Source organism: Muntiacus reevesi, chromosome 2, assembly GCF_963930625.1.
Source record: "Muntiacus reevesi chromosome 2, mMunRee1.1, whole genome shotgun sequence".
NCBI classification, from domain to species: Eukaryota; Metazoa; Chordata; class Mammalia; order Artiodactyla; family Cervidae; genus Muntiacus; species Muntiacus reevesi.
Window position 1 is genome coordinate 56,285,052 of NC_089250.1, and position 60,948 is coordinate 56,345,999.

At 47.7% G+C, this 60,948-nt stretch overlaps 1 protein-coding gene and 1 non-coding gene across 2 annotated transcripts; both read left to right on the plus strand.

Moving 5' to 3' along the window:
• Positions 1-9,927: 9,927 nt before the first annotated feature.
• On the plus strand, positions 9,928-10,000 carry TRNAG-CCC (transfer RNA glycine (anticodon CCC)). The gene has a single exon. It is a non-coding gene; the product is annotated as a tRNA-Gly (tRNA).
• A 3,483-nt stretch (positions 10,001-13,483) lies between these two features.
• Positions 13,484-60,289, plus strand: APCDD1L (APC down-regulated 1 like). Its single transcript, XM_065919700.1, has 4 exons — positions 13,484-14,123; positions 51,422-51,560; positions 53,928-54,480; positions 58,070-60,289. Exons 1-4 carry the CDS (start codon positions 13,868-13,870, stop codon positions 58,832-58,834), a joined length of 1,713 nt encoding a protein of 570 aa, XP_065775772.1. The 5' UTR covers positions 13,484-13,867; the 3' UTR covers positions 58,835-60,289.
• The last annotated feature ends 659 nt before the right edge of the window (positions 60,290-60,948 follow it).

The following is a 60,948-nucleotide window of genomic DNA, read 5'->3' on the forward strand; positions in this document are numbered from 1 at the left end:
GTCATCTTGAGGTGGAACACTGGTTCCAAAGCTCCTGCCCCTACCCCAGGGTTTTTCTAGATTACAACCTCGCCTATCACCCCTCCCCCCACTTTTTAGGCCATTTCCTTGTACTACCTTTGGTTTCACGTTATGAATTTATTATTTCAAGGAACTTATTTTTTATTTTAAAAAAGTTAACTTTAAAAGAAGTCAGACAGCTTCAGATGTAGAAAGCTAGAAAGAGCATCACTCCCATCCTTACTAGTACAACAAAAGAAGAGGCCAGACAACTTAAAATTTTGCAACTTTTCTTTAACCCAGCAGAGATCTGAGGTTGCCAGGGAATCAATTCACCTGAAATCTAAGGAAAGACAGATGCCTCCGGGGACAGACAGAACTGGGGCACTTGCTTACCCAGGGTACATGCCATTGAACAAACAGCTGAAATATTTAACAAATTGCTAAAGGTTCAATGTGGGCTAGAGTGACAATGCAGGACATCTGGGAGCCAATGACATAAGAGAAATTCATTCTACATGTAGGGTTTAAATAAATTATATTTAATTTTTTAATTTTTAAAATTATATTTAATTTAATTAAAAAATAAATTCATTTAAATAAATAAATAATTTATTTGTTTGTTTTATTTGGGCTGTGCAGGGTCTTTGTTGCTTCATGGGCTTTTCTCTTGTGGAGAGCAGGAGCTACTCTCTGGCTGCAGCACACAGGCTTCTCATTGCAGTGGCTTCTCTTGTTGCTGAGCATGGGCTCGAGAGCACAGGATCAGTAATTGTGGCGCACGGGCTTAGTTGCTCTGCAGCATGTGGGATCTTCCCGGATCAGGGATTGAACCTATGTCTTCCGCATTGGCAGGCAGATTCTTTACCACTGAGCCACCAGCGAGGTCCTCTACATGCAGGTTTGTTTCTATCACTGAACCGGTATTCAGATAAAGATAAGACAAGGCAGGCTGAAGATTCTGAGAAAGCTCCCTCATACTGAAGGATGGGAATGGTGGCCACCGCAGGAAAAGCACAAAGCCCCACCCAGGTCTTTCTCCCCATCTTCTAAAAGTTCTAGGGGCAGGACAATAAAACCTGGTACACTTAGGACACTGGTGAAGATCAGTGAAGCTGATTGAAGGAAACAACGATAAACCCCGTCTATTCCTGGGGTCGGCAAATGCAAAGGAAGACATCCTGAGTCCAGGCCTCCAGCTGGGGCTGGACAGGATCACACAAGGCCTGGCTGTAATCAAGGCATATTCAGAACAGAGAACACTTCCACCACCGGGCACATCAATGCAGAGTCACCGGCATTTTAACAGCATGTGATGCCAGGAGAGGGGTAACAGGGAGCAGAGGGATTCTCTCTCTGGCAAAGTGCAAAGGAAGACTTAAGCTGAGGGTGGAGCAGACATTAAGGAAAATGCTCTCAAAAAGCAGTCCCCAAAATAAACACAAGCTAACAAAAGAGAACTCTGAGCGAGTGGTGCATTGAGGGTAACCATAGCAACAGCAAAACCTTAAGATCAGCTGAACTCTTAAGTGATTGACTCATCTCCCCATCCTAAAGGCCCGGCAGAAATAAAGGCATGTTCAGATTCCAGACTTTAGAAACTATTTATCTCAGTCCCTATTGTTTGACACTAGGTGTCTGGCTTTCAATAAAAAAAATTTTGAGGGCAGTCAGGAAAAAAAAAGCAACAAACTGTCAAGAGACAAAAGAATCAACAGAATCAGACTCAGATATGGTACCTTGCCTCTGTGTGTGTGTGTGTGTGTGTGTGTGTGTGTGTGTGTGTGTGTGTGTGTGTGTGCTCAGTTGTGTCCAAGTCCTTGCAACCCCATGGACCTTACAGGCTTCTCTGTCCATGGGATTCTCCAGGCAAGAATACAAGGGAGTGGGTTCCCATTCCCTTCTCCAGAGGATCTTCCCGACCCAGGGATCGAACCTGCATCTCTTGAGTCTCCTGCATTGGCAGGCGGGTTCTTTACCAGCTGAGCCACTGGGGAAGCCCAGATATGGTACAGATGTTGGAATTATCAGGCAGGAACTTAAAATAACTGATTAATATGTTAACGGCTCAAGTGGAAATGAAGATACCACTAATGATCACAGGGGTGATTTCAACAGAAGAGTGGAAACCATAAGAAAGAATCAAATGGCAACAGTGAAAATAAAAACCACAGCAATAGTGATTTTGACAGACTCGTTAAAAAATATAATGCAGGTAATTACAAACTTGAAGACAGGCCAATAGAAATTATTCAAATTGAAACTCTAATAGGAAAAGAGTTTTTAAAAAATCAGAGCATCCAACAGTTACGGGACAATAACAAATGATCCAACGGAAGTGTATGTGGAATCCAAGAAAGAAAGGAGAGAATGAGGCAGAAAAACTATTTGAAGAAATAATTATCTCATTGACATTTTTAGAAAATTCCATCCAAGTACACAAGGAATATTCAGGAAGACAAACTGTATTCTGAGCCAGGAAACCAATGCTAACACTTCAAAATTAGTCATTGAAATCAAACAAAAAGTATTTTCCAAAGCTAATGACTGACATCAAACCAAAGATCCAAGGAGCTCAGAGAACACCAACCAGGATAAAATAAATAAAAATGAACACCAAGATAGGCATATTCAAACCTCTGAAAACTAAGGACAAGGAGAAAAGCAAAGGCAAACAGAAGAAAAAGAAACACCTTTTGCATAGAGGAACAAAGCTAATTATTTCATCAGACATCTCATCAGAAACTAGGCAAGATAAAAGATGATAGAAATGACATCTTTGGAGTGCTAAAAGGAAAAGGAACCTATCAATCCCAAATTTACTCCCCAGTTTGTGGGCCATATTCCACCTGCTGTCTATTTTGGTAAATAAAGCTGTATTGAATTTATACAATTCAATCATGTATTGCCTATGGCTGCTTTCACATTACAATAGCAGAGTCAAAACACTGACAAAAACCACATGACTTGAAATCCAAAAATATTTACTGATTCTAAAGAAAAAGATTTGCCAACTCTCACTCCAAAAGACAACTGATTTTCAAAAAGAGGAGTAGCAGAAGCAAAAGTATTGGCAAGCTTCTGTGTGCTCATATCATATATAAAAGTGAAACACTTGACCCCCAATGTCACAAAGCATTTGAATGAAGAATTATTAGTATATTGTTGTAAGTTTCCTAGACTAGACATAAAGCAGTATCATTTTAACTGAAGTCAAAAATTTTAATTAAAGATTTACACTGTAAAACCTAGGGCAACCACTAAAAAAATTAAGATATAAATACTAAGCCACTAGGGAAGATAAACTAGTATCATAAATAGAAGAATGGAAATAATAAAGAGCAGAAACTACTGAAATTGAGAACAGACAAATAATAGAGAAAATGGATGAAACCCAAAGCTGCTTCTTTGAAAAAATAAAGCAGATAAGCCTCTAACTAGATTAACCAAAAGAGAATAACATAAGTTATCAATATCAGGAATGAAAGATTGGACCTCACACTGCAAAGATTAAAAGATAACAAGGGAATATTACAAGCAACTCTATGCCTACAAACAAAGTAATCCTTGAAAGGTACCAACTGCCAAAGCTCATTCAGGAAAAAATGAATAATCTGAATAAATCTTTACCTATTAAATAAATAAAATGTACAGTTAAGACATTTTTAAACAAGAAAACCCCCAACCTGGATGGTTTCAACGGTGAATTCTACTAAATATTTAAGGAGGAGTTAATGCCAATTTTACATATATTCTCCTGGAACATAAAAGAGGAAGATACTTCCCAACTCATTTTTTAAGACCAGCATTACCTTGATGCCAAACACAAAGACATCACAGTAAAAGAAAATTACAGATTAGTAACTTCTGTGAATATAGATAAAAATCTTTAACAAAACATAAGTACATCAAATCCAACAATGTATATAAAGGATAATTCATCACAGGTGGGCTTTATCCCAGGAAGGTACGGCTGGCTTGCCATTCAAAAAGCAGTCAGTGAAACTCACTGTACCAGCAGGTTAAAGAAGAAAAATCAAATGATCATGACAAAAGATGCAGAGAAAGTATTTTATAAAGACACATCCATAATTTAAGAAAAAAAAATCTCTCAGAAAACAAGGACTAGAAGAGCATGTAAACTGATAAAGGGCATCTACAGCTAACATCACATATATAAAGACCAAATGCCTTACTATTGAGATCCAGAGCAAGCAAGGATATTGGCTCTCATCATTTCTACTCAGTATGGTCCTGCTGCAAATAGTCCAGAGGAAAAAGAGCGTATTCATTGGAAAGAAAGAAATGAAACTGTCTGTGTTCATAGATTACATAATTATCTACACAAAAAAATTCCAAAGAATCTATGAAAAAGTTACTAGAACTAAACTGTTGGGAAAGATTGAGGGCAGGAGGAGAAGGGGGCGACAGAAGATGAGATGGTTGGATGCCATCACCAACTCAATGGACATGAGTTTGAGCAAACTCCGGGAAACAGGGAAGGACAGGGAAACCTGGTATGCTGCAGTTCATGGGGTTGTGAAGTCTCAGACACAACTTAGGGCCTGAACAACAATAGCTGGAACTAAAATGCAAATTTAGTGAGGTCCTAGGATGCAAGGTCTATATACCAAAATTGACTGTATTTCTTGACACTTCCAACTGAAAATGAAAATATTTGAAGGTACCGTTTAAATACAGTAGTACCAAAACCATGAGTAATTAAGTATGAATCTTATAAAACACATGCAAAACCTATATGCTGAAAACAAAACAATAGTGAAGAAGGAAACCAAAGACCTCAATAGATGGAGAAAGATGCCATGTCGACGGATTGGGAGGCCACATTAAGGTGTCAAATCTTCTAAAACCAATGTATAGAGTCAGCACAATTCCAATCAAACAGTCCTATGTATTCTAGAATGGAGGTGTTGATTTCTATGTGAAAACCCAAGTCTTGGCTCCCTTCCCACTCCATCCCCAACAAGGGTCTGCTGAATGAATAATTGAAGGATGAGTAGACTCTGGTCTTCCAGGGGAGTCTTCTGCTTATTTTCTGTAATAGAAAAGTATGTTATGTTGGAATTAGAAAAATAAAAAGAGAGAGAGAGGGAAGAAACCTGCACCACTGGAGACCAGAAGTTTCAGAGTGTCAGCTTCCCAAGATCACTTCTTACCTCCCTCCAACACACTTTGGATGTTTTATCGACAAATAGGCAAAGTCCAAAGGGAGAGAGGGACTTGCTGAAGTCACTCTTATGGTTTGACTGGGCTGGAGCCAGAACTCCTAACACCCTGCCTCTTTCTGTTCATCATTATTGTCATCGTAAGTCGACACCATTCAACACTCACCTTAGGCCAAGCACCAGGACTGCAGCTTTACATGCGTCTTCTCATTTACTCAAAACAGCCATTGGAGACCCATCAGTGTGGTCCAACAAAACGTGCATCTTAAGCACCAGGATCACCCCCGTGATGAGCCAGCCCAGGGCACCTGCGTCCCACCGTGTCCACCCTGGGGCAGAGCTCAGCCCGTTATCATTTCTGCCAGAGCACACATGGCTAAAACCCACCGCACACTCTGCATGCGTGCTAAGTTGCTTCAGTTGTGTCTGACTCTTTGTGACCCTATGGGCCATCGTCCGCCAGGCTCCTCCGTCCAGGGGATTCTCCAGGCAGGAATACTGGAGCAGGTTGCCATGCCCTCCTCCAGGGAATCTCCCTGATCCAGGGATCAAACCCCATCTCTTAGGTCTCCTGCCTTAGCAGAGGGGTTCTTTACTACCAGCACCGCCTGAGAAGCCCCCCCACACTTTACTTTCAAATAAACCACACAGCCCAGCTTGGAGGCACTTCCAGAACCTATGAATTTAAGTGGGGCAGGAGCAGGCCACCCAGTGTGGTGTGGGTGCCAACGAAAGGCCCGCTGGCACTAGGATCTGCGGGGAGGCAGGGGGTTGGGGGGTGGCAAGGGAGGTGGTGGTGTATATGTCAGTTGCAGACCAAATATACCACCCCCCACCCTGTGCTGCCCCTCCTTCCCATTCCCTGGCTCCTCCTCCACTTTTGGCAGCCTCCATCAGAAAGGACAGGACCACTGACAGTGTCTCTTCAAGATCCCAGGCTTTTGGTGGGGTCTTTGGTTTGACTCTGCTTAAATTGTTCCCTAAAACTAATGGCATGCTTCTTAATTTCCTGGAGCTTTGGGGTAATGGGCCGGGGGGAGGGGGAAAAGGTCTCTGATTCATTTTCTCTCCACCTTCCACAAATGAAAGAGAAACCAGAATGAATGGTGTGGTTGATAAATGAGAGCAGCTTAAATCAAAGACCTGCTTCCCCCGCAGCGAGATAGCACTGCACAGTTCCCGAGGGACCTGGAAGCCGCTCCTCTCAACAGGTTTCAATCTGAGACCCCGCCAGCCTGGAGGCACAGCAATCTCAGCTGCATCAAACCCACCTTGAGAGCTGGCCAGAAGAAGCTTGGAGAGGGGGAGGGGCAGGAGAGGCAGGAACAGTATCTTGTTAACCCTTTTCTTTAGGGGCATTTTGCACCATCACCCCAGGTTCCATTTACCTTGGCGTCGCAGAACTGGGACATTCTGCAGTGCACTCTATAAATTCTTTTTTAAGCCAGCTTGAGCCAAATATAACAGGTAAGCCGTCCAGACCTGTTTAAAAAGGATAAACCCCAGCTAAGAGCATAAATTACACCCCACTGCTTTTATCATATAAACACGGCCAGAGAGCCAAGTGCATTAAAGAGGCGAGACACAGGCCCTGGTTGCTATCTCATTAAGCCCATTAAATATTAGGAAAGAAAATACCTTCACATCTTGGGTCTGGTTTAAACTATCAGGGAACAGATTAGAGTTAATTAATGCCGTGAACTCTGAAGCCGCCAGCCAGGAGGCTCCCGGCGGAACCCACACCTGTCACACACTCGATTTCAGAAAATCTAAGTGGACACCCAGGAGCCCTCCCCTCCTCCCTACCTCCCCTGGATGTGGGAGCCCTAGGTACCTAATCTGTAACTCCCAAATCTGGATCAAGAGATAAACCCCACCCCTGAGACAGAAAGTCGGCGCATTCCAAGCAGAAACCGTGCAAAGGTCTCTCGCTGGGCACTCCGGAAATTGCCAGGGGTTCCAGGCCGCAAGGCGAGACCACTAAGTTGCTTCTGGCAAGTTGGAAGGAGCTTATCAATTATTCATGCAACTGGATAAACAGGGATTTTATCTTGTAGCATGAATCAAGAGATAAAAATTCCATTTCAAGAGGGAGGGTGGAGACTGAACTCTGAATGTTAATTGTAAAACGAAAAAAAGGAAAAAGAAGAAGGAAAGGGAAAAATATGTAAGGTCTTCTGCTTGGGCTGTGCCTTGAGCACTTGTAAACTTCCCGCCCCCCGCCCACCCCCAAATTTCTATCTGTTCACCGACCGTAGCTCACCTGCCCCCCAGACAACGCACTGCCTCTTCTATTGATGTACGGAAGCAGCCGCAAAACCCCCACTTGGGAGGGGCCCTCCGGATGGATTTTGCAACCCCCAAATACCACCACCTTCGAGGTATTTCTATTTAAAATCAATTTGCTGCTTCCAGACTGAAATTGGAAGCAGAGGAAAGTTTACAAACAGATGCCTGTCAAAAGGCTCAAACAGAACAAGAGCTAGTCCCACTCTTGGGACATGCGGGCCAAGAAAGAACATGACTTCCATTGCTGGCCTCTCTTCCCCTCCCTGTGTGGCCCCACACCTGATAGTTCCTTAATGTCTGGAAAATTAAGCCAGAAGATGAAATTGGGGGATTACTGGTTTATTTAGACAGTCACATTGTTAAATTTGACCACAGGTTGGAAAATACACACACACATGGAAAAGAAAGCGGTAATGTCCCAGTGTCAGCCGAACTTGTCCTGTGGTCAGACACTGAGTGACTTTCATTTCTATCCTTTCTGCTTTGTATTTTCCAAGAAAATGTATTAGGAACATGTTACAATGGGAGAGAAATAACCAACTTTGTGCTTTTTAAATGCTACGTTAGGTGTGTATATAGATGTTTCTAATTGGGGCAATGTGGGAGACCTAGGTTCAATCCCTGGGTCGGGAAGATCCCCTAGAGAAGGGAATGGCAACCCACTCCCTTGTATTCTTGCCTGGAGAATCCCATGGACAGAGGAGCCTGCCAGGCTACAACCCATGGTGTCGCAAAGAATCAGACATGACTGAGCATTACCACCACCATAAAATTTATTGTTAAAAAAAAAATCAACCATCTGCAGTCATGCGTGCTCCCCAACTTTTTTTTGGTAATTTTCCTCCTCCGACAAAAGCCCCTCAAAACAGGAATCGTCACAGTAGGTTTGCCTTCCAGCCACTCAGCTGGTGGGTGGGGAGGGGGCCGATGGCTGGGGAAAGGTGAGACTCTGCTCTGGGCAGCCCTCTTGCAAACACTGCAGACAGGAGAAGTTGGCACCCGCACGGTGCCCCAGGGTCTAGGCGGAGAGATGAAGAGCAAAGAACCACCTGGGCGGTGCCTCCTGCCCTTACTGCATCTCAGTTGCCCCTGTTCAGGAAGGGGAGTCCACGTTCTCCTCTCTCTTTTGTTCATCTTACTTTCCAGACTCTGAGCAGAAAGCTGCAATCACGTAACTGAGTTCATGGTGAGCTAATAACTCAGCTCTGTGTGAGGCCTCTCATTTGTTGTATTTTATCATTTTTCCCTTCTCCCACCCCATGCCCACTTCCCTCCTCTCACACCTGAAGGCAGCCTCTCAAATCTGTCGGACGTGTTGCCTTAGATACACACACATGAAAACCTGTGGATGCAGCTTTATGTTTGATGCTTCCGTGAAGAAGCCCTTCTGCTCCTTCCCTCTTTCTCAAGGCACTACGTTTTCTAGATCCCTCTGTTCGGTTGTGTGTATCTCATTGGTTTCTCTGACAGCATCAGGAGCCCCAGTGTATTTTAGCTAGATAGACCCCTGGACACTAGGATGAAGCTATTCATATGGGAACATATGGCCCCACCTCTGTGAATGAGGACACCTTGTGAATGAGGGACTGGCAGTCCAAGTGTGAGTTGGTACATTAGTGAATTATTACTAATCAATTAATAAATGAGAGGATAAAATCAACAAACCAGCTTGGGGACCACCCAGAACAACAATCATGACAACTGTAATGCTATTCATTCTGTCCCTCCATCCACCATCCATCTAACCACCCACATAAACATGTATCTATCCATCCATCCACCCACTCATTCATCTACGCATCCATCTATCCATCCATCCATCCATCCATCCAAAATGTGTTCACTCAACACCTCTGTGTCAGTGTGCTGAGTTCATCCCTCCAATGTCCCCTTACCCCTACTACAGCCTGATGGGGCAAGAAGACTGAGGTGTGAGGGCTGGTGGGGAGGTTTCTGGGCACCCCGGATATTCTCACAATCTACCTCCCCAGAAGCTGGTGAACCGGAAGTCATTTAGGACTCAGGCAGTTTAGAGTCAGGTTGAGGGGCAGGACTTTCAAGCCCCAGAGCAGGTTCTCATTCAGGCTCCATCTCACACCAGCTGTGTGACCTTTGACTTCTCCAGGGAGTCTCAGGGCCTGTGAAGACTGGATCCTATACCCAATGTCTACTCCTGTAGACACTGTCATCTTAATCCTTCAGGGTTGCATGGGCATTATCCCCATTTTACAGAGGAGGAAACTGAGATGGGGAGTTGCAGGCTAGGACCAGATGAGGCCAGGGAGGCACCTAGGGCTCAAAATGTAGGTGGTGCTTAGCTTCAGGCACCCACCCTGTACCTCCATAGCCTGAGAGTAAGCAGCCCCTCAGCAATCAAGCCCCAGTCCCTCACCCTGGCCGTGGCCATGGTGAGCCGCTAAGTGGTAGCATTAAGATTCACAACTGAGGGACTTCCCTGGTGGTCCAGTGGATAAGACTCTGTGCTCCCACTGCAGGGGGCCTGGGTTCGATCCCTGGTCAGGGAACTAGATCCTGCATGCCACAAGTAAGACCCAGAGCAGCCAAATAAATAAATAAAAGTTTTTTTAAAAAAAGATTTGCAACAGAGTCTTCCAACAGGGCCCAGTGTTCATCCTGTGATAGTGTGTTTGATTGTTCGCTCATTCATTCGACGAAATGTATTAAGTTCCCATCACACACAAGGTGAGATGTACCAGTGCCATGGGGGACTAGATGGACAACTGCGGGGGGACGAAGGGCTCTCCCGGAGGACAAGAAAACAGGCTCCCTGCCTCAGTTTCTCCATCTGAAACAGAGGGCCTGGGGGGCTCCAGGACAGGCAGTGTAGACTCTGCAGGTAGAGATGGTCACCAAGTCGGGGGAAGCATGTCCAAATTGCTCCTCACTTCATCCAGAGCAGCCCCCGCCTGACTTTCCCACCAGGGAAGCTGGCCTGGATGTTTACTGGGTTATTAGATAACCAGGCCCGGGCACCATTTCTTTGATCAGACACCCCTGATAACGAGCAGGGGAAACAGACCATTTTACAGCAAGATTTCGTGGGGTGATCTTATCTTCCCGTGGTGCTGTTAATATGCAGGAGGATGAGGAGGTAGGTGTTTGGTGGGGAGGGAAGAAAGAGGCCCATTCTGCAAAGCTCTCCTATCGGGCCAGCCTCGGGCTTTGATTTGGGGGGAGGGTGGGGTGGACGTCTGGCTCAGGGCCCCTCCCTCACACCAGCTGTGCATGGCTCCAGAAAGCCTGCCCTGTGTCCCCCCCACTCTTTCCGCAGCTCTGACCACTTGGGAAGACCCCTGCAGTGATCAACCCAGAGAAGTCAGCTCTAGAGGCTGACGGTAAAGCCCAGGGACATGACTCAAGGCTAGCAGAGTCGGGGCTCAAGAAAGAACCTGCTTCTCCCCCAGACAACCTTATAATTACTAACCATTTCAAATGTTCTTGAGTGACGGGTCTGTAGGTACGAAAGGGGTCAGGAATCGAGCAATTAACACCTTTCCTGCAGCAAAATGCAAGGTCTGGACAATACAACTTTGGGGGGTTAAAAATAAATATCTATGTTTGAGGTCAAGTAAGTTTAGCTTCGGTTCCTTCTCTCTCTTTTGTCTGATCTTCTTATGACCAGAGGGTTGTTCAAACACTAACTGTTCATTTTCTTTCTTTTTTGGGGGAGTAAAATCTGCACTGAACAGGGAACTTATCTGACCCTGTGCTTCTGTTTTCTCACCTGTAAAGCCAGGAGAGCAGCACCAGTGGGCCTTGAAGGCCCTTCCTAGCTTCTCCCATCCTTCCAAGCATCACCCACTGTTCATGTCGGGCTGGTCGAGTACGATATCACCTATAATTCTCAGTCTCAATAGAGGAGTTTGGCTAAGACCTAGGCAGCACTTTGCAATAGGGCTTCCTTGCCATTCCTAAGCCTCTTCGAAGGAAGGGTGTTCTCATATTAATAGGATGGGCTTTCTCACTTAGGAACTTGAGATTCAGAATGGAACCAAGAGCCTGGTCAGTCAGGGAATTCCATGGAGACACAGAGCATCCCAGACACAAGCAGGGACTCGGGAGTTCTGCCACCTTCCAGCCCTGTGGCCTTGAGACAGTGGCCCAACCTCTCTGAACTCAGTTTCTCTGCTCTGTAAAATGGGGCCAACAATACTGCTTACTTCTCACCAGGCTGTCCAGATATAAAGTCTATGCATCTAAAGCCCCTGGACCACACCAAGGTTGCAATGTGGGTGTTAGTCACTCAGTCATGACCAACTCTTTGCAACCCCATGGGCTGTAGCCCTCCAGGCTCCTCTGTCCATGGGATTTCCCAGGCAAGAATACTGGAGTGGGTTGCCATTTCCTTCTCCAGGTCGCAATAATTATCAGCAATTCCTCTTATAAATAAGCCAATATAAATAAATAAGCCAACATAACAATTAATACATGAGCACCAGGCTTTGCAAGGAAGTTCTGTTTTCTAATAGCAGTACAGTAGGTTCTGAAAGTACCGAACCATAACCCCATGTTGCATCAGTGTAACACCCACCCCCCAAGCCAAACCATTCATACTCAAAGCCCCATCAGCGACCTGGGACTGCAAAATGCCCGCAAGCAGGAAGCCCAGAAAGTACAGCCTCAAATAGTTACAGCCAAAAGAGCATGCAGCTTTTAAAACTATCCATACTTGTAAATTTTTAAAACTTAAAGGCACATAGTTGCCACAAACAATCACCGTTATGCAATTATAAATAATCACACCCCACACCCCCGCCCACGTTACCCCTTTCACCAAAACTTAATATGTGGCGCGCAGCCACTGTCTGCCGGGGAGCTGATGGCATCTTGGCTTCAGCAAGGCCACCTCGAGCCTCATGCTGTTCTCAGCAATCCATAGAGACCAGAAAAAATGTCATTTTCAGGAAGGGAATTGATCATTTCTCTCACATTTCCATTTGTGTAAGATCATGCTGTGGCCTCCTTCCACACTTGTCGAGTCTGTTCCTTCAGAGAAGAGAAAAGCTGAGGACGTCCCGGGGATGGGGGGTCCGTGGCTAGAGGTTCCCTGGTGGAAGTTGAAGGGATCCGGAGCCCAGGGTAAAAAATCAAAAGACAGGGTGCTGTCTACTGACCCCCAGGGCCAAGCAGGCCACAAGCGTGGACAGGTGGGTCTATAAGCCCTTCAGAGGGCAGGTCGGCCTCCTGGGCCGACACGGGCACAGACACGTCCCCACGTGCCCAAGTCCTCTGCAAGGGACATCCTCCATCTCTCTCCCTCCTCCTCTCTTCCTCCCTCTTTTTCATTCTCTTCTTCTTTCTTCCCTTTCCCATCTGCCTTTCTGCCTGCCTCTCTTCTCTGCCTTATTTCTTTGTCCCTGCCTTTCTCTCTCCCCCTCTCTGCCCTTTTCTCTTTCCCTATCTTTCTTCCCCCTCTCTCCTCCTAGGTTCTCTCTTTCACCTCTTTTTTGGTTCTATCTACTCTCTCTTCCTCTTTCACTGTTAAAGACAACACACTGAAAATGGACACCTTGATCTGCACATCTCAGCCCCCCACCAACCCACCCCCATGACTTGACTTCTGTTCTCCTGGTGATGCCCGCAGGTGGGAAAAATCCAGTTACACTTCTCCAATCCAAGTGATTCTGTCGCTTCTTCATTCATAAATCCAATAACTTGGGAGGTTCCTTCCCCAGATGCTACTCCTGTTCTTCAAGGCTTCCCTACCACTGGGGCACTGCCTGGGGGAGCCCAGGTCCTGAGGTCAGGCCCTGAGGTGGCCTGACTGGTCCATCTCCCAGCTATTTCTCCCAGCTGCCTTGCCTCTGAGCAGCCACCCTCAGCTGACTCACTCAGATGGGGTTTAGGGGTGGGGGCAGGAGGAGGAGTTGGGCGTGGGGGGAACCGCCCTGGTCGGCTCCACACTGTTTGCCCAGATGCTCTTTGGAGCAGTGAAGAGCTAATTACAGGGAGCGGCTGTGGGCTGCTGGGCGCCCCAGGTTGGCCACATTCACTGCGCTCCTGCTCTCCAAGTTGACGCGACTTTTCCAAAAGTGTCTGGAAGACCTGAAGAGAAGCCTTGGGGGTCCGAGGACCCAGCGGGCACAGATGAGCTGCCCCCGACCCCCTTGCCCTTGGAGGGGACAACCTGCATAGGGGTGCGCTTTGGCGGAGGAGCGCACCGCACCGTCTGGCTTGGCCAGGACAAGAGTTTGCGGGAGGCCTCCTGGCTCACTGCAGAGACTTGGTGGGGAGAGGAAAGAACCAGGGCACGGAGGGGGGTCGACTGGGTTCTGAATGGCAGGGGGAGCTGCGCCAGAGGGCTGGGCGCGCTGCGAGGCTGTGCGCACAAGGCCGGGGGCTGTCTCCACCTCTTCTGGAAAGTTGGACCTATGAGTGCGCTGCTCTCCTTACAACTATCAACAGCCCGGGAGGGCGAGCGCGTGCGAGCGCGGAGGGGGGCGCAGGACCCTCGCGACTTCTTCCCAGGACCCAGGCCGGGCCGCCGCTGTCCGGGGCCGCCTGAGAGCCCTGTGCCGGCGCCTCCTCTCCACGCAGCGTGGATGCGCCCCAGGGGCCGTCCTGCCACCCCGGACGGGATGCCGGCTACCATGCTCCCCTACGCTTGCGTCCTGGTGCTGTTGGGAGGTAGGTGCCACCCTCCCCCCACTGGCTCGCCGCCTGAGGTCAGAAGGGAGGGAGCTGCCGTCTGACATTCCTTGGGCTTCTTGGGGACTGCTGTGTGGGCCCGTGAGCCAGGCTGACCGTTCTGCGCCTTGCGCGCTCTTCTCCAGCCTCACCTGGCCGGGCACCTGCCGCACCTCCAGCCTCCTCCTGGACACTGCTGGGAAGCCGGGCGCGGAAACACGTGCGCCCCTCTGTGCTCAGTGCCCGCCGCAGCCTGACCTCCAGGCACTTGAGCGATTCTTGATGCCAGGCCGCGGGGTGGGTGGGACCTCCAGAAATTTTCAGGATCCCGAGCCCACTGGGACTCCCTCGGCAAGGTACAAGCTCCACGTCGCTCAGACCTGGGCTGCAGAATCTGGTCTTGCCCACTGAATCCTAGAGGGGCTGGGACTCAGAGCTGGTGTCCTATAGCAGAGCTACAGAAGAAGTGAGGGGAGGGCACAGTGACCCCTCACCCTAGCCCTCAAATTCTGGTGCCCAGCAGGCTTGGGGTAGGGGGGCAGGGAACCAGACCCCCATAGAGGGGACAGCGTCGTCTCCAGAACTAACTGCTCTCCGGCTGCCTCTTCTCAGGGGGTAGGAAGATCAAAATTCTGTAATGCCCGCTGACCGTGGTGCACCACCATTGGCAAAAATGACAATAATAACCACAGTGTACCGAGCTCACCCCCAAGCACCTTCACCTTGTGAAGGATTAAGAATTCTGCCCCTGGAGTCAGATCACTTAACTCAGAAGTCCAGATCAGCTTCATATCAACCTGTGTGAACTTGGACAGGCATGTCCATCAGCTCTCTTAGCCTCAACTTTCTCATCTGTCAAATGGGCTTACCAGACCTTCACCTCTGTCTAGGGTTATTGTGAGGGTTACAAGAAGGAGAGCAGGAGAAGCGACTAACACACTGCCCAGCCCCGAGGCATCCGTCCTGCAGGAAGACATGCTGCCCAGTTTTCGCTGAGCACGCTTTTCTCCACTTACAGGCAAGAAGCAAAGTCAGGTCTCTCTGCAGCTCTTCAGTCAGCCCCGAATTTCTCAGCCAGATATCTGAAGAAGAGATGAGCCAGGTCTGAAGGAAGGTCGAGGGAGGATGTGTAGGCAGTTTGAAGAGCTGCAGACGTATCCACCAAAAGGGATTTTTGCCTTTTTGCAAAAGGTTTGCCTCAGGGCTGGGGTTAGAGGTTGCATAGCTGTCCATGGCCACAGAGTTCTCCCCGGGCACAAAAACAGGCCTGGAAAGTAAGAGTGGAAGGAAGGGGGCGTGGAGGGGTCGGCTGGGCAAAGAGTCTGTGTGCTTGCCCTGTGGGTGCGGAGCTGGGAGGGGGAGAAGGAGGAAGCTGTGTCTTCACCTCTCCTCCACCTCCTCCCGGTGGTTCCATCCTGTGGGGATAGGACGGGCCAGCACAGTAGGGCACCTTTCCCCAGAAACCTGCAGCCTTGGTCACAGCACAGGGCCGTTGTCCTTGGCAGGCCCCATGCTTCTGTCACGCCAATAAAATCATCGCCAGTGTGGCCTCGCTCCTGGCTCTCTGGAGTCCTGCTGCTTCGCTCCCTGGTGACCTCTCGCCACCCCAAGTCAGACAGATTCCACAGGAGAGAAGCCGAGAGGACGCGGAGGCCTGGGTGTACAGAAAAGGCGGCTGCGGAGGCTGTGGTTGAGACCCAGGGTCTCAACCCTGGGATGCCAGACCCATGCAGGCGGCCTTCACAGCTCCTCGCTCTGAGCCGGGCCCCATTTTCCACTGAACTCTTTTCCCAAAGTCCTTCTCACCACTGGCAGCATCACCAGGCAACAAGTTCCTTGTGCTATAGTGAAAGGAAGCAGAACCCTTTTAATCCTTCAGATGCTTAGATAATTGAGGTACCTGAGCGGAGGCAAGCCTGGACTTCATGTCTCCAGGTTCAAGAAACTTTACTATAGGGACACCAACGGCCCCACCACGGGAATACACCTTCTCACACACACATACACTCCACCAGGGTTTCTCAGCCTCAGCCTTGTTGACACTGTGGTCCAGACCCTTTTCTGCTGGAGGACACGGAACAGCATCTTTGGCCCCCACCCACCACACACCAGTAGCAACAGCTCCCAGCTATGACAACCACAAACGTCCCCAGAAGCTGCTGGATGTCCCCCGGGGGCCACCATTGTCCCCCGGCTGAGACCCACTGGTGTGGGCAGATCAAATTCAAACTTTCAGATGAATCTGTCAAAAATCACCAGGTTAGATGGATTTTGTTATTCTTGCTCCGAGCAATCAGGAAATCAAAGGCACAGTGGGACCTCAAGAAAAACAACACAGTCGAAGTAGTTTCTAATCTAGACGTTGATTTTTCCCACTTGTCTTCTCTCCCCTGGTCTCTGAAAGTGTCCTCCCTGGGGATGACAGGAGCTGGCTGTGGGTGAGGGTGGCTAGTTACTGGCTACAGCAGACCCTCGTCAAAACTCTGCATCGCCAGATGAGTCTTGTGCCAGTGCAGTGGCTTCCAGCTTTGGTTCACTCCTCAGCAATTTCTGGCTCTTAAAAATCTCCTTACTCAACAATTTATGCTTGAGGGGGAAAATGAAAAACCACAGCTTCTTTTTTTTCTCCTCTCATTTGTATTTCTTTTTTCTAATTTCAGCCCTGCTTTTATCTCTAGCCATATACTTTGCAATGGCAAGTTATCATTTAGAGACAGATTAACTAGGACAAAATCACAGGCTATTCCATAATAAATTACTTGTGGATATGGGGCTCTGTTTCAAAACTTAGAGTGAAAACTGGGGAGAAAATTAACTTAGTAGATGGGTCTGAAAAATCAAAGGTGAAAGGAGATTGGTAATTGTATCCATTACTTAAAACAGAAAAAAATTTTTGAATGAAAACTTTCACCACTTGGATCATGGTGGCCAGCTGTTTCACTTGTATTCTGACTGACGCTAGAATCTCCAAAGTCTAAATAACCAGCTCAAGACAAACAGAACATCTTCGCTGATCTCCAAACCATCTAGATGGCGAACTAGTAAGAAGCTACGTGTGAAGAACTGTTTGGGAAATGCATTGGATGCTCACTATGTTCATGGAAGCCGAAAGCCAAAATGAGCCCCTGTTAAGATTTCCAAGATACAGTATAGCTGGGTCCCTTCGCTGTTCATCTGAAACTATCACAACATTGTTAATAGGCTCTACCCCAATGCAAATTAAAAATGTAAAAAGGCAAAAAATAAAATAAAAGACCTGGTGCAGCCAAGTAAATTAATCAATCAATTAACTAAAGAGAATCCAAAGCAAAAAGAGGCCACTGAGTTCAGTTTGAACTTGAGGGCAATTCAGGCTGAGCTGGGGATAATCCGGGGAAGGAACTGAATTCTGAAGCTGGCGCCAGAGGTGGCTATGAGTTGTAGCCGGGTGGTGGGCAGTGTGACTTACCCTCAAACCAGAATGGCTTTCAGAAGCTTATTGCACAAAGCCAGCCCCCGACCCAGAGTGGGGAGTGCAAGGGTCATGGTGGACAGACGTCCCAGAGAACGTCAGACCTCCCTATGCGAAGGGCCACCAGGGGTTCAAGTGGGCTTTGGTTCACTGGGGAGGCAGGACTAGTCCCCCAGGACCTCCACCTGTGCACTGGGAGGATGGTTGGTCTTGGCTGAGTTGAACACGTCTTGTGTGCTACGGAGCTTGAGAGCAGCATCTTAGGAGCTGAACAGACCTGGGTCCCATCCTGGCTTTGTCACCTTCCGGCCTTATCACCTATGTCCCCATTAGTGAGTTGGGAATGAAGATAGCCTCACCCTCCAGGGACACTCAGTCCCAGCCAGAGCCTCTGTCCAGTTCATCTGTGATCATACCTGTGCCTTCTCCTTCGAGCCCCTGTCAGTGCTCCCGATCCCTGTGTGACCCTCCTCCCCACACACTTCACAGACAAGCTTTCTTCCTCCTCAGAGAAGGTATCATCAGCTTCCACCAGGATACAGAAACACTCTGTCAGCCGGTCTTTCAGGCCATGCCCCTTTACACCACAGCCTACACACACACACATGCTGTTCCTCTGCTTAGAACACTGTTCCCTGCCCCCAGCCTCCCCTTTGTCTGCAGATTTGGATGTAAATCCCTAGTCATGAAATTGCTGCAGCAAAATATGTGTGTAAATTCTCCCCAGAGCTTTCCTTGCACAGTCAACAACCTCCATGGATGGGCTATGAGACCCTGTTCCCCACATCCTTGCCAACCTTCATCATTACTGTTCTTTAAAAATCTTGCCAGTGGCAATGCCTGGTAATTTATACTTGCATTCCTTCAGTTATGAGTAAAGAAGAAGGTCTGTTTATATTACCCCTTTCATTGACTTTCCTATGACACGTCCGGTCGTCTCCTTTGCCCATATTTATATCGAACTTTTAAAAAAATATTTTCTTCTTATTGATTTGTTAGTGCTTTTTATATAGAGAGAAGTAGCTGTCTCCTGTATACATTGCCATTTTCCCTAGCTTTCTGTTTGTCCACCCAAGCGTCCTAAAAGAGAATTTACTCTTTGTTCCTGGTCTCTTTCACATCTACTCCACTGAAACATGCGAAGGCATGTGGTTTCTAAGCAAAATGTGCATTTTTTCACCCAAGAGGAGAATAGATGGCCAGATAGTCTTACTATGAATGGCCACATATGGTGTCTGCGTGTGAAGGAGAAACTGTCTTTCCTCGGAGGGAGAAATATAGCCCAAGCACTGTGCTAAGAAGCACGTCGTAAACGATACCCCATGATTCCTTCAACCTCCTGTGTCATGGGCAGCATTCTACAGATGACAGAAGCAAGGCCACACACCCAAGGTCGTCCAGCCAGCAAGCCCAGGGGCTGAGATTTGTGGACCACCGAGCTTCCTGCTTCAGCTGTCCCCTCCTGGGGCAGTTCAGCTCAAAGCTCAGGCAAGAGGCTCCCTGCCCTGCTGCTGCTCGAAAGAACTGGGCTTTTGAGCCAAGGCTGAGCGCCAGGAGATCCACAGGCTCTGTGGCATCTGGGCTGATGGTTTACATAACACAACTTAATGGGGAAGATCGCAGCGCAGAGACCACAGGCATGCTAACAAGAACAGCGTTTTAAATCCCCAATTAAATGTTAATCTGAGAGTTGTTGAAGAGGGAAGGATCCTAATTGTCCATCTGCAAAGGCTGCATAGCTGCTGGGCTCTGGAATTCAGCTTCCCACATTCAGATTCCAGCTGCTCCATTTGCCGCAGATTACCTCATCCTTCCATGCCTCAGTTTCCTCCTCCATGAAGTCGACCCCAAGGGACTACTGTGAGAAGTCAGTATTACTATCCATATGGAGCGTTTAATACAGTGCCCCGCACACAGCAGGGGCTTGGTGAGGTCACTCTCATCATTATTAATATGACAGGACACTGCCCGCAAGGTCCAATCTGGAGAGTATGCTATCCTTCTCCTTGTGGGATTGGGGTTGGGGGAGCTACAAGGCAGTCTGGGATGTCAGGAGTGTATCTGGGGAGGAGGGGTCAGAGAGGGTAGTGGACAGAGTCAGAGGAGGACAGGGATGCAAAGGATGAAAAGGGGGTCAGAAGCTCAAGTTCTTGCTTCAAAGGCATGTGGGGCCTTTGCTTGACCCAAAGTGCCCATCCAGTGGGTGGGACAGCACCATGCATTTCAGGGAGGAGGGATTTGGTGGGGGGGGGGGGGGGCTCTTTGTGAGGAAAGCTATGACAAATCTAGAGAGCATATTAAAAAGCAAAGACATCACTTTGCTGACAAAGGTCCAAATAGTGAAAGCTATGGTTTTTCCAGAGGTCATGTATGGATGTGAGAGTTGAACCGTAGAGATGGCTGAGCGCCGAAGAATTGATGCTTTTGAATTGTGGTGCTGGAGAAGACTCTTGAGAGTCCCTTGGACTGCAAGAAGATCAAACCAGTCAATCATAAAGAAATCAAGCCTGAATATTCATTGGAAGGAGTAATGCTGAAGCTGAAACTCCAATGCATTGGCCACCTGAATTGACTCATTGGAAAAGACCCTGATGCTGAGAAAGACTGAAGGCTGGAGGAGGAGGGGGCGACAGAGGATGAGCCCTGGGTTGGAAAGATCCTCTGGAGAAGGGATCTTCTCCACTCCACTCCAGTATTCCTGCCTGGAGAACTACATGGACAGAGGAGCCTGGCAGGCTATAGTCCATGGGGCCGCAAAAAGCCGGACAAGACTGAGCAACTGACACACACATATAGAAAATGGACTTGTGGACACAGTGGGGGAAGGAAAGAGTGGGACGAACAGAGAAAGTAGCATCAATGTAAATACAGTACTGTGTGTAAAACGGATAGCTGGTGAGAAGGTGGTGTGTATACAAGGAGCCGAGCCTAGGGCTCTGCAATGAGCTAGAGGGGTGGGATGGGGAAAAGGGAGGAAGGCTCAAGAGGGAGGTGATATGCGTATAATTATGGCTGATTTGCATTGTTGTATGGCAGAAACCAACACAACATTGTAAAGCAATTTTCCGCCCATTAAAAATTAAATTAAAAAAAAAAGTTAAAACGTCAACCTCCACGGGGCATCTGCTTTTGTTAAGCATTATAGGAGCATTATATTACTTCTTTGCAATTGCCTTATTGTTTGGACACCGCAGTCATTGCCATTTCACACCTGAAGAAATGGAGGCCACTGGGCTAGGGTTCCTAAAAAGCTTGCAGACCGGTGAGTGCTTGGTTGCTCAGCAACCATCCATAGCATGCGAGATGCCAACCCAGTAAGTCCACACCACTCACTGCTCCCTGGTGGCCCTAACGTACTCATAATCTGTTTACCCAGTTAGCTCAGGGACCGGGAGACCCATTCCCCATCACAGAGAAGAGCCAGGGAAGGTGGGATCCTTTACGAATGCCAGGGAGATCCATGGAGCTACTTATTGGTCTCATTAGCAGTGGAGGGTTTGCCCTGAGGAATCCTCTCCAGCCACCCCCTTCTCAGGTCTTCTGCTTGAAGCCAGATTGCAGTGGACAAGTGCTGGGTCTGGCTGCCTAGGTTTCTTTCCCCCTTTTTCTGCTAACAGCAAAGTTTCCCTTATTGACTCTAGTCCTGGAGGACTTGTGAGCCAAGGTGCCTCCCCTCCTACCTGGGACATTAATCTCAGGCCTGTGCCCATAGCTATCCCAAGAGCTCAGTGCGCATTACAAAATCTGAGCTGCCCTCTCCAAACCTCAATATTATACAAAAAAAAGGAGAAGCAAAGCAGTTGCTCACACCCAACCTTCCCCTTGCCCCAAAATACGGGTAAACACAGAGGTCAGCACAGAGATGTATTTAGCTTGGAATCACCAGTGACCACAGCAAAACGGAATCACTTGTCCTCTGAAATGTACAATTAGGAGTTGTTTTAACTTGTGTTTTTGGTGGTTGGGTGTGGTTTCTAGATAGTTTGAAACTGAAGTCTACTGTTTGGTCCATCAGCTTTAACTGGGTTCGGATGGGCTCCACTTCCTTTAGCAGCAACCCCAAGTTAACTGAAATGAAGACCAACTTGCCATGGCGTGAGAGTGCCTGGGGTTTTCCAATTGATGTTTGCCCTCATTTTTTTTTCTTACGATAGTTTTACATTTCATCTGCCTTTTACAGGGAGGTCAACTTCAAGTCACCAATGAAACCTCAGAAAATTGTTAACCTGGTGATGGAGTGACTAGCTGCATTTTCCTAGTAAACCCCACCCCAAGCCTTCAGGGACTATAGGTGCCTGTTTGGGGCCAATTCAGAGATGTATTCATCTCTGCCACTGATGAGGTTTAGTGGTGAATTCCTGAAATCTTCCTGATGCTGACTTCCTGAAAACTTGGTGTTCCAGGTACCAGGTAAAGAGCTTAAGCCCAGTCCCATTATATCAGGCTATCCATTACTACTGCTGGCAGGGGCCTCAGGGAATAGAGGTTAGGATACCAAGCTTCCAGAATCCTGTAAGGGCTTCAACAAAACATGAAATCGCTTGGAATTTACATATTCATCACCACAGAGCTTCTCAGAGTGTTTGAGGCCAGAGCTGCTGGAGTTCATTATTAAGAGGGTGAAACATATTCCCCTGTTTACACAGATAATTTGCTCAGAAAGTTCTTTTTTTTTAATCCCACTTAAGTACAAACTTCTTTCTCTCTCTCCTCCAAATTCTAATTTAGAAGAACTAAATGAATGAGTATGCATTTACTATGTTTTTGGATAACTCCGTATAATTTCAAGTCAATGATGGAAACATTTCTTCATTCAAGTATTCTTCAAGGGGTGTTCAGCAGATGCTGACAGTGTACCAGGCACTATTCCACGTCTTAGGGACACAGGCATGAACAAAATGGGCCTGGTATGGCCCTCCTGGGGCTTGCCTTCCAATTGAGTCGTGGGGTGGGGGAGCACAGACAATAAATAAGAAACGAGAGAATGACTGATGGCAGTGGCGCTATGGAACGAAGAAAAGATGGTGACTGGGGAGGTGTGGCTGCCAGAGGAGGTGAATTGAGCCGCTCGGTGATGTGAGGAAGAGGGGGTGTGAGAGAGACCTGAGAGGACTTGACTAGGTCTGAGGCCCAGGAAAGGAGGTTGAAGATCCCAGAGGAGAGAGGAGCTAGAGAGAGGGGCGTCCGGGCCAGGGGACACCATGCTCCCAGGTCACATGCTCTGAGAACGTGGGAGCCTGCTGTCTTGGTGGTGGGGTGGGATGTGGAGCAGAACTCAGGAGACCACGCCGGTGAAGGTCACAGCCAGGGACAGGGCAGAGCGGAAGGCTGGGGTCTGGAGAACTCTGCCAGACACAGCAGACACACCAGCCCCAACCACGGACGAGAAATGAATGTCCACCCAACTGGTGGACATTGGTGACTGCTGCTGAGGGTCTGGACCACAGCACCCAAAAGTGGTCCTGACGCAGGTGAAGGGAGTGAGCAGTCAAAGGGGTCTGAAGCCAGGAGGAGGCCAGCCTCCCGGGTGGACACAGGATGGAGATGAGATTCCGCAGAGGGCATGGAGATGTGAGAGTGGGGCCCGTGGCCTCGGTGAGGGAAGGACAGCAGCTGGAGGTGACGTCCACCAGGAGGTGATGAGGGTCAGGGCAGCCTCCGAGGACGAGGGGCTTTGGTCCGAGGGAGGAGGGAAGACCTATGATCTCCAAGCAGCACTGGCTTAGGACCTGCCATCAGGGAGGCTGGCATTCAAGTGGAAACCAAAGTTCTCAGGGATGGGAGGTGTGGGTTTGGCTGGTCTCCACATCCAAACCGGACTCCACGTCCAAACAGGCAGCCAGTTCAGGCAGGCACCTTTGAACTTCCTCCTCCATCCCTCCTGGCCCCTCCAACCCTTTTCCTGGCCAGGTGTGTCCCATCAGCTCCCAATGGACAAATGGCCTTTCTTTGTGCACAAAGGCTGGTTCAGGATAACCAAGGGTGTATACAGAATCCTTCTTCCCTTCAAGAAATTATATCCTTATTAATCAGGAATGCAGTACCTGAAGCCGCACTTAAGCATCATCTAAATAGGTCCCCAATTATTGAAGGGGTGCGTTTCGGGGGCTGAAATTTCAGCTGCACCACCAGCAGTTTGATTATCTTGCTGCTCCCCTCCCCCCACTGAAAACATTTCATTATTGAGCAACACACTTTCGAAGCTAGTTTACATTGTCTTTGCTTGGCTGACCTTGTATGCTATTGAGTTGGAAAATGTGGTTTGTATTGTAAGTCCTCTTAATAATGTTTTTTTTTTTTTTTGAAACAAGGGACTTTTCCATTGCAAATGAGACAACATCATATTTAGCACAAAGAACGCCTCTGTCTGTTTTGAAACATAATTTTCATTAGCTAGGCTTTTCACTGTAAAGAGGATTTAAATTTTGTTTTAAAAACAGTCTGCCCCCCACCCACCCACCTGCAACACATATTTCTGTGTATCCCTCCATAACAAAGGTCTAGAAAGACAGGCAGATTGATAATAATGGTCTGCTGGGAAAGGGGAAGGAGGTTGAAGGCTGATTAAAGGGAATTCTGAAAAAAAAAAAAAAAAAGGAATTCTGCTGCTCTGCCTTATTTCTTAATAATGCCAATATACTAATAGGGGCTGGATAGAGTCCTGCCTCCACCAGCCCCGCAGGCAGGGGCCAGTGTTATGGGTTGAACTGTACCCCTCCACCCTACCCCCAAAATTCGTATGATGAAGTCATAACCCCCAGAACTCCGTAATGAGCCCTTCTTTTCGGAAAAGGTCTTTACAGAGTGATGGCATTAAAGTGAGGTCATGAGAAGGGGGACTGTAATTCAAAAGGACCGATGTCCTCATAAAGAGGGGAACCGATGTGAGGACAAGGGGAGGGAGTTGTCTGCAAGCCCAGGAGAAAAACCTCAGAGGGAACCCACCCTGCCACACCTCCACCTGGGACATCTGGTCTCCAGAGTGAGGGAGAATCCATTTCTGTTGTTTAAGCCCCCAGTGTGGGGGGCTGGGTGATGCACCCTCTGGGACCTAATAGAGTGAGGCATGAAGCGGGGTCCAGTGTCCTCCTCCATGAAGTGGGGCATCAAGATCGCCCCGAGTTGGACAACAGGCCCAGCCCCCACCCTAGCAGCTCTCACGCTGGCGCTCCCTCCCCAATCCCTGTCTGCAGTCTGCACAGGAAGCCAGGCAATTTTGGAGGGATTAGGACCATGGCATCTCACCCACCCAGCCCCGCACGGTAACCACGTTCCCCTATTCTGCCCTCAAAAGGCCCACTGAGACCTTAGCACTGCTGGCCACGTGTCCCACGTCCCCACCAAGATCCTATGATCCCCCTCAGCTGGGTCCCCACACGGGCCCCTCCTCTTCTCCGGGGCATCCAAGCCTCCGTGAGGCTTCTAGACTTGCCCTGCCCTAGGCCCTCCTCCCCCTCCTCCCCTCTGCCTGCTTTCTGACCCCCTGCCGGCCCACCCAGCCTCCCTCACTCTGACACCCCTCCTTCCTCTCTGGATATCCCTCTTCGGTCATTTCACAGGCTTCTATCCCTCAAACCAGCGCAGGCCAACAGAAATTAGATGCTGGCCACACATGTAATTTTTGGCTGCTGCATACTGCACATGAATCCTAGTTCCTTGACCAGGGATGGAACCCATGTCCCCTGCAGTGGAAGTGGAGTCTTAACCACTGGACCGCCAGGGAAGTCCCCATATGTGTAATTTTAAATTTTCTAGCAGCCACTCTTTTAAAAGGAAAAAAGAATAAAATGAAATTGTATAATTATGTAGTTTGATTCAGTGACTTGATGGACATGAGTATGAGCAAGCTCCAGGAGTTGGTTATGGACAGAGAAGCCTAGCATGCTGCAGTCCATGGGGTCACAAAGAATTGGACACAACTTCACACCTGAACTGAATTCATAGTTTGATTTATATTTAAAGATATTATTATTTAACCCAAGATATCCAAAATACTATCATTGCCACACACAACCAATATTTTAAAATTATTGAGAGAGTTGGCATTATTTTTGTAATAATGTGTGATAATATTCAAAATATTCAGAAATCATTATATATTTAGGCTTTATAAAATTTACTGTTGAAAAGGAGAGCCACATGCTTACCCAAGTTGTTCCAAAGCTTAAAAGTGTTCTAATAACTAAACTGAATTTTAGTTTTTAAATGTAATCTAAAATCATGTTTCTCAGAAAAGGAGCATTAGATAAAAGTGGAGAAAATCTGCATAAAGTATGTATGGACTTTAGTTAATAATGATGTACCAAGATTGATTGTGTAACTGTAGTAAGTGTGGGCTTCCTAGGTGGCTCAGTGGTAAAGAATCCTCCTGGCAATGCAGGAGATGCAGGTTCCATCACTGAGTGGGGAAGATCCCCTGGAGAAGAAAATGGCAACCCACTCCAGTGTTCTTGCCTAGGCAATCCCATGGACAGGAGCCTGACGGGCTATAGTCCTTGGGGTCACAAAGGGTCGGACATGACTTGGCGACTGAACAACACAATGACAACACGCACTGCACTTACATAAAATGCTAATAACAGGGGAATTGGGGCCAGTGTAGATGAGGATGCTCTGTACTTTCTTCCCAGCTTTTCTGCAGTCTGAAACTCTCCTTATACTCTCTCCTGCAGCCTCAATCCCCAGAGGGGTCCCTGTGAGCAGGTCTGAGCTCAGACCTAGCAACCAAAGTGAAAGTTGCTCAGTCATGTCCAACTCTTTGGACTTTGGACTCTTTGGACTGTAGTCCATGGAATTCTCCAGGCCAGAATACTGGAGTGGGTATAGCCTTTCCCTTCACCAGGGGATCTTCCCAACCTAGGGGTTGAACCCAGGTCTCCTGTATTCCAGGTGGATTCTTTACCTGCTGTTCCACAAGGGAAGACCTTACACACTTGCAAATTCACACAGTGACTTTTGTGTTTTTTTCACATAGTTTGGCTTGCCTACCTTTTTTTGTTTCACTCAAAGTAGATTGGAATCTTATTAAGATCTTCTCAGTGCCGCTCATAAGAAGTCCTTTCCCCTTTCCCTAGCCCCTGACCCCAGGCATAGCCTCACCTGTCCTTGCCTGGCGCCAGGAAGACCCCCGAGGGGTCACCTGCTCCCCCATCCCTTTCTCCCCTGCAGGCCCATGCTCCCTCAGTTGCTTCTGCCTGCAGCACCTCCAGGACTCCTTTGCCTCCAATACGGCTCCACCTGCCCAAACCCGCCTGCTCCACCCAGGCAGTCTCTGTGCCCTGTGGACGCCACTCTCCCTGCAGGCAGAGCTGCAGCTGCAGCAGCTTTCTGTCCTCCCCTTGCCCATTTCCAGCTCAGCCCATCCTCAGGGCCTTTGCACATGCTGTTCCGTTAGCTTGAAGGTACTTTCCACATGTCATTTCCTCAAACTCCCCTGGACCCCCAGCCAGGGAGCCCTCCTGGCTACTTTTCCCCTTCACCCCCTAAAACCATCGTCAGCACTTGTTGAGATATTTCATCCCTGAGATTATGTCAACACTATCTGTCCCCACTTACCCAGCACTGCACCCACCATCCCACGCCCCACTCCACTCTGGGGACCCACTTCCCTCCCCTACCACACACTGTTAATTTATCTGGGATCTGGCTCCCAGGCAGGACTGTGAACCCCTCCAGGGCACAATGGGTTTTATTTTTTTCTTCTTCTTCTCCCACACCCGACCCAGGGTTTGGCATAGATTATTGCTAAATAAAAGCGGTAATTGCATACACTAAAATTTCTTTTCAGGATTCAGAAAACCAACCTGAACTCATTAACCTCGGGGGTAGCAGGACTGAATAGAAATGCCCCCTTGCCCGCCTCTGCTCATAAAAATATTCATACAGCATGAGCGTGGCCGCAGCCCGCCTCGTGGCAGGCCTGGTGCTCAGCTCTCTGCCTCCCCAGCTCTGTGCTCTGTCCCTGTGCTGGAAGTGAGTGATGGGGCTGCCTGATCACACAGGCAGTGACCCCAGGGCTGGGGGTCCCGACTCCTGCTGAGGCTGGAGGAGAGCAAGGAGACAGCACTTGTCGTGTGGATGGTCGGGTCAATGCCGAGGAGATAGGGGACCCTTAGTAAATGCAGCGCATCATAGCCTGGCGTTTGACGTTCTGGGTTACAGCAGTCATCACACACATGAACTGAACGTAGAGTACTTCACCTGTGTTACCTCTTTCCGCACAGCAAGCCTCTGAACCCATTGTACAGATGGGGAAACTGAGCTTCTCCCTCAAAGCCACTAACCTGGATTCCAGCCTGGATCTGCCGGATCCAGCCTGGGCTCTAGCCACCGTGATCCATGCCTTCAAGGGGCCTCAGCACAGGGGTGAAGCACAGGTGTGTACTGGGGGGCTAGGGAAGCACAGAGGCCCCCTCTGTTCCCCGGGCAGAGGCGTGCCTTCAGCAGGGACGTGATGCACAGGGCCTGGTTAGATGCCACAATGCGATTCCCAAGGCCCTGCTGTGCCTTGTTAAGGCCACACCCCTTTCCCGCACTGATCTGCAAGAGGGCAGCTGTAGACATTCACACACGGGCCGACACGGGCGTCACGCTCTGCTCCCAGTCTTGAAATTCTTAATGCTTTCTGAACAAGGGCCCTGCTTTTTCAGCATGCGCTGGGCCCCAGTTTGTGGAGCTGGTCCCAGTGGCCGTTGTTCTTGCATGCATCTGGCAGGAGTGGCACGACCCTAGGCAGAAGGTCCCAGCCGTCCCCAAGCTCAGTCGGCTGAAGACGCCCATCGTCCCCAAGTGCTGCACGGACAGCAGTCATTCCTGGGAAGGTTAGGAACCTCCCTCGTTCCCTCTGGAGACAGTGAAGGGGGGGCCACAGGCCAAAGAGGGAACTGGAGGGCAGGCTCGAGACAGGATCATGGGGAAATCGTCACTGAAGAGGTGACATCTGAGCTGAAGGATGAAAGGAGCTGAAAGATCCAAAAGAGTATTCCAGGGTCAAGGAGCTGCCAGTCCAAAAGCCCTGGGGGTTAGTACAAGCTGGGCGTCTTAGTCGTTTCTGGCGGCTGTTACCATGGATGGGGCAGCTTCAACCACAGACGTGTTTCTCCCAGTTCTAGAGCCTGGGAAGCCAAGATCAAGGTGCCAGCAAATCCCATATCTACTAAAGGCCTGCTTCCCTATCTGCCTTCTTGGTGTGTCTTCGGGGGGCTCAGGACTTTTTCTTCTTATAAGGGGACTAATCCCATCCTGGGGGCTCCACCCGCATGACCTCATCTAAAATGAATGTCTCCAAAGATCCCCACCTCCAAATGCCACTGCAGTGGGGGGCAGGGCTTCAGCTTATGTATTGGAGGCAGGCACAAACATTCAATCATAGTGCTGGGTATGATTTTTTTTTTAATTGACAGTAAATCAGTGTGTGATGTGCCAGGTGCTGGGAGAAACTAAGAGAAAGGAATTGGAGGCAAAGACTGGGTTTTGAAGGACTCGGAAATGGGAAGGATTTTAAACAGGAGAGTGACTAGCTTACAAGTACATTTTTATGACATAATATTTGATAACTATTAATGCAAAAAATAAAAATAGAGCTTCCCTGGTGGCTTAGATGGTAGAGAATCTGCCTGGATGCAAGAGATCCAGGTTTGATCCTTGGGTTGGGAAAATCTGCTGGAAAAGGGAATGGCAAGCCACTCTAGTATTCTTGCCTGGAGAATTCCATGGACAGAGGAGCTTTGTGGGCCACAGTCCATGGGGTCACAAATAGACACCTGTGAGCCCATCTCTTGCACCAAGAACCAGAACTTTACTAGCCTCTTTATCCTTCTATATTTCTTTCCTTTCTGAATTTTGTGTTTTCTGTTCCTTGCTTTTCTCAGGGTATGTATACACTGAATGTGAGTGTGTTACATTCGTCGCTTGTTCTTGAGCTGTATAAGTTATCATGTGTTGTGCATGTTCTTCTGCATTTCGGTCACTCCATATTAGGTCTCTAAGTTGTGTGCATGTTGTTCTATGTGGCTGCCTGCCATGCTTTTTCGCTGCTGTGTTACATTCCGATATGTAAGACAGTCTAGATTATCTTTCTGTTCTTCAGTCTGTTACATTTGTTTTCAGTTTTAGGCTATTACAAGCAAGGCTCTTACAGGCATTCTTGTATTTGTCACCAGGTACACATGTGCAAGAGTTATAAAATCAGAGTCACGATCTGTTAATGCATCAGGAAACCACACTAGAGGACCCTAATCTGTGTTTTGTTGCTTAAATGTTTTGTTGCTGCTGTTTTTAGAGAAATAGTGATTTTAATTCAACATAATAAAGCAAATTCTAGGCATCTATCCATCATTTTTCAGCCTAAAAATTGGCAAAACTGTTGAAACAAGGGGAAATTTCCCCTATACTTGATACATGGCTCCAGTTACTAAAAGAAAAATGATGAAAATGCTAAAACATGAAAAGAGAAGCCTAAGATTTTTTTAAGTATATGAAAAAAAACTCCCACAAAGTCTGTCAACATTGTTCTACAAAATAGTACCAGTAAGAAAGGCATGGCTGTCTCGTGGTAAGAACCAATATTGTTTCCTAAATCCTCCAGTTCTATAGTTTGCATGTGTGAATGCTGCTTGTTGATGTACAACGGATTTCTGACTGTGAGTACCAGCAAATATTTGTAAAGCCCACTGGTCTCACATTGCAAACTTTTGTGATGTTCATGTATGGGAGTGGTTTTATAAAACAGCATGGTTCCCGCTAATCTTTACCTATACTTGCTATTTGGGGAATTCCTGATTTTTGCTTATCTCCTGTGTGTAAATGTTACCTCATTGGGCCTTAATTTCCATGGCCCTGACAATTAATGGGCTGGAATGTCTCTACCGAGCTTTATTTAACATTCTGTTTTCTCTTCTGTAAGATCCTGGCTTGTGTCTTGCAGCTATTTTTCTATTGTGTTGTCTTTTCCCTAAGATCCGTGGGACTTCTTCATGTTCTGTACATCAATCCTCTGCTGGTTCCCTGTGTGGCAGGTGTCTCGTCCTAGTTGATGGTCTTACTTTTCACTCCTTCTTTGAGTAACAGGAGTTCCTAACTTTAATGTATTGATTCGCTTGTCTTTCAGCATAACACTTCTTGCATCTTGTTTGAGAAATCCTTCCCTACCCTTAAGTCATAAAGGTATTCTTCCATATTTTCTTCTAAGAGTTTCAGTACTTTGCAGTTTACACTTGGCCTTTCCTGATGACTCAATAGTAAAGAACCCACCTGCAGTGCAGGAGACATGGTTCAATCTCTGGGTTGGGAAGATACGCTAGAGATGAAAAAGGCAACCCACTCCAGTATTCTTGCCTGGAGAACCCCATGGGCAGATGAGCCTGGTGGGCTACAGTCTACGGGGTGGCAAAAGAGTCAGACGTGACTTAGCGACTATACAATAACAACAATTTACGTTTAAGTTTTTTATCCATTGGAAATTGATTTGGGGGCTTGGTGTGAGGAAGGGGAAGAATTTCTTTTTATTTTCCATGTGTATAACCAAAGGTTATGTATTGAATAGCCTTCATCCTCACTGATCAGCTATCCTGTCCCTTATCAATCTTCTGAATTTCATGAGTCAGTATCTGAGGGACCTATTCTATTCTTCTGGTCAATTTGTTCATCTCTTCACAGAATGTACAATGCTACAATTACTCTAGTTTTCCATAAATCTTGGTCTCTAATACAACACACCCCCATTTCTTACTTTTCTTCAATTTCTGACACCTTTGCTCTTTCATATAAATTTTATATGAACTATCTCATCAAGATCCTAAAATAATAAAATAAAATAGGATAACATATTGGGATTCTGATCTGAATCCATTGTATCTATGGATCAGTTTTCAGAGAACAGACATCTCGATATTTCCTACCCATGAATATATCATTTCTATCTTCCTTAATATCTTTCAGTGTGTTTTTATAATTTTCTCCAAATATGTTTTGCATATTTTTGTGAGACGTAGTCTAGGTACCTTACACTTTTTACTACTATTAAAAATGGTATCTACCCCCTCCATCTCTTTGTTGCTGTTATAGAATGTAATCAATTTTTTTACATTGATTTATTTTATCCAGCCATCTTGCTAAACACTCTTGCTGTTTCCCATCATTTTTCTGCAGATTTTGACTTCTAGTGTAAGATAATCATATCATCCACAAATAGTGACCATGCTATTTCTTATTTAATCTTTAGATCTTTTATTTCTTTTTTTATCCTACTGCTAGAAACTTCAGTAAATGTTGAGAGTAACTACAACCACTGTGATGTCATCTCATTTCTGATCCCAGTTGGCCAGTATTTTACTATTCAGTTCAGTTCAGTTCAGTCACTCAGTCGTATCCGACTCTTTGCAACCCCATGGATTGCAGCACGCCAGGCTTTCCTGTCCACCACCAACTCCCAGAGCGTGCTTACTATTAAGAAATATGATTTAATGTAGGGATTTGGGTAATGCCCTTAATCAGCATAAGGATATCTTTTGATAAGGAATTTTTTTTTAACTGTGAAGAGGTGTAGAATTTTATCAAGTTTTCCTGCATCTATAAAGAAAGCTGAGTGCCAAAGAGTTGATGCTTTTGAACTGTGGTTTTGGAGAAGACTCTTAAGAGTCCCTTGGACAACAAGGAGATCCACCCAGTCCATCCTAAAGGAAATGGGTCCTGAATATTCAGTGGAAGGACTGATGCTAAAGCTGAAACTCCAATACTTTGGCTACCTGATGCAAGGAACTGACTCATTTGAAAAGACCTAATGCTGGGAAAGATTGAAGGCGGGAGGAGAAGGGGACAACAGAGGATGAAATGGTTGGATGGCATCACCGATTCAATGGATGTGAGTTTGAGTAAGCTCCGGGAGTTGGTGATGGACATGGAGGCCTGGCGTGCTGCAGTCCTTGGGGTCTCAAAAAGTCAGACATGACTGAGTGACTGAACTGAACTGACTTTCCTGCATCTATAAGTCATATCACATGGTGTTTCTGGTCATATGGGAATGTGGTGAATGACATTTATAGATTTTTCTAACATTAAACACATTGCGATAGACCCCAGGGTGGACATAATGCATGATCTTCTTATATACTATGTATTTCATTTGCTAATTTTTAAAAAATATTTATTTATTTGTCTATTTTTCCACCTCAGATCTTAGTTGCATGGGATCTTTTCTGGTGGCGCGTAGGCTTGGTTGCCTCTGCAGCCTGTGGGATCTTAGTTCCCTGATCAGGGATTGAACCCACATCACCTGCATTGTAAGACAGATTCTTAAGCACTGGACCACCAGGGAAGTCCCTTGCTAATAGTTAATTTAGGACTTTTGCAACCAGGTCCATCAATGAGGTTGACCTGTAACTTTCCTTTTTCACATCATTCTTAATTTCCATTCCTCACACTGTCCTCAAACGTCTTCTCCTGAGTGTCCTTTCCAAAACCGGGAGGAGAGGCAGACCAGGAAGGTCTCCATATGGACATCAGTTTTTGCAGACATTGGAACTGTAAGCTATGTGAACATGAGTCACTTAGGAGACAGTCTCTTCCTTTTCTTTCCCTGGTCAGTCCTTTTATCCCCGACTACCTTCCACCCCTGCCTCTTGCTGTAAAGTGTTGCAGTGACCACGGGCACTCAGGCCATCAGCTTAAGGAGAAGTTGAGCTGCAGATTCTTTTACTTAGTGAGATGTGTCCATGTGTCTCAAAACCACTCCCCCGTGTAGTTATAGCTGACTGAGCATGTTGGGGGGCTGGCTTCCAAGAAGACGTGCCTCTCATTAAACTCCCTTCCCACTGTGAGAACACGTAGGCATGTGTGAATTTGTCCTCTGGCATCAGAAGTTCAAGGGTGGAGGAGAGACAAGGCGTGAGCCACCCAGAGCTGGGGCTAGTCTAGGAAATGTTGCTTCACATCTCCTAACCTGTACATGAAAGCAGCTTAACAGAGGTTAGAGTTTTCCGAAGTTTGATGACAACCTGGAAAATGTTTGCTATTATAAGGAGCTGTGAAGCTAAAAAGAAACATTTCTAAGCTATCAGTAGCCAAAACTACATTCAACCAACAAAGGCAAAAGAAAGACTGAGTGGCCTTTCCACTCTTCCCATAAAGAATGAAAATACAAAGTCTTTGTCATATAAAGAGGGAATCAAAGCCTGTATAACCCAGAAGATGCGGGAAGAAACTGCTATAGAAGATTCAAGTCATTGATTAATAAAAAATAGTATGTTCTGGGTTTTGTAATGTGTGTAACATTGGTCAACTGTGTAAAATTTGTAATCTCATATGATTTTTTTCTTTTATGCCAATTTTGAATTTTTGTATAAATTTGCACCCCTTTTCTTCAGAGGGTCTTGCAAATTGAATAAACTTCAGGTTCCACAAAACATGGATCTGCCCTGTGTGGACAAAGGACCACAGAGGAGCTCGGGGCTGCCCTTTGCTCCTGCTCTTTGCAGGAGATTATGTAACATCAGAATAATCTGTTTCTTTAGATTTTAGTGGAACTCTTTTGTACAAACACCCTGACCTGGGTCTTTTGTTTGTTTTTCATTTATCTGGGGGGAGGGTGGTAAATTACTGTTCAATTTCTCAGTTATAGAACTATCCATGTATATATACCAGTATGTATAAATACTAGATCATGGACTTTTTTTTAATGAAGTATAGATGATTTATTTTGTTGTTGGATCAGAAGCTTCTTTTCAATATTGCTGCAGGATCTGTAGTTATGTCCCCTTTCCACTCCCAGTATTATTAGTTTCCCTCTCATCTCTCCCCACCCAGCCACTATGCTGCTCTGTTCCTTTCTTTCTTTTTCTGATCAGTCTTACCAGAGGTGAATCCCATTTATTAAGGATTTTAGAGAATGAACTTGAGCCTTGTTGATCATCTTTCAAAGATTTGTTTTCTACTTCATCAATGTCTGCTTTTTTAATTATTATTACTATCTCTTTCCTTTATCTTTCTCTGGGCTTACCCTACTTTTTGTGTTCTACCTTTTTCAGTTGGATAAGTATCTTGAACTTGCAGACTTTCTTCTTTTAAGTATAAGCCTATAAGCTTACTTTGAAGACTTGCTTTCTCCACATGTGAAATGTGTTTTTATAGGGACTATTTTCTCTTTTTGCTTAGTTCTAAGCTCTATTTCTTTGTTTTATTTGTATTTCTTAATTGATATCTGAGTGTTTCAGAAGTATTTTAAATTCCCAAACATAGATTTTTTAAAAATTGTTTTTATTTATGATTCTTATTTTATTTTGGTTATGGAAGTGTCACCTATATGATACCAGTCCTTTGAATTTGTCGAGACATTCTGTGGCGTCATATGGGTCAACTTCTGTAAATGTTCCATGTGTGCTCAAAAAAAAAAAAGTGCATTCTCTAATTGTTCGGCATAGTAATAATTGTGTATATACATTTAGACAACACATACAAATGTGCACAGGCACATGTATATGTGTACTGCACACACATCTGTATAAAATGAATTATGTTTGTTGTGTTTTTTTAAGTCTTATGTATCATTACAGTACTACTATTGTCTGCTAGACCTATACATAATTGAAAGAGTTGTGCTAAAATCTTTCATTAAGAGGGTGGATTTGTCACTATCTCCCTATATCTCTAGCAATTTTTGCTTTGTGTATTTTGATGCTGTTTTATAGTCATATCTTCCTGGAAGATTGGATCTTTTATGGAGTGATCACTGTCCTTAATAATGCTTTTTCTAGTAATCCTATTTTATCTGATATCAGTTTCCTTTTATTCTGTATTTGGTAAGGACTTTCAATCCTTTTACTTTCAACCTTTCTGTGTCTTTACACATCAAGTATATAAATAACATAAAGCAGGAGTTTTAAACATCCAATTTAATAGTGTCTGTTAACAGGTTAGTAAATGAGATTTATTTTATCATATTTAGCTTTCAAAAAAATTGTGCTTTTTATGTTTTTTTTCCTATTTTCTTGTATTTTTTTAAAACAAGGGTTTTAGGTTTTGTTTTTTTTTTTAAATAAGATTGGGTTCTATTTATACCAGTTTTTTCTTTCTTCCAATTTAGAAGTTATATAATACTATTTATTATTTTAGTGGCTACTTCTGAAATTACAGCATCTTAATATCTTAATCTTTTTCCCTGATAGTTCAAGGAATTTAGAACATTAACCTGTTCATTTCTCCTCCAAATTACATGCTACTGTTTTCCAGTAATTTTGCTGATGTCCTTTTTTAACCCCACAAAATTACAGATCATCAGTTTATTCAGTTTTTTTTAAGATTTACAACATTTTTAAGTTCTTTGTTCATTATATCTTCTTAAAAATCAGACCTTCCTTCATCATAAATTCCCTTGCATAGAAGATCATTTCATACATTCATAAACATTCTTAGTGTTGTTTATCTGAAAGTGTCTTTGTTTCATCCTTAATCTTGAAAGGTTGTTTGGCAGGGTCCAAAAAAAAAAATCTAGATTGATGGCTCTTTTCTTCTTCTCTTCAGTGTTCTGCAGATTCAAGTGTTGATTCATTTTTATTAATCCTGCTTAGTATTCACTGTTCTTCTGGGTACCAATAGTTTGGTTTCTTTTTATCACTTCTGGAAAATATTGAGACATTTTTTCCTTCACCTATTGCTTGTCCTATAACTTTCTTTTCTCTCCTTCCAGGAGATATTATTTAGGCTTTCTCATTATAGCTGCTATGTCTATTAAAGCCTTTTTAAGTTTTCAGCCCCCTCTCTTTTTTTCCTGAATTTTGGGTAATTTCTTTACATCTATTTTCCAGTCCACTAATTCCTTTTTCAACAGTATCTAATCTACCCCGTGATCTAAGGACCAAGTTTTTATACCAACAAGTACATTATTTTATTTCTTTAAGTTTCATTTGATTCTTTTTAGAATCTGTGTGGTCATCTATAGGTTCATGTCTGTTGTTCATTTTTTAAATTCCATATTTTACTTCATTAAATATTTCATACATACTTTTCTTATTATGTGATAGTAACTCCAATATCTGAGGCTCTTGGTATGTTAGCCTTTTCTTCCTGCTAATTCTTACTCCATAGTGGGTTGTTTACTATGTATTTGGTGATCTTTAAGTGGGACATCATGGAAAATTTTGGAACCTAAAATGATCACGCTTTCCTCAGGAGAATATTCTTATTTACTTCTCCTAAGTGTCAGGGGGCACCAGCAACCCTGTAAGTCCTGCTCCCCTGCCCCTCAGCGCTGACGTTGGCTTCTGCCCTCAGTAGAGTCTCCACAGGCCCCGCTTCAGCTCATTCAGGGGACCAGAGAACTCAGAGGCTTCCCAACAATTCAGGTAAGAAATGATGGCTTTACCCAGAGTGGTGGCAATAAAAATGAGCATAAGGGTATGAATCCAAGTTAGTGGAGTAACTGCTTATTAACCTGTGCCCCTTTATTTAGCAGTATTTTATAATCACACACAAAAATGTGTGTTTGGCCACAAACTTTCATTAGCTTCTAATTTCTCTTCCATTGTTCATGTGTTAGATTTGCAAAAAGTGAAAAGTCTGATAATATCCAGTGTGGTCAAATGTGTAAGGACATATACCACTGATGGAAGGTAAATTGAAATGGCATTTTTAAAGGGCAATTTGGTCAAATCCCATCAACATGTTAAATGTACATACAAATTTCTTTGTTAGGAATTCCTCTAAAAGACACCCATAAAATTTATACCAAGATATATTAAAAGGATGTCCAACATGTTGTATGTTTAAAAAAATGGACCACAGTCTAAATAATATCTGCAGTGGATTGATTAACTAAATCAAGATTCATCTATATAATTTTGTCTTTTCCACAAAGAGAGAAGGCCAAGATGGAAAGATAATCCCCAATAATTTAAGTGTAGAAAGCAAAATGCAGAACGATGTGTATAGGAAGATTGCATTTATAAAAAAAATTTAACAGCCAAATAAAAAAAACATTTACATTTATATGCAGAGATTGGCATGAATGCATTTTCTGGGAGGATGCACAAGAAACTGTTAAAGTGATTCACTTTGGAGGGAGCAACAAGGGCTTCAGGGTAGAAAACAACTTTCACTTTTCATTTTACACCTTTTTTATACATTTTCAAAATTCCGCTGCAAGCCACATATTGTTTTGTTTGAAGAGTTTAGCCTATTTTTATTGAACTCTTCTTGATTAGGGCATCACTTTCCCTGGTTATTACCTCTTCTGTTTGTGCCATTTCATCATTTCTTAAGATTCTTTCTTCAAAGACCATAAATATGCCTTAGTCCCTGCAGTCCTAAAAGGCCAGCCTTCCTCAAAGATTTCCAAAATCCATTATTAATTTAAAAACATAGATTTCATATAATATACATAGTATGATCCTATTTTGTTTTATATATGTGTGTGTATACACACTCATACACACACACACACACACATATATATAAATGCTTTCCTGATAGCTCAGTTAGTAAAGAATCCATCTACAATTCAGGAGACCCTGGTCAATTCCTGAGTCAGGACAATCCGCTGGAGAAGGGATGGGCTACCCACTCCAGTATTCTTGGGCTTCCTTTGTGGTTCATCTGGTAAAGAATCTACTTGTGACGCAGGAGACCTGGGTTCGATCCCTGGGTTGGGAAAATTCCCTGGAGAAGGGAAAGGATACCCACTCCAGTATTCTGGCCTGGAGAATTCCATGGACTGTATAGCCCATAGGGTTGCAAAGAGCTGGACATGACTGAGTGACTTTCATTTTCCCTTCACTTTCATATATATATTTTGAATATGCATACATGTGTGTGAAAAGAAAAAAAGTCTAGAAAGATTTATTCATTTATTCAAGAAAGACATATTGTGCACCTGCCATGGGCCAGATATTGTGGTAGAGGATCAAACGGGACCAGGGTCCCTGTGCTCAGCTCTCTTGACAACCCAGACTCTAGAATTCAGGAAGTCGCCTGTGTACCAGCAGGTTACTAGCAGTGTGCTCTGTTATGAGTGATGTGGGGGAGCTTTATACATCACCTTCATGCTTTTCTGTATCTTCCGATTTATTTATTTTTTGCCCTGTGTGTGGCATGGAAGAACTTATATAAAAATAACAATTAAGCCATAAAACACAATCTATCTATTCCTTTGGTCTTATCTCTCTTCTCCAAACCCCTTCATCATCAGTGCAATCACCGAGGCACTGATGCTAAAGCTTTTTTTTGTATCTGGATATCAAATATAGTGGGTGTCTCGTGTTGCATCTGCCACCCTACTTACACACAACCTGCTCCCAGCACTTCTGCGTCTCCGGCAAGGATGGGGTGGGGTGGGGGCTCCTTGGCCCCTGCCTGGCCCTTCCTGCATGGCGGCTTGCCCTGGGACTCTTGCCTCTGGCTAACTTGACCTCTGTCCTCGCCTCGTATGCTGTGGACAGCGGTGTGGTGAGCCAGCTCCTCATGACTGGCTTTTCCTGGATGCCCTATCGGCTCCTCCAATGACACATGCCCAAAATGGAACTCTCCCCAGGCCCCCTTCTCAGGAATGGATCCCCAGACCCCAGTTTCCCGGCTGAGAACCCACACAGCCACACCCCCTCCTCCCTGTCTTCACCCCACATCTCCGCCGCCCTGGCACCTCCTCCTGAGAACCCCTCTTCCCCAGCCTCACCTTTGTGCTGGGATTTGAGGTGGTCTCCCACGGGTCACTGTGGGCCGCCCACCACCACCTTATACATTGGACCATCCTGACCACAAGCAGCAGAGCCTCAGCGCCTCGGTCCCCGGCCGCTGTCATTGTGAGCCACCAACAGCCGTTGGCCGCATCTGATTCTCCAGTCCTATTATAGGGTCAACTTTCTCTCCAAATCAACTAACTCATTTTCACTTATTTTTAAAATTAATCTATCTTTGTATGCTTTAGCCTCGTGCTAACAAAATTCTAGGCTGGAGGTGTCAGTTATCGAGCTGAATCAAAATAAGACAGATAAACTTCAAAGGTAAACTGTTCATCATCTACCCTGTGCCACCCAGGGGGGCACAGTGCCCTTGGCAAAGCACTGCCTTCCAAAATGCCCACTGACTCTCCTCCCGCCCCCGCGGGGCTTCCTCACTCCCCCAGGGTGAGGGCGGGCAAGCCTCCATGCTGCTCCTACTGCTCCCTGCCTCTCCACCTCCTGCCCGCGGCTCCGCGTGCTCTCTGCTTGGGGACTAATGACTTCCTGCTCAGCCTGCTTGCTTTTCACACCTCCCCACTACCTCCAGCTTCTGCCCAGGGCCCATTACGGCCCTCTCCACCCATCAAGCCGCTCCTGCTCCGAGACTCTCAAGGAGCACGGAGGTGGCAAAGCTCCTCTTGGCAGAACAGACCAGAACACCCACTTCTGTTGCCCTGGTGCAGAACATCAGGCCGCATGCCCCCTTGTCGAAGCACCTTTGCCATCCCATGGCTGGGCACTTGGTAGGTGCAATGTGGCACAGAGACCTGGGCCTGTGTGTGAACTTGGAAGGACCGTGGGGTTTGCAGGGAACACAGTTGGTTTGGACTTGGGGTTTTTCCACCCACCGACTCGTGTGACAGAAGCTAGACACTCTCAGACACTCCTTTTTGGAACCTCTGTTTCCTCGTGTGTGAAATGTGGGCAACCCCAAGATCTACCCCCAAAGGCTTGGTATGATGACCCCACAGATAAGTAAACGTGGGTTCTGCAGACTCTAGAGCTACAGGAAACCTGTGTCTTCTTGTCAGGACAGTAACTAGATGCCCCATATTTAATCCACTGTGGTCACCCAGTTAGCCCCGCTGTATCCCCTGGGTGAGCTGCGAGCTCCCTCCTCTGGATGCCTCCCTGGGATGCAAACCCTTGATCCCAGGTGGCAAGCAAAGATAAGAATTACAAGCCTGTTTACTTAACATTTAGGAAGCCAGCGCATTTCCTGTGACTCGCCTGCAACACTCAAGCCAATATTTACGTCTTTGGGATTCTATTTGTATGGTAATTTAAAAATAGGGTTCGGACTTACAGCTCACCTTTCTCCTGAAACTCTGAAAGCACATTAATTTTCTAGACAGTAAAATAATGCAGTAATTAAATATTACCATTTCTTTAAAAAAAATAAAATCTGGTAATGCCTAACAAAATGGGTTTTTCAAAACAAGATGTAGGTTTTCCCACAAAACTACACTCCCGGGAAATTCCTGATTTTGAATGTATGGAAGAGACCATGAACTCCATCTCAACACAATGTAAGAAAAATTGACTTGTTAAATTGCAGTAATTTTCTTGCATTTAAAATCTCCATGCTTCCCAGCGTGGCTGACCCAAAGGCCCTCCCATGTGGGTCTTTGGGGAAAGGCCAAGAGGAGCTGGGATGGTTTGTTTCATTGTTTGTGAAGCTTCCCGGACCCCTTTCTCACGGTTCCAAATTGGAGCGTTTGTTCTGCCTTGCAAACTTCTTCCAAAGGAGGCCAAGCTTGGTAACCCCGTGGACCTCGCCCTTGGGTCTCCAAATGCGTTCTTGGTACGAGTGGAACCCAAGATTCCCCTACGTGGAAAAAGGCATGGGCCCCGGAGCCGGCCTTCCAAGGCCTCCTTCTCCACCAGCGCCAAGGTGGGCGGAGAGAGTCCCTGGCCCTCGGCTCAACGCCGAGGCTGGAGGAGATGGTGCTGGGTTTCAACCGAGGCCGCCCAACCGCCCCTACCAAAGCTCAAGAGGGCCCCCTTGTGGACACTTTCAAGAACAGCCCCGTACGTGGTGTACTTCCCCCAACGCCGGGGGCTGCGACCCGGGACCCCCCCACACCTCCGGACCGCTCGCAGACCCAAAGGCACTCAAGAGGCGACCAACAGTCTCCATTCCTCTCTCCTCGAAACCTAAATATTTCCGTGAGACAAGAGGACTCTTGGCCCCTCCAGGGAAGACCTGGTGGAGAACCAAGCTTCCCAAGGTGCCTCCCCAAGATCCCTTCTCCCGAGCCTCTTTGCGGGAGTCTTCACTGCGAGGACACAACGTCTTCTTTCTTAACTGAACGTGTCAAAGCCTTGTGATTGCCTTGCCAAATTCCTGTCCTATAGAACAATGGAAGCTTCAGTCTTCTGCCAGGAGAGCGAACAAGGTTTCGATGCAACAGGAGACTTCTAGACACACGTTCTGTTTCGCAAACACTGACTTGTAACTACAGCCCTCGGGCAGCACTAGAATGCTCGGTGAGACCCAGGCAGGCTCAGGAGCCGGGAGAGATCTCCCACTCCAGCACCACACCCCCACGCCACTTGTTACTGCCCTCAAAGCACAGGGCTGAAGGTTGGTATCTGTGCAGAGTGCCGACCAGATTTGGTATCTGCAGCATCCACTGCACAATCATGTCCGACTCTTTGTGACCCCATAGACTGTAGCTTGCCAGGCTCCTCTGTCCCTGGGATTCTCCAGGCAAGATCACCGAATTGCTGTTTCCTCCTCCAGGGGATCTTCCCAACCCAGGAATGGGACTCAAATCTCTTATGTCTCCTGCATTGGCAGGTGGGTTCTTTAGCAGTATCAGCACCTGGGTAGACCCTTCGTTCCCCACGGCAGTCACCCAGTGGTGGCTGGGACCACGCCACCCCGGAGGCTCTGGGCCAGATGTCAGGCATTCTCCTCCTGGGGTTGTCAGCCACTTTTCCCTGAGAGAAGGCGGGTGCTGATGAGGCTAAAGCAGGAAATTTGGTATAAATTATGAATATCTACGGGGCCAACGTGCAGATCTGGGAACACAGGCACTCAAGTCGAGCTCAGGAGGATATGTGTCCAAGACACCAGAACATCTGGGTAAAAGGGGAAAAGCTCCCATGAATCACCCGGACGCCTCGGCTGTTTGGAAGCAGCTGGACCTTGGCTGGGATTTCTCAGTTTTCATCCGGGTGGAAGACCCGGCCAGAGAGAGGAGTGATTAGCATTATCGTGGGGCTCAGGGAGTTTTGATGGGAACGGTTTTCCGTACTGGAACATTCCTAAGCAAACAAACAAATTAAAAAAAAAAAAAAAAATCTGGCTGCTGAGCCAGGCCTGGTGGGCCAGACTCTGTCTCCCAAATCCCCCCTTCCCTTCCCACCCCATGAGCCCTGCATTTTCTCTCCCCTTAGCAGGAAATGCTCAACACAGGCCTTGGGGAGAGATCTATGTGGTCAGCCAGTCCCCTCAACAACATGTTTTCAATTTTGGAAATATAAACATAATAAAACAGTTGCCTTCTACAAGCAGCACGTATAACGTCCACCTTTTCCACCGACCCCTTGGTCCAGCCCAAGCTGGAACTTTTCATGGAAAACAGGGGAGACAGTGACAAACCAAGCTACGTTCCTTCCACAGCCTTTCAACACACTGACATCTGAGTCTGAGGCCCTCGTGCATCTCAGAAACTCCGAATCTGTTTTCCTAGGCACACGGTCCCGCCAGAGTTTCTGCTCCCTCAGGATGCGGTCCCTCCTGAGGGAGCAGAAAGTTGCTCCCTCGGGGCAACTTTAAACTCTCCAAACTCACCATGCAAAGGCAGGCACATTTCTCAGACCCGGGAAGCTGCAGGGCTGGGGAAGCAGGATGTCCTTTTGCTAGAGCATGCCATTGCTGAGTCCCAAGAATATAAAGTCTATCCTGTCCACCCCCTCCCCCTCAACGCCCCTTCCCTCTGGCCTTGAAGGCAAAGACCCTCAGATCAGATGGATAATGAGATTCAATTACGGCCAAATGAGGGCCATATGAGGGGTGTGAGGCCTGGCCGTCCACACCAGAGGGGGAAGTTTAGGCTCCTTAGAATTCAAAGTTTGTCTTCATAGTTCTGTGACTTGCTGGTACTGTCACTGCATGTCAATCTGTGACCTTCTCAGGGGAGTTTAAATGGAAACCTTGCGTGGCTTTTGTGCCGTGGCTGCCTTGCAAAGCGCGTCTTCGGCTGTGGCAACGTGGTGACTGCTGCCATCTCGACAGCCGGATTCTGAAGCTTGTTGGCCAAACATCCTGTGTGTGTTGCCGCACGCCAGCGCGTCTCAATGTGTAAAGGGCGGCCGCCTCTAATCAAGAGAGGTTATTTTGGGGTGGGGATTTTTATTGAAACCGTGCATAAGCTTCCAAGTCCAGACATTCTAGGTGAATTACCTCAAGCTCAGGATTTTGAAATAAACCAGAGGGTTTCAGATTTTTTTTTTTTTAAGCAAGAGAACACTTTTTTCAAAGCAGATCTTAATTAGCCTCCCAGGACATAAACCAGAGCAAAGGTGGGGGGCTGCGTGGGCTGAAACAGAAGGTGAGAGACCAGGGTCCCACTTACTGGGTCTCCCCTTCTCTCCTGAAAAAAATCTCTGGTTTTCGGAAACCAGATTGAAAACCTCTGATACAGTGAAATTTGATGCAGACAGCCCTGCACTATCCAGTCCAGCAGCCACCGGCCACATATGGCCCCCGAACCCCTGAAATGTGACCCATCTAAACTCAGTTCTGCTGGAGTGTAAATGTACACCCGACTTCGAAGACTTGTGTTTGAAAGAGCGTATAAAATATCTCACTACGAGTTTTCATATTTATACATGTTGAATTTATTACAGACACTATTGGGGCTGGATAAAATATTGTTAAAATTAATTGCACCTGCTACTGTTTGGCTTTTTATAAAGTATGACTCACAGTATGTGTCTATTGAGCAGTACTGTGGAGTCAGGTTGGAGAGTGCCCTGGGATGAAGAACCATTTCAGGGTCCTGGTTTTGCAGGGTGGGCCCCAAGGATCAAGAAGGCTTTAAAACCAAGGAGCTAGCATCAGGTGTTTATGCCAGATCTCACCCATCCTCAAAACTCTCGACAGGACTTGAGGCTCAGACTTAAATCTCCCTTTGACTACTTCTCTTTCCTTTCTCTCTGCTTGGATAAACCAGGGTCCCCTTCCTGCTGGGAACTCCCTTACTTACTATCCTTCTACCCTCAGCCAGATTCTTAGTGATCCCAACAGCTGCAAGCCTTCTTTTTCTTCACTTCCATTTCAAGCCTGACCCTATTAGCCACACACATGATGGAAATCACCAGTCAGTTTTTAGGAGGGGAAGCCCCAAGGGATGGGAGACGTATCAACAAGGAATTTATGTGCATTGATCTCATGGAGCACAAGTCATTCATTCATCCATTCAACTAAAAGCAGCAATCACAACTAGCATTTATTGAGTGCTTACTATGCGAAGGCATTGTCCTAAGTGCTGTCCATGTCTTGACACAACAGATCTTTAGCATCCATTGGACACTGTCCTAAGGGGCTGGGGAATTGGCAGGGAGCAAGAGAGATAAGGGCCTGTCCTCATGGAAAGGAGGGAGAAAGAAAAGAGGAAATAAATGAAGAAAAGAAGGAAAGAGGAGAGGGAGGGAGGGAGGGCAGGAGGAGAAAGAGGGAAAGAAAAGAGGGAGGGAGGGAAGGAAGGAAGGAAAAACAGAAGAGAGACTTGGGGTGCTTGGAGTGACACCTCAGTAGCAGTGAGCACCCAGCACCCAGATCTTGGTTTCTAAATACCATTCTCCAATAAAAGGAACCAGGACACCTTGGAGAAATGGCTGACTACAGGGCTGGGGCAGGAAATATGTACATAATGAGCCTGGAAGATCTAGTGCCAGAAAGTGAGGACATGCCAAAAAACAAAAGCAAAAACAAATAAATAGCAAATGCATGTAGAAAGGACCCAGGAAGTAAGTTGATATTGCTCCCAATGGACACAGGGATAATTTGAACCACAGACTAAATAATGATAGCAGTGGATTCTAACCTGTAAAACAAAATATCACTGAGTTCACACTAATACAAATAACAATAGAATAAAGAGATAAGCAGGGAGAAGAGAGCATGCTTCTTTATAGCACAATCCCAATCAATAAATTCAGAAAGAAGGGTGGAACTAGCAAATGACAATTTGGAAAACACCACAGTTATAACTTGTAAGTAAGAATCATCAATGGTCATAAATAGATACTAAAATTAGTAGGGGGAGTATAATGACAAACAAGATATTTGCATGATCTCTAAGTATATCACCATAAGATAATTATTAATTACAAAGAGGAAAATAGTCATTTAGCAGATGCTTCCTTACGTGAGTGGTCAAAGTTAATATTACCAGTGCTTCCCGAGCAATGCACTGCGAAAGGGCACAAAATCACTTATTTGGGGGTTGGGCCAAAACCGTGTAAACTGAATGTAATCATAAAGAAACATCCCAAAATCCTAAATTGAAGAACATACTTCAAAATAACTGGCCAGTACTCTTCAACAGTGTCAAGTTAATGAAAAACAAAGTCCCAAGAAGCATTTCTGATGGAAGGACTAAAGAGACATCACTGCGAACTGTGACTGCAGCCATGAAATTAAAAGATGCTTGCTCCTTAGAAGAAAAGCTATGACAAACCTAGACAGCATATTAAAAAGTAGAGACATCACTTTGCTGACAAAGGTCCATATAGTCAAAGCTATGGTTTTTCCCTGAGTCGTGTACAGAAGTGAGAGTTGAACCATAAAGAAAGTTGAGGACTGAAGAATTGATGCTTTCAAACTGTGATGCTGGAGGAAACTCTTGAGAGTCCCCTGGACAGCAAGGAGATCAAACCAGTCAATCTTAAAGGAAATCCACTCTGCAGATTCATTGGAGGGACTGATGCTGAAGCCAAAGCTCCAATACTTTGGCCATCTGATGGGAAAAGATGACTCATTAGAAAAGACCCTTATCCTGGGCAAGATTGAAGGCAAAAGGAGAAGGGGGTGACAGAGGATCAGATGGTTAGATAGCATCACTGACTCAATAGACATGAATCTGAGTAAATTCCAGGAGATAGTGAAGGACAGGGAAGCCTGGTGTGCTGCAGTCCATGGGGTCGCAAAGAGTTGGACATGACTTAGCGACTGAACAACAACAAAAAGACAGGACAACTAAATGTGATGTCTGATCCTGCACTGGATTCTGGACCAGAAAGGAAACACTACTGGGACAACGGTTAATATCTGCATAGGATTTGTGGGTTAGGTCATAACATGGGATCAATGTTAATTTCTTGGTTTTGACCATTGTACTATGTCTATGCAAGATGGTAACCTTTGGGGAAATCAGGGATAGTAGAGCTCTTTCTACTGCTTCAGCAACATTTTTGTAAGGTATGAAATGATCTCAACTTGAAAAGTCAAAAAATAAAAGTAAATTAACAACAGTAAGCAGGTAAGTAATTGAGAGAGGTGATGAGTGCTGTCCAGGTGAGAAGAGAGATAGAAAAGAGCAAAAGGGAAGGGTTGATGTCAGCCTCCCAGGAATCCCAATTATGCTGAGGCCGCAGCAAGCGGAGAGCACCCCGCTCAAAGCAGAGGGAGGTTGCTCTGGCCAAGGAATAGCTCTGCAATGGCCCGGAGGCAGGAGAGTCTTTGCTGCTCATCCCCAGGAACACACAGTGGAGAAGTATGGTGGGAGCTTATGGATGGCCTTGGAAGACAGCCAATTTTGAAGGGCCCTGGAGATCCTAAGGAAAAGCATGGAATGCTACTCCAAGTATATTAGGAAGTTTTTGGCCATTGTGTAAATTTCCTTTGAGACACTTATGATTCTTTGAAATTACAATCCGTAGTGAGTCTGCTTGATTAATGCCAGCCTCCCCGAGAGAACAGGAACTCTGGCTATCACGTGCTCCGTTACAAAGCATGTAACAGCCATGCAAGGTTCCTGGTAGGGGAGGGGAGGGAGAAGTGAATGGACAAAGGTTATGGTGCTGGGAGGCCTGGGTGGCTTGGTATGGGTTGTGAATTGAATTGTGTCCCTAAAAAGATGGTACCAGTAAACGTGACCTTACTTGGAAACAAGGTCTCTGCTGATGTAGATGCAGTCATACTGGATAAGGGTAGACCCGAACCCAGTGACTGATGTCTTTATAAGAGAGAGGAGAGGGAGGTTTGGCTACAAAGACATAGACACACACAGAGAAAAGACAGTCATGTGAAGACAGAGGGAAAGAGTAAAATGATACACTTACAAGCCAAGGATGCCTTGGGCCCCCAGAGGCAGGAAGGACCCTCCCTTGGAACCTCCAGAGAGAGGCGGCCCTGCCCACACCTTGATTTCAGACCTGTGGTCTCCAGACTGTGAAAGAATAAAGTCCTGCCATTTTCAGTCTCCTAGTTTGCTGTCCTTGGTCATGAAGGCTCCAGAATGCACAGCCGTGGGGGGAAGAGAGGTGATAACCTTGGCGTCTGCCATTCTGTGCACCCCTTCAGGCTACTGACCACATCTACATATTAAATAGTTGCTTATTAAATATCATTTACTTAAAGTGTTACTTAATTTTTAAAAATCCAATGCAGACCAAACCCCTTTTAAAACTCAGTCTTGTCTTTGGCATCCTGGGCCATGAAAGCCTGATTTTGCTACAGTAACAGCCGTTGCTTTTTAACACCCTCTAAAATCAATGCATAACCACTGGAATAAGAAATACTCACCACTGCACCTAAAATCACCTGGCACACCTCCCAGAACCTCGGAACAAGCCAATTAGGATAGAAAAAAAAAAAGCGAGTGTTTTTCTTTTGCTTTTTGCCCCCAACAGAAAGATATCTGAAGACCTGATATTTCTCCATCTGCTCTGGCTATGAACCCCATGCCTTCTCTCCCCCGCTCCCTCCCCTATTGATCCAGACCCACGCTTTCCACGATCTTTGAAGAAAACAGGGCAGTGCACCTAGGTGTAAACCGGCTCCCAAGACTCCATTTTTCATCTGGAAAATGAAGATAATCACGTCCACCTAATAGAAGTGTTGTGAACAGCAGATAAGAAAAGGGCACATATTTTTTATTTTACGAAATACCCCAAATAGGCCAATCCACCGAGACAGAAAGCAGATTAGTGGCTGCAAGGGTTTGAGAGGAGAGAGGTGTGGAGAGTGACTGCTAATGTGTGCAGGGTTTCCTTTTGGGGCGATGAAAAGATTCTGGAACTCGACAGAGCTGATGTTTGCATGACCTGGCGAACATCTTAAATGCCACTGAATTTTAGTTTTATGCTTTAAAGTGGTTAAAATGGTAAAGTGTGTGTTAGGTGCATTTTACCCTATTTTATTTGTTAATTGAATACGAAGCACCTGCCTGGGGTAGCCAGCTCTCCACCCTCTCGAACCTCAGTTTCCTTATCTGCAAAATGGGTGCACAGACAGAACTTGGGCCATGGGTGGTCTTGCAGATGGTCCATAGGAATGGCTGGCCATGGAAGCACTCCATCAGGGTGCCGACCGGCTGCCTCCTGGGTGGTTATGGGGTGAGACCACCTCTTGAGACCACAAAGTGCCGGTCCTCAAGACAGGCTTCACAGTCCTCTTCTCCCCTAAGGCCCCAGGCAGGCTCCACGTGATGTCTGCCGTGCAGCTCACTGCTGGCATTCTGACTCACAATCACACAACAGGCTGGAGTACATCAGATCTGAAACCCCAGTAGTCTGGTCTCAGCAATTGGACGCTCCGGATTTCATTCTGCAGGTAATTTCAACGACACGATCTAATTTCAAATGTCCTGCTCTTATGAGTGCAAAAGCAGCATAATTTTTAATTAGTGGGTAAACAGTAAATAATGGATGGCGGCAAGTGGACACCACTGTTAATTAAAAATCCATGGTTGATAAAAATCAATTTGGCCCACGCATTTAACTCCGTCTATCAGGTCCCCGAGAAAAGTCGTGCAAGCCAGCCCATGGCACCATCTGCTTTCCGTTGTGGTTTCCTGAGCCCAGACTTTTCTAGGGGAGAAGAGAGGGAGAGAGAGAAAAGAAAATCTATAAGCAGCCTCTGAAACTGGGACTGGAAGCATTACATGAGTTCATTTCTTATCGGTTGGTTTCATTTTTTGTAACCTTGAGGTTGAAGCTCTGGCCAGGAGGCAGTATGACGCTCCACGCTGAGGTTTTTTCCAAGAAGGGCTCCATTTTGTGTTTCGTGTGTACATGTTCTGAATATGGTGAGATTCCACCATAGCTCATCATCTCCTGAATTAATTAAATCCCAAACTTTTGCAGAAAAAGCAAGGCAAACTAAAAGACACTTAGTGGGAAGATGGTATCTGAGGATTCATGTCAAAATACAAAATGTTTTTGGTGTCCAAAAAAAATAAAAACTAAAAAAAATTTTTTTAAGTTAAAAAATAAAACAAAATCATGTTGTGCAAACAATGTCTACTTGGAAGCTCAAGAAGAAGGTGTGAGACGTGGATACCCAGACATGTGTGTTTCAGCTACAGACTCCCAATCAGCCTTGCTGGGCGTTTGGCCCAAGTCAGGCACCTCAACATCCTGGCTCTGGTCCCCAAAAGACTAGATGTGCCCGAATGAACACAGAACTACTCTTTCAAGACTCTCCTTGCATTGAGTTACTATGAGGAGTGGCCCTGACAGCCCTTGGGGCAATTCAAGTGCCCTGTTCCTGGGGACACTGCAGTGCTGGTTGCCATCCCTCTTATTTGGCTGATTGAAGTCCGTAAATCAGGTGTAGGGTACAGCAGAAACATACAAGGATCCAGTGCCACAGCAGCATTTTCACTCATTCATTCCTTCAACCCCTTCCCCTGCCTGGGATTCAAAAGGAGCCACAGTGAAGCTGACAGGCCAGAGCCCACGGCCTGGCTCCATTCCCTGGGGCAGGCCAGGCCCGGGGCCAGCTGAGCCCAGTTCGCTGAGCCCTTGGCTCTGCCCATCATGGGAAGTCAAGACTAACACCGTCCCCTAGGGTCATCGCAATGGTGAGCTAACGTGTAAAAATATTTATAAAATAACATAATAAAAATGTCCAGAGTCAGTACCCAACTAACAGCGGCCGCTGCTGCCTCTTGTCGTCGTCACCATCAGCGTCATTCCAGTTTTCTCAGCCGGTCCCAGGGGAACCCAAGAGTCTCCCAGTGAGACCCCAGACCTCCAGGAAAGTGAGGAATCCATTCTGACAGGCCAAGGGGGAGCAGAAAGCTTGGGGGCCCCGGAAGACTGCTGCGAAGGGGCGAGGAGGGGACCCCAAGCCTCCCGGCCCAAGCACCTTTCCTGAACCTGGTGCCGTGTGGGGGGAAACATTCTGAGAAGGCTGGCGATGGAGTGGGGCCAGCGAGTCGCAGCGGCTCTAACATTTGGACGCTGCTCACCGCCAAGCTTACAGCCTCCCGCATCTGGGCCACGTCAAGCCCGCCTCTCTGAGTGGGGATGACAGTTTCCAGGGGAATTGCTGCTCTTTAGCAGATGAAGGCCCTGGTGCTCTCACCTCCGAGCCGCTCCTAGAAGTGAAGATCTGGCCAGGCCTGTCTGGTCTCCACGAGATGATCATATCTGGCGGGGGAGGGAGGGGGTCCCTGGAGAGGGCGGGGGGCCCTCTTCCCCGAGGCCTCCGAGTCCCCCACCCCCACCGCCCCTCTGTTGGCCTCGTGCCTCAGTCCCGGGTCTCCCACACACATCCTGAGCATCATCATGTACCCAGTGCCTTCCCGGTCCACCCATGTGGGCATGGATAATGCCTGGACCTGGCACCACCGAGAGACCACAAAGGGAGTATCCTCGAGGGGCAGGTGCAGGTCTGGCTGCTCCAGGGGGCAGAGGTCAAGCTGAACCTGGGCTCCTAGGGCAGAGGATGGCAGTCCCACTGTCCGGCTTCTCTGGCTGGGTCCTGGCTGCCTCTTGCCCCTGGTTCCGGGCCTTTCCACACCACCCAGTGGCACTTGGCCGCAGGAGAAGGTGCAGGTGGGCGCAGACCCTTGCCTAGCTCTCTGCTGCCCCCTGAGCCAGTGGGAGTGGGGGGAGGGCAGTCAGCTAGAGAACCAGGATGTGCCTGGATCGCTGACCTGGGTCTGTCTGCTTTGCAGCCCGCACTGCAGAGGCAGCTGGGATGGCAGGGGCGGGCCACCTGCGCTGGGAACCACGCTGCCAGCAGCCCCTGCCCAACAGAGCCCCAGTCACTGCGCTGCTGCCCCCACGCCTGGATGGGCCCTGGATATCCACTGGGTAAGACCCGAGGGTCATACTGACCACAGGCCCCTGGGCTGGGAGACCTCGCCCTGAGCCTCCTTGTTCACATCTGTGAAATGGGCACAATTCATGCAGTTGTCCAGACGCTGCCCTGGACAGAGGCTTGCTTGTTACCCTCCCCAGAGTGAGCCTAGGAGGCCAGAAGGAGCCATCCAGAGAGGGCCCAAGAGTCCAATCCACCCACCCAATTCTTTTAACCTGACAGTCTCATCTGATGTTTCAGAGGCCCCACTGCTGCTCTGAGGGGTGGGCTTTGCGCTCTGCCCTCACTGGTGGGGCAGCCAGCAGGGTCCTCCCTCCCAGGGTCAGAGGGAAGGCAGGCAGCGTCTTCCCCCACCATCCCCTTGGCCCAGTCCCACTCTGAGGTCAAGGACTGGACTTTGCACATCCTTCATGCACCTTCTGAGATCAGGGGGAAAATTCCACTGCCAAACATCTGCTAGCAGCTCTCTGGGGTGGGTGGGGACTTGAGATCTGCAAAGTTGCTCTGGATGCATTCCCAGGTTCTGTCCCCACCTCGGGTCCACGGGCCAAGTGGGATTCAGGCATCACTGGCCAGGGTCACTGTGAGACAGAACATGAGGAGGAAGAGGGCTGGCTACAGGCTGTTTTTGCCCTGGGACAACAGCATTCCAGATAGTTCTAGAAGCTTCTAGTATTTTCTTCCTAGAAAGTCCTCCATTGTACCCTTCAGACAGGGTCTACTGCTTTCTGGGAGCAGCATAGGGGAGGACCCAGAGTCTGAGAACCATGAAGACATCTAGTGTGACCTGCTACCTTCCTTTGGGCAAATCTCCCCACGCTGGGGTGAGAGTCACTTCTCTCTGTTTAACTACTGCAAGTACTGATTCTTACAGGTGGTAGTTCTTAGGATTCTTCTTAAGAAGAATCTTTGCAATTTCCTTACGATTCTTCTTTAAACCAACTTGCTTTTGTTGGTGTAAATATATTCATGTATTTTTACAGCTTTATTGGGGGATAATTGGTATACTGTACACATTTACAGTACTGTGATTATGTTTTAAAGGAAGTGTAATATCACTATGGATATAGAGAGCTGAGCCACTTGCCATAAATAGGAGGTAACCATAAAAAGAAAGTCTGAAAACAAAACAACATCATTAAGTTCTCACCCGATTCTTTCACTGCCTGCCTAAGGCCCTGAGTCTGTTTGCTTTGGGAGAAAGGGGAGGTTGGTGTTAAAGACATAGGATAGAAAGAAAAGGCTGGTGAGAACATGTTTCTCCTGCTCCAGCAGCCCTAGTACAAAACATACTGAGAAAAATAACAGTCCAGGTACTGCCTGTTTGTGGAGTGGCTCGTCCACCGTCCACCCCAGCTGAGCCCCCACAGGAAAGTCCCAGATGCACCCTGACCCCGGCCCAGGGTGTGACAGGGTCCAGGAGTCCTGTTTTCATCACCAGCAGAACAGGGCCTGGGGACCAGGACTGGCTTTGTAAACAAAGCTTTACTGGCACACAACCACACCCATTACATACAGCACTGTCTCTGGCTACTTTGGCTCCGAGACCACGATCTTGAGTAATTGAAGCAAAGACCACCTGGCCACAAAGACAAACTAGTTATAGTCGGACCCTTTCCATGAAAAGTTTGCTGACCCCCCAGTTTAGATCAACAAGTCTGCCACAGGCCTGGATGAAACCTGGTTTGGGGTGGGGTGGGGGCAGTGTCGGTCAGCTTGGCAAATGGGGAGACAATGTAAGCGCTCATCATTCATGAGTCACTCAGTGAGGACCAGGGTTGGGGGATCCAGTGTGTGCCTGGCCTTGGAGCAGGTGTCAGGCATCCACCGGGGCGGGAATAGGCAGGACTCTGCCTCCCGGACCTCAGAGCACAGGGCTCCCCACACGAAGCAAAGGAGCCCCTCATTTCTTAAACACCTCCCAGCTGCCACCACTGTGCTGGTTGCTCCCTGGGAGCCCGGCCTGTGGATCTGATGCCCAGGTCCAGAGGAAGGAGCTGGGCGTCACCCTGGATCACACTCCTCATGAGGGACTAAAATGGAATTTGAACCAGGGGCCTCTGGCTGCAAAGCCTGTGTGTTTCCTGGACCAATGGGGATCTATGGGGGCCCAGGCCAGAAGCAGGGAGATGTCGGCTGAAAAAGGTGCTTAGGACTGAATGGAAGGAAAGCTTCTGTTGAGACCATAAGGTAAGAGAGGAAGGCCCGCAGCACGCAGAGGGGGACTGAGGGCAGTTGGGGAAACTGAGCCTGCAGGCCTGAGAGGAAGGCTACGGGAGGTGGAGCCCGGAGCTGCCCTGGGCTTCACCAAGCACGACCTCAGCTCACTGCTCTGCACCTCCTCTCCTTCTGCCCCGCAGCTGCGAGGTGCGTCCGGGACCCGAGTTCCTCACCCGCTCCTATACTTTCTACCCCAACCGCCTGTTCCGCGCCTACCAGTTCTACTACCGGGACCCCACGTGCCGCGAGCCCGCCCACTCGCTGCTCATCAAGGGCCGGGTGCGCCTGCGCCGGGCCTCCTGGGTCACGCGCGGCGCCACGGAGGCCGACTACCACCTGTACAAGGTGGGCGTCGTCTTCCACAGCCGCCGCGCCCTGCTTGATGTGGCCGGGCGCCTGGACCACAGTAAGGCGAGCCGGGACTGCGCACACCGCCTGCCCCCGGCGCGGGCCTGGCTGCCCGGCGCCCTGTACGAGCTGTTGGGCGCCGGGGCTGAGCGTGACTGCGCGGCCGCCCTGGGCTTCACCATGCACGAACTCAGCCTGGTGCGCGTGCAGCGCCGCTTGCAGCCTGAGCCCCGGGCCACGCCCCGCCTGGTGGAGGAGCTCTACCTGGGGGACATCCACACCGACCGGGCCGAGCGGCGGCACTACCGGCCCACCGGCTACCAGCGTCCGCTGCAGAGCGCCCTGGTGAGTCTGGGGCCCCGGGAGGGTGAGTTCTGAGAGCCTGTGGGGCCTGTCCCTGCTTGGAGCCCTCTTTTCCCCCAATGCCAACCCCACACTGGTCTACCGGCCCCAGGACCTTTGCACATGCTCTTTCCTCTGCTTGAGGCTTTTCCTCAGGTCTGGACAGGACTGGCTTTTTCCAGCAGGAACTCCTGGGTTGCCTTCTTGAGTCTGGTCCTCCTGGATCCTAGAGGGTTCTTTCCTGCCCCTGCTGGGATGGTGCAGGTCCCTGTCTCTCAGGTCCCTGCTCAGCTATCCCCTCCCCTCCCCACTCTGCACACTGCTCAAGGCTGCACTGTTTATTTGCAGGTTGACTGCCTTACCCCAGCAGCACTGGATGCTCTGCAGGGGGGAAGCCCTGTGCCCCTCTGTGTCCCCAGCCAGAGCCCAGGGGCTGGCACACTTGCTGGGCTCATAAACATTGGTATATGAACTGGGGGACTGGGGGGCACTGAAGCCACAGGGCTACAGGAGTTTGCTGCCCACTCTCACAATTAGAAGAATTTTTAATTCTTTTGAGTTTAGGTTGAGGTTAGTAAAAATGAACTCAAGGTTAGGATGGTGGGTTAAGAATGTCTGTAAGGGATACCCAAGGGATATTTTTCAAAAGTGAAAATAGTTCAGGCATCCTTATCACGTGCTCTTTGAACCCACAGGCAACCCTCACACATTCAGTGGGTATTGAGTGCCTGCTGTATACTAGACACTTAAGGAATTAAATCAAATGAGGCGAAGGATCCACTGTGTATGGGTCGGGGGGAGGCGGGGACACCCTCTGCTCTCTTTCCTTCTCCCTCTTCCCTCCTTCCAACTCAGGATCTGGGAGGAAGCACAATAAGAAGTTCTCACATTCAGAAAATCAGCCTGAGTTCTTTTCATGACCTCGAAACAATTCTGTTTGTCAGCCAATGTTCCAGGCCTCTCTGATGTCCATCCTTCTCAGAGCAGAGAAAGTGCTGGTGGTGGGGTGATTACCGGCACCCATCACCTCATTAGGAGGGCAATGTGCTCCGGACACAGAGAGAAAAGACCCCAAGGCGCAGAGGACGACACCGTCCCTGGGGCCACACACCCTTGCCCTTCTGCTGCCTGACCACCCAGGGTACCCGTGCAACCTGCAGTGCAATTGCTAAGCAGGACACACGTGCATATGAGCCTGGGCCGGCAGGCCAGATGTGCAGACGTTAAATTAAATGTCTTCTCACCAACTGCCCTGCTCCCCATAGAAAAAGAAAAAGGAAGATAATTTCAAAGATGGATGCACTGCCGATAAACTCCCAAGTAACAAATTAGTCATTACCTTAAGCTCTCTGGGTCCCAAGCCTTGCCCACAACCCAAACCAGATGGTAAATATGAACATTTTTAGAAGTTAATTTAAAGCCAATTTGATCCCCAAATTCATTGCCTGGATATAGAGTCCTAATCGACCAAAATCATCTAAGGCTGGTGTCACCTCTAGGGGTTAATTAGAAACTGTTCTGTGTTGTTAGTATAACTTTATGGAACAAGCTTAAATCAGAAGGAGTTTGGCTTGCACACAAGTGTGAATTCTGCTGGCCGGGGTCTTCTGTATTAACACATGCAACTCCGGACCTGGGCACAGTGATGCCTGGGAAGGTTTTTTTGAGGGAGATGGATATTTCCTTCCATCTTCTTCCTGAGCATCGGAGAAGGAGATGCTTTCTCTCTCCCTCTCTCACTTTCCAGTCTTGCTTGTTCTCCATTTGTTTCTGCCATTGCAGAAGACTGGTTGCCCCAGATCACCAGCCAGCATCCCCAGATAGCCTGTATGCAGAAGATATCTTTTGAGGGAGAAAGGCAGCCCAGAGATTATTTTGATATAACACATTATGTCCTGTCAATACACATTAGTGTAACAACAGTTGGAATTGGAATGTGGGTTAAAATGCCTAAATTAGAGGAGACTCTTATCAGCCAGCATTCCAATTACCAGCACTCCAGCTAACTATCCAGCTTTCTTGCTTCTTTGTTACAAATGTTTCTGTATCCATTTATTTAGCATTGCCAAGTGCTTTCAGGTCCTCTGGGTCAAAATCCCCCCCAAACAGAAAAAATATCATTTTCTGTATGATAGAAATGGAATTCTGGGCAAGTGTAGGTTCATCACAGAAATAAATAAGAAGAGCTTATAATGTAGCAATCCAAAATAGGAAAAAAAAAAAGTTTTCACTCATCCAATATTTCCTTTCTAAACCAGAACTCCCAAATGTCCCTTGTTTGGCATGAGACTCATCCAGCAGCAATCTGTGGAAATATTTTTTTTTTTTTTTTTTGGCAAGAAAAATTGGATCTGTTTTCCCAGCTGGACCCTCAAGAAGCATTTCCCTTCCCGGCCCTGTTGTGTACCCTTGGCCCTGAGTCTCCTTCTGGAGCAGCTAAAGCTAAAGATGCTTGCTTTGACAATAGGCTGTTCCAGGACATTTACCTTTCAAAAGGATCCTCTCAACTAAATTCTGGGCAGCAGCTCCCTTAAAAAAAAAAAAGAAGAAGTCAGTATCTTGTTTCTTCTTGGCCTGGACTGAGCTTTTTCACTCCAAAAATCAGAAGACTCCTCCCACGCAATTTGGTTCAGCATCTGCTTCCTGTTGACGTGTTTTACTGTAAACCCAACCCATGAGAATTTATAAGGCAGAGGCAACTGTAAGTAAGGCCAAAGCAAGAGGAAAACAAATCCACAGCCTCAGGCACCTGAGGACCGTGACCTCACCTGACTGCACTAGGGGCTGGGCTTCCAGGGCTAAACAACACAGGGATGGACATCTTTGTGTCTCATCGCTTTGCCAGCTTTTCAGCCACACCTCAGCACAGACCCTCAGCAGGCGGGTTCTGAGAGCATGAGAATTTTAGCGGCTCTAAAGTTAACAGCACGTGGAAAGCACTCAGCTCAGCTCCTGGCTCCTTAGGAAGCACCTTACAAAGAATGAGTTGGGAGTGAAGGGAGTAACTACAGGCAGGAAGGATAGTAAATGTTCATGGTCAAATTTCAGGACCAAGCAGGCCGGGTGTGGGAAAGGACACCTCCTTTCAAATCCCAGGATGCAAGTTCCATCTCTCCTTCCTTCCTTCACCCAATACACCTGCTGTGAACAGGAACTTTGCTCGGCTGGGGGTGGAACATTCAGGGAAAGACAGTCTGGCTTTCTGGAGCTTACTGTCCAATGAAGTGGGAGGGGCGAAGAGAAGAGGAAAGAGGGGATGATGCATCTCTGAGGGCCACCGTCCAAGGCGAGGTCAGAAGAGGTCTCTCTGAGGCCGGGCTCTGAGCTGAGATTTAGAGGTTGGGAAGAGGGCAGTCCTGCCACGTGCCGGGGCAGAGGGGAAGGTGGGTTCCAGGTAGAAGCAACAGCAGGTGCAAAGGCCTAGAGGATGGAGGAGCTGACAGAGGTCTGAGAAGAGTAAAGTGACCATGGGCCTGGAGGCGGGAGTGAAGGAAGTGATGGGTGTGGGGGGCGGGATGGCAAGCCAGCCCACTCCAGGCGCTCCCTGGCACCCCACCTCTGACGTCACCCCCTTCCCCTTTGTCTCCGCCAGCACCATGCCCACCCCTGTCCAGCCTGCAGCCTCATCGCCCACTCTGACGAGCACCACCCGCCCGTGCTGCCCCCCCAGGCGGCCCTGCCTCTACGCCTGGGCGGCCGCTGGGTCAGCCCCGGGTGCGAGGTGCGCCCCGCCGTGCTCTTCCTCACCAGGCTCTTCACCTTCCACGGGCACAACCGCTCCTGGGAAGGGTATTACCACCACTTCTCAGACCCCACCTGCCGGCAGCCCACCTTCACTGTCTACGCGGCCGGCCGCTACACCAAGGGCACGCCGTCCGCCAAGGTTCGAGGTGGTACCGAGCTGGTGTTCCAGGTCACCAGGGCCCGCGTCACCCCCATGGACCAGGTCACCACGGCCATGCTCAACTTCTCTGAGCCGAGCAGCTGCGGGGGCCCGGGGGCTTGGGCCCTGGGAGCCGAGCGGGACATCACAGCCACCAATGGGTGTCTGCCGCTCGGCATCAGGCTGCCCCACGTGGAGTATGAGCTCTTCAGGATGGAGCGGGACCCGCTCGGGCAAAGCCTGCTCTTCATCAGACAAAGGCCCACCGATGGCTCGAGTCCCGACACCCCAGAGAAGCGGCCCACATCCTATCAAGCGCCCCTGGTGCTCTGTGACAGCATGGCCTGGGGCTTCTCCCCGCAGCACGGGGCTCAGCAGCAGACACCTGTCCGTGGTGGGACGCCATGTCCCCACGTGGCCCCTCTCCCCATCCTACTCCTGGTTCTCAGGCTGGCCTTACTCCAGTGGTTGTGAAATTGGTATATACTTCCAGACGGTGCCTCAGGACCCTCGTCTGGCCCATGGACTCCCTCCTGGCCGTAGACTCCTACACCCATGACTGTCCTGGACAGTGACACAGCCTGGCTGTGTCAGCTCAACACCTGCAGGGTCTGCACCACGGCCAGCAACTTAAGTCACGACCACAGACTCAGGCCTGGCAGCAAAGTCACCTGCTCCGAGCTTCTACACGCTCACTCTGATTTTCCTGGGTAGTCCGAGGAGTGGACCATGCCTATCTGCCTGCCCGATGGCGCCCCAGTTCTCTCCTGGAGCCCCAGGATTCAGTGAACTGGGAACACAGTTCTCCGCGTGCATGCTGCCACAGTTCTCCTGAGTCTGTGGGTTGCTGTTTAAAGATTATTAATTTGCATTTAGCAATACCAACTCAAAACCAAGCCATGAATTAAAGATGCTGCTTCGGGCTTTCGGCACATCTCAGCTCGCCGGCAGGGGCTCGTCTCTCTTTGGGGGCAACTCAGCTTTCTCGAGTTGTGACTGCTGGCGTTTGTCTGAGCCTGCCTGTGCATCTGCGAGTCAGGCCTCAAGCTGTCAACAGCGTGTGCAGAGAAATCGAGCCCTCCTGGGCCAGCGAGCAAATGAAGGCAGCCCCATCTGAGCCTAGAAGCTCGGCCTCCCTTGCCCACCCTGTTCGCCAGTGCGTGGAGCTAGCGGCTGGGGCCAGGTCTTAGGAGGAAGGCAGTGTTTCCAGCCTTTGGAAAGTAATTAATACTAATGACAGCGGTAACACTAACGTGCTCTGTAATTAGGCCTGCACTGGCATCCTGTTTTCAAGATTCCCTGTGCTTGGCTGACAAGGAGGGAGAGAAACCTCCGGTGCATCTCTGGGACCATCCGAGGGTCACTGGTCTGCCCAGCAGTGTCTGGAGGAGGCGGCGGAGAGCCACGCCGTGCCCAGCCTGCCCACTGCAGTGCTGCTGTGCCCATGCTCTCAGTTCAGAGAGAGCTGTCATCGCGGTGGGGACAGGCTGTGCCTCTCCAGGGACCCTGCCTGTGTTCCCAGAGCCTCGTCTGTACACGGCGAAATTAACTGGCCTCCTGGTGGGCTCAAGGGTTTCCGGGAGGCTGTGCTGATGAGTCACGCCCTCCTTCCTCTGCCCCAATCCTAGAATCCTATCTATCTCTGGCTCTTATCGAAGATCTTGAACAATTGTCTGTGAGGCTAATGATGCTTTCAGAGGGAGGCCCTTGTCCTCTGTTCGACAGTGTGGGGTTCAATCAGCCCGCTGAAATTGCTAACTTATATACCCATTCTTTAAAAAAAAAAAAACAAAACCCCACCAAGTTAATATTCTCTATAGGTCTCAGAGAGCTATGAGTGTTCCTGGCATATTTACCAAAGTACAAGAAATAATTAGATTATTTACAGTCTCAGACTGCATCACGGTGGGGGTTGTATGTGTCTGTGTTCCTGGTGGGGATGAGGGTGGGTGGTGGGGACATGTCCACGGCTGAGCAAGTCTTGTATCCGAGGCTTGAGGCAGCCATACTGCCATTTATCATCAAATTTCAATCTTTTAATAAAATTAAACAGCCTGAAAAATGTTCCTGCTGGTTATTAAAGTCAACCAAGGGGATTATGGTTCCAAAGAAAGGAAGTGAAGTGTCTTGTGGAGAACATGTGAAAGAGAATAAAACCAGTGGAGGTGAACCCTGGCTTTCTCTCTGCTGCTCCTTCAGTTCACGCCACCACCCTGTGCTAATTAAAGCTCTCCAGGGGCTTCCAGCGCACACAGAATAAAATCCCAGGTCTAGACATACCACTGGCTGCTGTGGCTACCCTGGGTGTACTTTTGTCTTCTGACCACACCAGGCGGTTTCCTGCCCCAGGACCTTTGCACGTGTCATTGCTGGTGCCTGGTGCCTCCTCCCCCAGATCCACAGAGATGCGACTCCTTTCATTCACATCTCAGACTGCATGCCACCTCCTTGGGGAAGCCACATGAATATTCCGCCCCCCCACCCCCAAAGCAGCCTCCGTTTCCTGCTCTCCTCTCTACCCACCCCATCACTCTGCTTTATGTTCCTTATAATGCTTGCTGATCACTGTCAGATTTATTCATGTTTAT

Bases quoted from the DNA above. Each gene is read 5' to 3' on its own strand.
- APCDD1L (XM_065919700.1), top strand. From the start codon at position 13,868: ATGAGTGCGCTGCTCTCCTTACAACTATCAACAGCCCGGGAGGGCGAG. The intron at 14,124-51,421 runs GTAGGTGCCACC...TCTGCTTTGCAG, and splicing joins CGTCCTGGTGCTGTTGGGAG to CCCGCACTGCAGAGGCAGCT. The intron at 54,481-58,069 runs GTGAGTCTGGGG...TGTCTCCGCCAG, and splicing joins GTCCGCTGCAGAGCGCCCTG to CACCATGCCCACCCCTGTCC.